This window comes from Stigmatopora argus, chromosome 12 (assembly GCF_051989625.1).
Source record: "Stigmatopora argus isolate UIUO_Sarg chromosome 12, RoL_Sarg_1.0, whole genome shotgun sequence".
In the NCBI taxonomy this organism is placed as follows: Eukaryota; Metazoa; Chordata; class Actinopteri; order Syngnathiformes; family Syngnathidae; genus Stigmatopora; species Stigmatopora argus.
Window position 1 is genome coordinate 15,841,533 of NC_135398.1, and position 72,089 is coordinate 15,913,621.

General features: G+C 40.3%; 3 protein-coding genes and 1 long non-coding RNA gene across 5 annotated transcripts; 3 read left to right on the top strand and 1 right to left on the bottom strand.

The window, feature by feature from the left end:
- Window positions 1-412: 412 nt before the first annotated feature.
- LOC144086114 (solute carrier family 22 member 13-like) lies at window positions 413-8,962 on the top strand. Its single transcript, XM_077615913.1, has 10 exons — window positions 413-784; window positions 856-959; window positions 3,794-3,948; window positions 4,068-4,236; window positions 4,331-4,454; window positions 4,536-4,630; window positions 4,711-4,925; window positions 5,018-5,126; window positions 8,182-8,388; window positions 8,684-8,962. Exons 1-10 carry the CDS (start codon window positions 413-415, stop codon window positions 8,754-8,756), a joined length of 1,623 nt encoding a protein of 540 aa, XP_077472039.1. The 3' UTR covers window positions 8,757-8,962.
- A 3,564-nt stretch (window positions 8,963-12,526) lies between these two features.
- LOC144086204 (solute carrier family 22 member 13-like) lies at window positions 12,527-23,108 on the top strand. The gene is made up of 10 exons (XM_077616052.1): window positions 12,527-12,991; window positions 13,061-13,164; window positions 15,676-15,830; window positions 15,930-16,098; window positions 16,176-16,299; window positions 16,392-16,486; window positions 16,959-17,173; window positions 17,258-17,366; window positions 21,455-21,661; window positions 22,649-23,108. Exons 1-10 carry the CDS (start codon window positions 12,620-12,622, stop codon window positions 22,716-22,718), a joined length of 1,620 nt encoding a protein of 539 aa, XP_077472178.1. The 5' UTR covers window positions 12,527-12,619; the 3' UTR covers window positions 22,719-23,108.
- Window positions 23,109-23,205: 97 nt separating this feature from the next.
- Window positions 23,206-47,647, top strand: LOC144086237 (uncharacterized). Its single transcript, XR_013304382.1, has 3 exons — window positions 23,206-23,301; window positions 46,422-46,485; window positions 47,357-47,647. It is a non-coding gene; the product is annotated as an uncharacterized LOC144086237 (long non-coding RNA).
- On the bottom strand, window positions 31,978-56,322 carry xirp1 (xin actin binding repeat containing 1). Of its 2 annotated transcripts, XM_077616107.1 has the most exons (8): window positions 56,198-56,322; window positions 55,392-55,446; window positions 53,120-53,395; window positions 49,445-49,523; window positions 41,698-41,855; window positions 41,382-41,423; window positions 34,400-38,788; window positions 33,810-33,957 (listed from the first exon to the last, which is right to left on the bottom strand). In XM_077616107.1, the coding sequence occupies exons 1-8, from the start codon at window positions 56,320-56,322 to the stop codon at window positions 33,955-33,957; spliced, it is 5,127 nt and encodes a 1,708-aa protein (XP_077472233.1). In that variant the 3' UTR covers window positions 33,810-33,954. The 2 variants fall into 2 exon arrangements, with proteins under 2 accessions (XP_077472232.1, XP_077472233.1); XM_077616106.1 differs by lacking the exons at window positions 49,445-49,523; window positions 53,120-53,395; window positions 55,392-55,446; window positions 56,198-56,322 and adding an exon at window positions 47,310-47,431 and having other exon boundaries at window positions 31,978-33,957; window positions 34,147-38,788.
- Window positions 56,323-72,089: the final 15,767 nt, after the last annotated feature.

The following is a 72,089-nucleotide window of genomic DNA, read 5'->3' on the forward strand; positions in this document are numbered from 1 at the left end:
TGTGATATTGGGGTAGGAATTGTCTTCACTTTAGGTTCTTTTCATGTATTTGTTTCTTGTTATGCCTCCCTTGCAATTCAGATCATTAAGGCCTGAAAAATGAGAATAGTTGAGTCCCCGTACCTTGTTCTTGCCCTGCCCCCTTCAACGACTATGCTCCTTTGGATGGAGTGGAAACTTGCCAGGAATGATCAGGTTCCCAAATAGTATCATGGGTCATGTTTACACAGCAACGGTCTGATGCAAAAGGATGGTGAACAGCAGGCTTCATGCGTGTTTAACAATATCAACGAACTAACAATTTCCTTATTTAAACAAAAATGTGTTGATCTAACATTAAGTCTTAGACTGACAAATAGTTATGCATTCATTTGACCTGAGAACAGCAGTCGTCTGTTTTCTCTCTTGGAAAATGGGTTTTGAAGACATTCTAAGGACAATTGGCGAATTTGGAAATTTCCAGAAACTCATTCTTTTTGGATTATCCATTCCAAATGTATTACTTTCTCTTTCAATGTGCAGTTTCATCTTTATTCAGTCAGATCCAGCTCGTCGTTGCAACACTGACTGGATTCTTAAGGTTGCTCCCAACCTTACCTTGGATGACCAGCTAAACCTGACCATTCCCCTGGACCAGAATGGTTCTTTTAGCAGGTGTCACATGTTTGCACCAGTTGAATGGGACATCGGAACCATCAGGGAGCATGGACTCAATAGTACCACAGCATGCCAGAATGGTTGGGTCTACTATGACACAATGTATGAAGCCACAATAGTCACTGATGTAAGTTACAATATATATATATTTTTAAACTCTTACAAAATCTTGCTGATTCTGTTAATTCTGCTTTGCAGTTTGACCTTGTTTGTGAGAAGGCCTATATCTGTGCTGTTGTGCAAACAGTATTTATGAGTGGTATTCTTGTTGGCTCTGTCATCTTTGGGCTTCTTGTTGAATCGTAAGTAATAGATTACTTCAAAAGTCATTTAGATTTTTTTAAATACAGTAATACATTGAGATACGAGCTTAAGGCGTTCCGGGACCAAGCTCGTATGTCCATTCACTTGTATCTCAAATCAATGTTTCCCCATATAAAATAACTAAATACAAATGAATCCGTTCCCACCCTCTGAAAAAAAACATTTCGAAAATAGGATATTACACTGGATAAGGAGGTGTAAGACAACACGTTCGGTTCCCTACACTTTTGTGAGACTACGTAACATAACAGAAACTTTAAATTTAACTTATGAACTTAGATTACTATACACACCTAAAAATACGTTTTAATCTTACATTGACGAGCCAGCTCAGTCACGCGTACACCACTCATGTTTTTCTATTATTTCATGCTTGATATCGATTGTCATCATATGCTTTTTCTTCTCACTACCCTTCATTGCACCGGCTTGCTTTGGACCCATTGTTTTTTCACTTAATTCTGCAGTAATTAGTAATTAAAAAAACACATAAAATATGCTAACTGTACGGCCGGTGCTCGTAGATATATTTACACGATGGAGTTCCGGCGAGAAAGACAGAGCGATGTTGTTCCCATAAGCAGCCTCTTGCATACTCGAACACATTGGGATCCATCTCGTATGCTCTTATCTCAAATTTGTCTCGTATCTCAGAGCAAAAATTTGCTCAGAATTTTCCTCTTATCTCGTATGTTGGGACACTCGTATGTCAAGGTATTACTGTACATGACAACTGAAACAAGATAAGAACAGACGTTTTGTATCTCTTGAGTTAAAGGCAGAAACTCTTTTGGTCTGGTCTTTGCCAATTTTAGTTTTAGGTGGGTTTATAACACATTGTTGTCACAAGCCTAAGCCTAATGGCAGCACTATTTTTGTTTGCTGTGATGCGCTGCCAAACCTCTCTATGAGCCCCTACAAAACCAACAACAACATGGTGTCAGAAACGAGATACAGACATGTTCGTAACTGCAAAAGGACGACTGTAAAAGTTTTTTTTATTATTTCTTCCCTTTTCAAGTTTTAGTGACGCTGTAAACGACTAAAAGGGCATGGAAACTATTCTGGTTACACAATGGCTTAAAATCCCTGACCAAAGTTGTTTCTGCAGCGAGTTAACATTTTACAAAGCATAGTTGGGTAAACTTCAAGCAAAAGCAACAGGAATTGCCTTTTAGTATATGCCACTCAATGGGACAGTATTTCCTGTCTCTCTCGCCACGACCCCATTTCGTATTCATCAGTTCATCTGCTCCCCAGTCAGTGGTGAGGTGACATCTCGACTACAATAGCCATAAAATGGCATTTGTTCCTTCATGAAAATATTTAGATACATCTATTCATTATGTGCTGATTTCATTCACGTAGGAACCCGCAGTTTAAACATGCAATGCGAGGTGTGCTGGCAGACTGTGTATTGGCACCCTGGACATGTAGTTGCACTTCTCTTGAATGGTTAGTGCCTCCGCCTCACAGTTCTGAGGTTGAAGGTTCAATCCCCGATGGGTTCCAATCTCCCTGTGGATAAGCGATGTGGAAAATGAGTGAATGAATGAATAAATGAATAATTTTCAAAAGGATAAAATACCGTACCGTTCTGCGGCAGACTGAGAGAAACACTCAGTCCCTCTCAACATGCAGTCTTTTCCTTCAGAATTGTATTCCGTTTCGGATAGTTCAAACATGCATGAATGTGTTGACAGTGGAACCATGCTAACTGGAATACAATCAAAACTAGAAAGTTCCAGTGGTGTATAACCTCCTAGGACCTGGCCTCCACATGTGTGGACATCACATTTTTGGTTGTCAAAGACTACAATGTTAAATTTTGGACTACAAGGGCCTGCGTCCACTTATGATGTGGACATCATTTTTCTCAGAAACTACATCATCTAAAAATATTTTTTTTTGTTTTTTACTCATCAGGTCCCAGTTTGCCAAAATATCACAGAGAAAATAAAAATGCATGCCTTGCAAGCGTGGCTTCCGCTTACAAGTTTCAGCGTGGATTTTCACATTTTTATGAACTTTAAAAAAAAAAAAAAATTCTTCAGTGCCGAGTCGTAGTAGCAAGAGGAAGACGGGAGTGGCTTCCGCTTGCAAGTTTCAGCATGGATTTTCACATTTTTATGAACTTAAAAAAAAAAATAATAAAAATAATTAATAGAAGAAAAAATCACAAAGAACTGAAGTTGCTATAATCGAGGCAAGACTATGTCTATCTCCAAAGTGAGGTTTTTCCAGCCAAATTGGGATACAAATTCTCTCCATCTTATCCTGGGTCAATCACATCCAGGAAGCATTCCAATCAGATGCCTAAGCCACCTTATATGACTCCTTTTGATGCAGACTAGCAGTAACTCTACACAAAGCCCTTCTCAGATGCCCAAGCTTTTTAGCCAGTCCTTAAAGGAGATCCGAGACAACCTGTGGAGGAAACTTATTTTGGCTGTTGGTATCCGGCATCTAGCTCTTTTGGTCAAGACCCATTGCTCATTGTCTTGGTGAGAGTAGGAAGGTAGATCGACCGGTTAAGCTCCTTTACTATGATTGACTGATACAAAAGCCACAAAACTGCCATCATAGCAACGACCCGCCTATCAATCGGCCACTCTTCCCTCGCCTGGAGAGGGCATTACACCTTTGTGGGCCTGAGGATCCATCCACGCCATATCACCCTGTGTGGTTCCCCAGCCCATTTGAGTCACACCCAACCAACCACGCTTCCATAGACACCCAAAATCTTCCAAAAAAAGTGTAATACTTCGAATAATTACTCAATAACTACTACTTACTTATCTGTCAATTTTAGATTTGGTCGTCAAAGAGCAACACAGATTCCAATTTTGGTCCTGCTAATTGGTAATCTTGTTTCTGGTGCATCTCCAAATGTCTATGTCTACATTGTGACACAGTTCCTGGTTGCAGTTGCCCGTGCAGGTTACAGAATAAACTCTACTATATTAGGTATGACTTCTAAAAGGTAGGTGCGTTTTTAGAACATTTGAATGAAATCCGAAACTAATAAAATGCATGACATATATATATCTTTATTTTGGGTGTTAATAACAACATTATCTCTCTAGCAACAGAGTGGATAGGGTCCCCCAAAAGATCATTTGCCTCGTGTTTAGGCCAAATGTTGGGTGCTTTGGGGCAATGTGCCATGGCTGGACTAGTCTACGCAATTCGTAATTGGAGAACAGCACAGTATGTTATCGCAGCAACATATTCTCTTGTTGCCCTCTACATGTGGTATGTAACACAAAGAAATGTTTATCTTAAATAATGGAAAATCCATCATTATGGTTTGGCAGTCAAGCTAATTTGATATCTGGCATTATGAAAGGTGGATCCCTGAATCGGCAAGGTGGTTGTTGAGTCAAGGAAGAATTGAGGAGGCAAAGAAGTTGATCAGAAAAGTTGCAACAGTAAATAAATGCAACATTTCAGAAAATATACTGAATTGTTTGGTGAGTTTTGATATGTTTATAAAATAAGGCCAATTAAAATGCTGTATTTATGTCTTCTCCTATTGAATCGCCCAGATAAAGGAACAAGAGACTAAGGATGTTGAAAGGGGAGCAATGAAAATAATCTTTTCATCCCCTAAACTACTTAAACTTTTTTTGATGATATCATTTGTCTGGTAAGAAAGTACATTCTATATTTCATGATTTTCTTTCCTTTCATTTATAGTTTTTGCATGATTTTATTTTCCCCAAATAGGTCGACAGTATCTGTAGCCTATTTTTGTCTTATTCTCAATGTGGGTCGGTTTGGTTTAAGCATCTTCCTGGTTCAATTCATGTTTGGAGCATCGGAAATTCCAGCACACCTCTTCTGCATCTATTTTTTGGAATTATTAGGTCGAAAAATTTCCCTGATTTTATCCGTTCTGGCAGGTGGATTTTTTTGCTTCGTAATTCTGGCTTTTTCTCAAGGTAACTTGATCACACGAAGTCAACATTTTATGAAGGACAATTTAGACAAACATAAATTTCTGGACAGGTAAACTCATGTATTCTCTTTCCAGACAACGCTGTTGCTTTGACTGCTCTTGTAACTACAGGAAAGTTTTTCTTAAACTGGGCTGTTTCAGTATGTATGGTCTACTCTCTGGAGCTGTTTCCCACTTCGGTCAGGTAAGCAGACTTTTTATACATACATAGTGTTTCTTCATTAAAAACAAACAAATAAATAAATGACAGATTGAAAGCTTATTCAAAGTGACTGCATATTTTGGAGAGAAATAAGAATTAATATTATTCCATAAAACATTGGCAGATTTTAAAATTAACAAGTAGTAAATGACCTATATATTTTTTTTATGAGAGAATCCTAAAATAACAGTTAAGGTTCAGTTTCTTATTGATCACAATAAATACATTTTCACATAACCCTAATTAAAAATAATTGTCTAGGTCTAGTTTAAAGTGAATCTTTGCAGTTGTTTTGCACTATCAAGCTGATTGGGATGTGATATTTTGAGTTCTAATGCGGGTGTACCTCCACTTATGAATGCTTCTTCATGGAAAATATTCATGAAACGAAAAGCTCTGATGGGAAACGTTTTGTTTCATCATACAAAAACATTCCAAGTTACGAAACATCAAACAAAAAAACGTAAATACATGTTAGCACCAAGAGGCATTCCCAAATGCACGCACAAATAAGAGGAAAAGACATTCTTCTGGAATTTTCACTTGCAAGGAGAATGACCGTTGAGGCAACGTCCCCACTCCGACCTTACACGTCTTTTCTGTTGTTTTATTAAATTTAAGAGCCCTGGTTACAATGTATATCTGAATTCTAAGGGGGAAGGGTGGAAATACAAGTGAGACGTCAATAGTCAAAACAAATGAAGGTCGGGAAGTCTTGTGGAGTGTCTGTGGTGGAGTTCAGGTGCAGTTCAAGGTGTTCTGAATCCTCTTTGTTTCATCTAGTCCAAGCAGTCAAAGGTATTTTGATTTATTGTATCCTATTCAAGTTTTGCCCATTCCATTAATTCTTAGTTAACCCGTCTACATAAAGAATTTTGCATTACTCAGAGTTTGATATTTCACAATTTGGAAGTACTAATGTTGACCACACACTAGCACTTGTTTTATGGCATGAAAGGCCTGCTAATTCGTGGGTGTCCACTCCAAAATAGAGAAAACAGAGAAAAGAAGAACCCAAGCTGTGCATGGAGGTGAGCCCGACGAAATAGAGCTAGAATTCCTCAATCTCACGCACTAGCTCAGGCTCTTTCCTAACCAGAGAGGTGACATTCCACGCATGTCCCAAGAGCCAGTTTCTGCAGTCGGGGATCGGACCGCCAAGGAACCCTCCTTTGGCTGCCGCCCAACTGTCGTCGCACCGGACCTATTTAGCACCTCTCAGCTGTTGAGCCCATGGAAAGCAAAACCCACGTAGTCTCTTCCAGCTGTGCCGGGCCGGCCAGGGCTTATGGTGTAGGCCAGGGGTGGGCCAACTATTCCACAAAGGGCTGCAGTGGTTGTGGCTTTTCATTCCAACCCATAAAGAGGACACCTTTTCACCAATCTGGTGTGCTACAAGTGCAATCAGTGGATTGCAGTCAGGTGCTCCTCGTTTTCTGCAGGAATCTCATTGGTCAAAGTGTCTGTGCTGGATCGGTTGGAACAAAAACCTGCACCCACAGCGGCCCTCGAGGCCCGGTTTGCCCACCCTTGGTGTAGGCTCACCATAATGCTCTCCTCCAGGCCTGGCTCCAGAGTGGGGCCCCGGTTATCCGTGTCTGCGTGACAGATTAAGGCCGTTCAATTGTTTTGCTCATCATAAAAGGTCTTCTGAGTCATGCTTTGTCTGGTCCTTCACCTTGGACCAGTTTGCCATGGGTGACGCTACCTGGGGCACAAGGCCCGAGACAAAATAGCTCCAAGGATCATTGGGACTGTCAGGAGCGGCCCGTTTGTCCCTCCTGGCGTGCCGTCAGGGCAGAGCGGCTGCGGTCAATCTGCTGATTACTTCCTGTTTTGGTATTTAAACATGAATGAGTCCTAGTAACATTGTCGGATCGTTCCTGCATGCGTCCTGCATGCTGCTGCATATTACTGCATGCTCCCGTTTTGGTTCCAAGCCTTTGTTGATTTGTAGATCCCTTTTGATTTATTAAAGATGTTGTTTCGAAGCTAATATCTCGTCAAATCCTACTTCCCCGCGCCTGGGTCCGAATCCATTCCCGATCGTGCCACGACGACGCAGCGCGATCGTAACAGGAACACACAAACCCCATAACCATGATAAGGTGATGACTCATTGGGGGGATTCCTGTATCTGTTTTTTTTATTCATGTGCAGAGTTGCTTCCAACACTTCATTGGCGTCTTATTGGCTAGAAGGAAGCTCCACCTCCATGATGCCAGAATCAAGCTTAGCACCTTTTAGGCGGACACTAATGCCAGCCCGGGCTTTCTCGAGTAATGGCCACCGGGCCCGATAGGGTAGCACGGCACCAGCCCGACCCGAAAACAGCACGCTCAATGCGGATGCCACTAAAATAGTGTAGTGTCTACCGGGACGATTTGAGAGCCCCTTTTCAGGGCACTTTTAAATTTTCTCCAGGATTATGGCTCATCACCTCTGGCCCGGGCCTTATTTTTTATTTATTTATTTTTTATTTATTAACATATTCCTGCATACATTTGCATACATATGACATGCCAAAATGTTATACTATATCATTTTTAAGGGTTTTTAGGGCGGATGATTAAAGATCATGAAACAACTTATGCTAACTCAATGCAAAATATTCCTCTACTTTCAAGTTAAGAAACCATTTCCAGAACCAATAATTTCGTAAGTATAGAGGCACCATTGTAATGGAATTTCCCCTAAAATTCAAATTGTTTTAGATACTGACTTTTGTGTTTTTTTTACCTGTAAATAATAATCCTCTGAATCACAATAAACAACCATTTTAAGTTTTATTTTGAATATTGATGTAATAAGTCAGTGCCTAAAATAACAAAAACTTATACTTTTTCTCAATAATGATTTGTTTTTGGCTACAGTTGTAAATAAAGTTGGGTTACAAATTGACAAACTTAAAGATTGTTGTGTGCTGATCGAGTTTTTTTTAAAATCACAGTATCCAAACATTTTTCACATGTATCAACTTTATTCTTTCCAGTGTGAATTCATTTTTACTTCATGCTCCATGATACACTCTTCCCAGGCAAACTGGTGTTGGCTTGGCATGCATAGTTTCACGAATAGCTGCACTCTTTTCACCACCAATCAACATGTTGGCTTCTTATGGTTGGTCAATACCAATCATCATCTTTAGCACACCAACATTGCTGAGTGGCGCTTTGGGGATTTTCCTTCCTGAAACAAGGAATAAAGAACTGCCGGATTCTATCACTGATGCTGAAGTCAATGGGTGAGCCATACAATGTAACAAAAGGGGAATTGGATGGTTTTGTTTGTCGACACACCTCAGCTTAGAATGGTTCTGACGTAAATATTTAACCCAGAATTAAACAGGATACATGACATTTTTAAAAAAAAAAGCTTTCGAAAACATAAATACAAATACCAAACTAAATCCACTAGTATTTCTAAATAGAATTATTAATGAATAAACATGCATGCTAGTCATTCATATTTGTGCAATTGTATAAAACATTATGAAAACTCACATTCTACTTGTGTGATTTTGTTTGTTGTCTTAACAGAATTCCAATCTCCACGAAAACGTATACTGAAACCCGACAGGCCAAAAACTGCAGAAAAACAGCCAACCAGTAGTGCACAAGTTACAAGATGTTGAATGTTGAGCATAATTAAACTATGCTGGATGGTTGTGTATTGTCCTTCACTCAGTCATAATACAGAAACAGGCAGTATGGATCATACATATGGCTGGATTCATTGATCAAACTCACCACCTCTTTACCCATTCCAATCTATTAAATATTAAAGATTTTGTTAACTATCTTACATGTATAATATTTTTTACAATTAATAAACTATTGACATGCAATTCACAAAACTTTTTTAAATTTCATGATCTGCGAGGTTGTAGAAAATGTATAGTACAATGATAAATCAATCAATGATAATGTGTTTTGTTATTGGTGTATATTGGTTAAAAAAGTACTATGAGGAGCCAAATCTTAATGTTTAGCTGGTTGTCTCGGGTTACTGTTTTGTTTGCTCTGCTGGCTTTTCTTTTTTTCTTCTTTGTTTCTTCTATTATGTGTAATTAACGTCAGACAGGAGTACCCGATAGAATAATACGAATTCTGGACAATAGTATCAGGGGTGGGATTGAATACATTTTGTAAATCATTTTGAAAAACACAATGTCCTCTATGTAAACTTGACTACTATTCTAAATACATTTCATCATTATATAATATGTAATGATTATATAGGGCAGGCGGATGAGTCGGCCCCACAGTTCTAGGGTCCTGGGTTCAAATCCAGGTCATTCCACCCGTGTGAAGTTTGCATGTTCTTCCTGGGCCTGCGCGCGTATCCCCCGGTTTCCTCCCACATTCCAAAAACATGCGTGTGTAATGTGACTAGTGTAACAAAGGGTCAGGTGTGACTGGGGAGCACCTGTATTAAATTCTGATTGCAGCCATCATATTTTAAATGACAATTTAAAATGTGTTTCTATCTACTTGACCGGTCACTGAAAGTTAAACATGGCACCTCATAGCAAACGACTCTCTAAGAATTGAATTGCTTTGAATGCCATTATACAAGTATAATGAGATTTAAAGCATTCACCACGTAGTGCACAAATAACAACAACAAACAGACAAATAAGTAATCAATAAATAATAAATAAATAAATGGTCCAACTGAGATCAGCGAAGCGGCCTGGTTCCATCCTAATGCCTCTATTCAGGTTGGCGCGAGCTGCGCTGTAGAGTGCCCTGTCACCGGATCTGAAGCCTGCATCTTGGGCCCGGAGGAGTGATCGGACCTGGCTGGTCATCCACAGTTTCCTGTTTGGGTACACCATACATCCCATGTGATAATTGTTTTGCACTGCACACATGTAGAAGCCAGTATGGAATCCACTTGACATTACACCTATTTTCTTTCCCTTGGATGCTATCCGCCTGACATGAAACTTAACTTAAGAAATCGCCACTCTTTGGTAAGGAATCTCCTGGGAGGAGCTTTTCTCTCACTCTCGCTCCAGAAACACTGATGCAGTACATCAGGATGCGCTCTGCAGCAGCTATGTAGAAAGACACCAGCCATTTCTTCGTGTTGTTACTCCTGACACCCTCAAGAGATTTGTTCACTGCTGGGTCTTTGCCACCACTGTTGTGTTAACAGTCCAAGAGAGGTTGCCTATGATGTGGACTCCAAGCAAAGTGAAGGTGTGGAGCCTTTTCACAAGTTCTCCACAATCTACAGTTGTGGTCAAAGGTTTACATACACTTGTGGAGAACATAATGTCATGGCTCTCTTGAGTTTCCAGTTATTTCTACAACTCGGATTTTTCTCTGATAGAGTGATTGCAACAGATACTTCTTCGTCACAAAAAAACATTCATGAAGTTTGGTTCTTTTATGACTTTATTATGGGTTAACAGAAAAAGTGATCAAATCTGCTGGGTCAAAAATATACATAAAGCAGCGCTAATATTTGGTAACAGTTCCCTTGGCCATTTTCACTTCAATTAGGGGCTTTTGGTAGCCATCCATAAGCTTCTGGTTGAATCTTTGACCACTCCTCTTGACAGAATTGGTGCAGTTCAGTAAAATTTGATGGCTTTCTGACATGGACTTGTTTCTTCAGCATTGTCCACAAATTCTCAATGGTGTTTAACTCAGGACTTCGGGAAGGCCATTCGAAAACCTTAATTCTAGCCTGATTTAGCAATTCCATTACCACTTTTGTTGTGTGTTTGGGTCATTGTCCTGTTGGAACACCCAACTGCGCCCAAGACCCAATCTTCGGGCTGATGACTTTAGGTTATCTTGAAGAATTTGAAGGTAATCCTCCTTCTTCATTATCCCATTTACTCTCTGTAAAGCACCAGTTCCATTGGCAGCAAAACAGCCCCACAGCATAATACTACCAGCACCGTGCTTGACGGTAGGCATGGTGTACTTGGGGTTAAAGGCCTCACCTTTTCTCCTCCAAACATATTACTGGGCATTGTGGCCAAACAGCTCAATTTTTGTTTCGTCTGACTACAGAACTTTCCTCCAGAAGGTCTTATCTTTGTCCATGTGATCAGCAGCAAACTTCAGTCAAGCCTTAAGGTGCCACTTTTGGAGCAAGAGCTTCCTTCTTGCACGGCAGCCTCTCATTCCATGGAGATGCAAAACACGCTTGACTGTGGACACTGACACCTGTGTTCCAGCAGCTTCTAATTCTTGGCAGATTTGCTTTTTGGTGATTCTCGGTTGAATCTTCACCCTCCTGACCAATTTTCTCTCAGCAGCAGGTGATAGCTTGCGTTTACTTCCTGATCGTGGCAGTGACAAAACAGTCCCAAGCACTTTATACTTACAAACAATTGTTTGCACTGTTGCTCTTGGGACCTGCAGCTGCTTTGAAATGGCTCCAAGTGACTTTCCTGAGTTGTTCAAGTCAAGGATTCACTTTTTCAGATCCATGCTGAGCTCCTTTGACTTTCCCATTGTAGCATTTGTGGGCGTTTGCATCCAATGAGCCCTATTTAAATGGTCTTAGAGAAGTCACCAGCTGTAGTCACTCATAATCACTCACAAGAAGTTAAGAGGCCATGCTATGAAGCTCATTTCACTGACAACTTTCTTAGTCACCAAAATTGCTAATTTGCGTTGCTGTATGTATATTTTTGACCCAGCAGATTTGATCACTTTTTCTGTTAACGCATAATAAAGTCATAAAAGAACCAAACTTCATGAATGGTTTTTGTAACAAAGAAGTATCTGTTCCAATCACTCCATCAGAGAAAAATCAGAGTTGTAGAAATAACTGGAAACTCAAGAGAGCCATGACATTATGTTCTTCACAAGTGTATGTAAACTTTTGTCCACAACTGTATGTTGTGTTTGCAGAAAGACATGAAAAGTTTGTTATTGTGGTGTTTACGATTTTTAGCTTTCCAAAATCGTCTTTGTGGGCAGTCATACCCACCTGAGATCAGCCCGAATATGGTGGTGTCATTAGCAAAGACAGCGACAAATCCTCTCCACTTTCGAAGCAACCTCTGCGCCAGTTTCTCATGGTGCCTCTGCTTTAAATAAACAAAGTAATTTTGGTCTAAAAGTGTCGCATGGACCGAAAAAAATAGCCCAAAGTTGCACTTTTTGACCATAGAAATGAGACTCCCAGTTAGAAAAGTCAATTCTTTGAAAAACTGCGGCCCAAATTCAAAGATCGGGCGCAATTACATCTTAGGGCCGTACATTTTCAATTTTTTGTTCAAAACCACATTCAAATCGGATGTAGGGTGTTGTCTCCATTTTGTCCAATGTTAACGGGGAAACACTAACGCACACACACATTCTCAGAAATAGTAATATATATAGAGATTTACGTGTTTTTAACCCCACAATATGCACAGTCCCTCCAATCAAACATTAACTCCTTCAATGTTAAATATTCATTTGCTTGTGAGTTAACACAGTGATCTTCAACTTCGTCTTAAAATGGTGTTTGGAGATATTCTGAGGACCATTGGAGATTTTGGAATTTTTCAAAAGATTATCCTTATTGCACTAACTTTACCTAATTTTTTACTACCTCTATGTTTTTCTAGTTTTCTTTTTATACAGTCGGATCCAGATCGACATTGTAACACAGACTGGATTCTCAAAGTTGCGCCTAACCTCACACAAGAAGAGCAACTGAACCTGACCATTCCTCTGGAGCAGAATGGGTCTTTCAGCAAGTGCAACATGTTTGTTCCAGTGGAATGGGACATTGAAACCATCAGGGAACATGGCCTTAACAAGACCACAAAATGCCAGAATGGTTGGGTGTACTTCAACAGAATGTATGAAGCCACAATTGTTACAGACGTAAGTGATTGTCCACATTTTTTCAATGTAGTTAAATGTTATGCAATATCAAAGAGTTTTTCTATGCAGTTTGATCTTGTCTGCGACAAGTCCAACATGCCTGCTGTTGTCCAGGCTATCTTCATGGCTGGTATACTTTCTGGTTCAATCATCTTTGGGCCTATTCTAGAAAAGTAAGTTATAATATTATCTAATGACAAAAGTACTAGAAATAAACATGGTTCACCTTTCGCAAAAGCTCTGCTCCACTTGCCCTCTGTTAAGCTTTGTGACACCAAAGGTACAAATCCATGTAACATACTCCACCGATATATGTTGGCGAGAGTGCAGTGGAGAGTTCCAGTCCTATTATAAAAAATTTCTAATGACAGGAAAACTACAAGCATCACAACAAAATAATCTAAATCTGCAAAACCACATGACCTCTTTTTTTTTTTAAGATGTGACGAGAGCAGCATTGTGGACCTGTTATGCTTTTACTTATATATTGTATTTGTCAAATTTCAGGCCAAATATGAGGATTTATGTTATGTCAGCTTAACCTAATTTTCCAAGACTAATAGGCTTTTTTTTAGCATATATACATTTAAATATTTGTATTTCATACAAGATTGGTATATTTTTGATAATTTTTAAAGGGTTCAGGCGTAGTATTAAAAATCGGGTAACGTATTATACTAATTCAATGTAAAAATATGCCTCTACTTATGAAAAACCTAAGTTACAATACCACTTCTGGATTCAAATAGTAATTTTGTAAGCAGAGACACCACTGTTTTAATTTTAATTACCAACACTGTCATGTTATAGTCTCTCTTGATAAAGTTAGAGTCCTAAATGAATAAAATAAGGCATGAATGTCATGGCGGTCCTTCAGCCATTTACACTGTGCTCTGAGGCCTAAAAAAGAAAATAATATATACATATGTATGACTTTTACCCGCACCTAAGAACACATTGTAATTCAATAACAGAGAAACAAAATATTTATTCTGTACATGTCATTAAGTCTGTACATTTTTAGGTGTTCTCAGTAATGTTCTTAATTTAAAGTTTCTGACAATCTTAATTTCTGTTGAAAATCACGCAGAGTCCAGATAGGTTTTTATGACTTTATGTCCAAGTGCCAGGCAACTCATCCTTACTGTTACATAATTAAAGCTAAGGCAAAATCATTCATTTAGCAGGTTAACAGTGATCATGCCTTAAAAGATTTGATGACAAGGAAATAGATGTCGGTTCTAATCATTAGAACCTAATAACAAGCGATATTTTTTTTTTTTAAAGAAAGGGGTCCTCACCAATGTTCCCTCTAATTTTTCGTTGGTCTGGGCAGAAAGACAACCTCTCTGAGCATACTGAGTACCAGTGTGAGCGACATCATCATTGCTCACTATGGCCACACCAGTATCAACCTGCCATAAGCAGGTGTATGTCAATGTTCCCTCTAATTTTTCATGTAAAACATGCTGTAAAACACGAAAAACAGAGTGGACAGAGCTACTGCCACTGGCTGCCGCGTAAACGGCGCCATCATGGGGAAAGGGGTATAAAAAAATAAAAAATAAATTAAAAAAAATAAAGTTTGGATTTTATTTACTGCGCGCCATATGATTTCTGCTGCGCAGAGAAAACCAGAGTAGTGCGCAATTGCGCACGTGCGCAGCTTAGAGGGAACATTGGTCCTCACACATTAAGTCCCTCTAGGGTTGCCGGAGCCTATCCCAGCTGACTTCGGACGAAAGGCAGACTACATTCTAGACCAGTGGTCCCCAATCACCCGTCTGTGGACTGGTACAGGTCCACGAGCCACCTGGTGCCAAACCGTCAGTGTAACAAATATTAACATTTTAAATCTTGACCTCCTACTTGAAATGAGAAAAGTTGCTATGATAATAATAAATAATTGCTATTATGCGTGGACGTCGTTCGTGCACCGACACCATCCCTGCACAATTTTGTCTTAAGTTGTTGCCCTCCAGAATAAGCCGGTCCGTGAGAAAATAGAAAGAGCTTTACTGGTCCGTGTTGACAAAAAGGTTGGGGACCGCTGCCTAGACTGGTCCCCAGTCAGCCGTAGGACACAGAGAGACAAATGACCATCCGCACTCACAATCATACCGCCATCAGCGGGAATCGAGCACATGCCTGCCCACACCGAAGTCAGGCAAGTGAACCTCTACAGCAGGGGTAGGGAACCTATGGCTCAGGAGCCAGAGTGAGGTAAAATATGTCTTAAAACCGCTGGTGACAGAGCCGAGTCCCGAATACACCAATAGGAGCATCACGTCGGCATTATGGCGCTGACATTACCTCTAAATTCAATCATCTTTTTTCATTAGACTTTTCGGCATGCATATTTTCATTGATTAGCAACTCCGTAAGAGTGCTCTCAAAAGAATTCATTTTGTACTTTAAAAGTGGTTAAAATGACTCCAAAAAACTCACATCTCATTTTCACATTTTTACTCTTAAATTCTGACTATGGCTCTCAAGGAATGAAATTTGAAAATAGGAATTGTTTATAGCTCTCTGTGTCAAAAAGGTTCCCAACCTCTGCTCTACAATCTACACCATCAGGCGGCTTTGTGCATTGAAATATTATATTAGTGTATAGTTTTTGTCTAAATGTGTAAATATTATGAGGTGGGAGTAAGCATTGCTTTTTTGTTTGTCAATTTTAGATTGGGTCGTTTGAAAACTACACAAATGCCAGCAGTGGTCCTGTTAATATGCAATATTGTGTCTGGTGCATCCCCAAATTTTTATGTCTACATTGTGGCACAGTTCCTGGTGGGAGTTGGTCTTGCTGGCTATAGGGTTAACTCTACTGTCTTAGGTATGGTGGTAGGGGCTTCCTTTTTCCTAATCTTATAATGCTCACAAATATGGTGGATTTTCCTTGTCATCTAACCACCGTGTTAACATATTTTTCTAGCTACAGAGTGGTTAGGGACGACCAAAAGATCCTACGCTTCCTGTCTGTGCCAAATGTTTGCTGCCCTGGGACAGTGTTTCCTGGCCGGTGTGGTCTATAGCGTTCGTAACTGGAGAGTTGTACAATATGGTTTGGCAGCAGTCTACTTCCTAGTTGTACTCTATATTTGGTTAGCACAAAATGCAAAATGGGAAACAATTCAACATTTTGGCTGCCAAATTACTCCCAGATATTGCATTCTTAAAGGTGGATTCCCGAATCTGTGCGATGGTTGTTGAGTCAAGGAAGGATCGAGGAAGCAAACAGGTTGATTAGGAAAGTTGCAGCAATGAATAAACGGGAAATACCTGAAAATATGCTAGAATGCATTGTAAGTTTTATTTACAATACCATTTCTGCAAAACTTTGGGTTTCACCACAGCGTTTAATTATTTGTTCTCATCCTTCATTAATAATTTACAGGTGCACGAAAAAGGAGAAAAGCAAAGTCAAGCAATGAAAACATTTTTTACCAATGCAATCTTAATGAAATATTTATTCATTGTGTGTTTCACTTGGTAAGTAAATTACAATTTTAAATGTGTGTATTTGCCATTTCCTCTTGCAACTGCTGTTATTATTGCTTTGTCAGCTATACCTGCATCTCTGTGATATGTAACTGCCCGTAATTTAAGTGAGTTGGAGATGGCAATGGCTTAACTAATTCATTTTCCATATTTTTTTCCATATATTAAATTGCAATCTGTTTCTCACACCAAGTGCCTTCATTTCTTCCCTCACTACATGGTAATAATAGAAGAATTGTTTTTTCTAGTTTCTTTAAAAAGTGGGAAACACTGCAGAGCCTAATTATATCTTTTTATTCGTGTCACTTAGCACTTGAAATTATATGAGATGAGATCAATTTCAACATAAAAGCAATATGTTTGTTTTATTACTTCATCAACACAATGAAGACCAGCTAGTGAAGGGGAGTACTTCTGCTTAGATTGGATTGACTTTATTTTTACTGTATATTTTCTCTTTTAGGTTTTCATTAAATCTAGGCTACTTTTGTCTTATTCTCAATGTTGGAAAATTTGGTCTAGACATCTTTCTGGTTCAGTTTATCTTCGGCATCTCGGAAATACCAGTTCATCTTATCTGCATTTTGGTTTTGGAACTGCTGGGGAGAAAAATTACCCTAATTTTCACTGTTGCCACTGGTGGGTTTGTTTGCTTCTTGACCTTGGCTTTCTCACAAGGTAACTTGCTGATCCCCTTAATTAATATTAATATTGTTTTCCACCCACAGTTGTTTAATTCTACTGCATGTACTCTCATTCCAGACAATGCTACTGTTATTACAGCACTTGTCACTTTAGGGAAGTTCTTTTTAAATGGGGCCAGTTCAGTATGTATGGTCTACACTCAAGAGCTGTTTCCCACTTCAGTCAGGTAACAAAAATATCAGTGATATAATAAACCTATCTCTCATGAATTGAATGATCTTGTATCAAACTATTGACCTCTTTATCCATAGATGTACTGCATGTTCATGTTTCCCCCTACTTGCGAATGCCTCTAGGTACGAAAGTTTCAGGGCACACATTTTTTTTTATATGCATATGGATGACTCGAGTTATGAAAAAGATCCACGTTACGAAATCCCCCCAAAAGTAAATGCATTTCTTTATCTGTTATTTTATTTTGAATTTCCCTTATTAAGCGATTAAAAACTACAAATGCAACGAGGCATATATTTTCACACACACACACACACACACACACACACACAGGGCACATGTAAAAGTCTAAAATGTACTACAAAGTGGAGGGCTTTTGGCCCTGGTAGAACGGCTCTTGCCTCCATCTGGCGGACAAACACCACAGGTATTACATCTATAACGGCTGCGGAGGGAGATATTTCAGTGGCGCAGGGCACATTTTGATATGCTTTATTTATTTTAAGACATTAATAAATCATTTCCTTATAATTTTCTCCCATGTTTGTGTTTCCTCACATGTTTCATACAAAATTGGGACACTATGACCAATTTTAAAGGGTTTAGTTGGAAGTTGTGTCAGGACCGTAGAACGAATGAGAGAATTTACATATAAAGTACACCTCTACTCACGAAATTTTCAAGTTACGAAAAAAGTCTTGGAACCAATTAATTTCTTAAGTAGAGGTACGACTGTACATATTTTAGTGTCCATTTTACAAAGTCACAAAAACAGCCGAAATGCACAAGTTTCAGTTCTCCTTTATTTAATACATGTTTTACATCCAGGGACATAAAACTATGTCTGTTAGCCTAAACAGTGACTTAAATTTGATACTTAAATAAATATTTCAAACAGTCTAATTATCCTTATTACTTAGCGCATGTGTGTCTACTCAGCTTCCACTCCATTTTATTCAATTTGAAGATTAAGTTTGTCTGTGTTAACAGCTCATCTCATTTTCTCAACCGCTTCATCCTCATTAGGGTCGTGGGGGTTGCTGGAGACATTCCCACCTGTCTCCGGGCCAGAGGCGGGGGACACCCTGATTCGGTGGCCAGCCGATCACAGGGCACAAGGAGACGGACAACCATGCACACTCACATTCATACCTAGGGGCAATTTAGAGTGTCCAATTAGCCTACCATGCATGTTTTTGGAATGTGGGAGGAAACCAGGGTACCCGGAGGAAACCCACAAAGAACATGCAAACTCCACACACATGGACATGACCTGGATTTGAACCCAGGACCACAGAGCTGTGAGGCCGACGTGCTAACTACTCGCTCCACCGAGCCGCCGTGTGTTAACATGTCAACATAATATGCCCAGTGCTAGGCCTTTGACACTTAAGTTACTGTATAACTTTCATAACTATTAACCACGGTTGCTTATTTTTGACTAATCATATTTGAGATTCACCATTCATTCGGCTCACATGCCGGCTCAGAGTGAAATCAGCATTTTTTGTTCCCTGATCACAGTTAACTGGTTTTAAGATGTCGAGGAGATTCGAACGTTCCATTTATATGTGAACTACAGTAATTCCTCTACTTACGAAATTAGTTGTTTCCAGAACTTTTTTTGTAAGTTGAAAATGTTGTAAATTGAGCAGTACTTTATATGTACTAAATTCTCTAGTTCGTTCCACAGTCCTCACACAACTATCAATTAAACCTTTTAGAATTGGTCAAAATGTCCCAATTTTGTAAGAAAGATGCGAGAAACACACACAAATGTGAGAAAATGATCATAAAATTATTTATTAATTTCTTAAAATGTATAAAAGGTATATATAAAATCTACCTGTGTTGAAATGCAGGGGAACAAGAGGAGCACATAGAGAGAGCACAAACACGAACACATGAACACATCTAATAAACATGGCATTAAGAATTAATACAACAACATAAACAATATTAATCAACAACAAACAATAACATTTTATGATTTCTTTGGAATGTAATTTTATTAGTCGCTACTGGTTTTTACCTGCTTGGATTTAACTCGTTCTGCAGTGCTGGTTGACGAACATTTTGAAAAAAAAAACTATCCAGAGACAATTGCCTTTAACGAATTTTAATAATGTTTCTATAGCGTAACAAATGTCGTTAAAAGGGCGATCGCACGACCCGTGAAGACGTTCTTAGACTTTTTAAAAAGAAATTCTTCTGCCGCCTCATTGTCTTGATGCCTCACCATGCCGCACAACTGAGTGGATTCCAGCCCTTTTCTTAAAATTTTCAAACCAGCCACACAATGCTTTAAAGTCAGGCTATGCTTGGTGTTCCGAAGAACCCTCACCCTGACCCGCCATCACCAATCTGCTAAATATGTCTGCTGCTTTTGCGGAAATGGCAGATTCCATCAATGTATCTCCTGCATGATGATAAAAAAAGAAGTGCTTTAGCCACAGTCGAAAACCTTGACAAAAAACACCGTCAGAACTGCGCGACGACGAACGGCAGTCAAAAGTACAGAAGAGAATCTTCAAACATGGATAGTGGTTGTTGTGAGACAGCCAATGAGAACCCAGTAGAGTGTAATGAGGTTATAAAATGAGAATCAATGCATCCGCCACAATTTCAAAATAAAATAACAGATAGAGGAAACGCATTTAATTTTGGGGGAATTTCATAAGTTGGATCTTTTAATAATAATAATAATCGGACATAGGCCCTGTCGTCATTATCAACAACCAAAAAGCCTACTTGTCATCACACCCAGAAACTGCGTGTGACGAAATTGGTGGTGCTTCTCCATAAGCTGCGTTTACTAATACCGAACTGGAGAGCATAAAGCCGCTGCGTCAGTGTGCGCCGCCATCTTGCATAACCAAATTTTTTTGTATCTCAAGGCACTCATTTGCTTTCGTAACCTTAAAATTTCGTACCTAGAGACATTCGTAAGTAGAGGCATAACTGTAGTTAAAAGTTCAGTGCACACTGCTATCATTTGCGGATTGCAAAGCGTGGTAGGACCCAAATGCAGGGAAGCAGGTGGAGACGGGCAGTGAAGGTTCACTGAAAAAACTTTAATAACTTCCAGAAAACTTGCATATCAACAAAGACTTCAAAACCGGGGAGATGCGGAGAAACAAGGAGCACAGGACATGGGGAGAGCACATGGAAACACATGTACATTGGTAGATCGCATCACAGTAAGATTTGATCCAAGGATTGGATTTGTAGTCAAATTTTATATGGGACTTGAGTTTGGAAACAGCAACATTGCGAGTCCAAACACGATTATTTCCTGCCTACACTATTTTGGATCCTGCTGGCATCAGCTATATCATCAGCATACATAACTGCTGAGCTTTGTCAGGGGCTCGGGAAAAAAAAGGTAGACTGCGCAAAGTTGGCTCCTTGAAAAGTAGATCTTTGAGCAAAAGTCTGAGCACCCCAGACAATGCAGGCCCCATAAGATGACCGACCGAGCAGGGGGTAGGCTGGGTTTACTGGTGCGCATCATCTTAAATTTGTTTCCAACCACACGCCTTTCCTCTTTAAGCGTACAAATCAGGCACTCTAGAAACCTGGCCTCAAGAGTGGCTGCATTCCCAACGACCCCCTAAGCTCTGCTCCTGGGCTGTAGCTAAATTTCTTGTGTTTCTTACATCCTTAACCAAAAAAAAAGATTCTGATGAGGTTTGGGTTTGCTAGCATTCCTCTCTGGTGAGATGTTCTGTCATGTGCCCTGAGCATTACCCAACTCAGCTATTCATTCATTCACTCATCTTCCATACAGCACATCCTTGAAAGAGATGCGGGGGTTGCTGGATCCTAACCCAGCTGACTTCGGGCGAAAGGCAGACTGGTCGACAATCAGTCGTAGGGCACACAGAGACAAACAACCATATGCAGTCGCAATCATCCCGCCACCAGCAGGAATTGAGCTCGCACCTGCCCCCTCCGAAGTCAGGAGAGTGAACCTCTACACCACAAGGCGGCACAACTCAGCTAATATTATTTGAATGGACCAAGTTTGAAAATAATGTGGAACAGACTGAGAGATGGTTCAACTTTTCTTCTCCTCAGGCAAACAGCTGTTGGATTTGGGGCCATAGCGATGAGAGTAGCTGGACTGCTGGCTCCAGTGGTCAATATGTTAGCCATATACCACAGTTCCATACCCATCATTCTTTTCAGCAGCCTTACAGTGTTCAGTGCCGTTCTAGATTTTCTTCTTCCCGAAACCAGGAGAAAAGAACTGCCTGATTCTACAACTGAGTTCCAGGGCAATAGGTAAGCCACTTAATGAAACTGTTGGTACGTTCATTTTTTTCAATTCATTCATCTTCTAAAACAAATAGTATCCTCACAAGAATGCTGGAGCCAATTACATATGACTATGGGTTGTTAACGGTCTACTCCCTGCTCTGATTAATTGGGTAGTATGTCCAACTCACATTCTAAGATGAAGAGTTCAGTCCTGGTGCCTTCCTTTGTGCCTACGTGGGTTTTCTTCCTTTGGGTTTCTTCAAACATCCCCAAAACATGCATGCTAGGTTGACTGAAAACTCCAAATTATTGATAAGTGGGCTTGTGAGTGTTAACGATTCTTTGATTCTGTACCCTGTGATTGATTGGCAATGGCCTCATCACTCCCGCAACCCTTGTTAGGGCTAATTCCCAAACATCTAAATAATCTTCAAGCAGAGAAAGCATCAAGAACGGAATAGTTTTAACTCCAACGGTCGATAGGAGTGGTAAAATGGCGGGTCGCTTCCAAGATGGCCGCTGCTCCCTTGCTTCTTTGTCTTTATCTCGCCCCCACCCCCTCCGAAGGGGGAGGGGGCGGACGGACAGAGCATATGTCTGACTTGTAGCTCTCCTCTGCCATAATACAAACGCCTACCTCCGTGTGGGAGGGTTTCATTGAAGGTAGGCGGAGACAAACTTTGGGCGGGAACAACAAAAGGGGAGGTGTTATATACAAAGTGATGACAGGTCTTGACCAGTAGGTGTCAGTAAAATTCTATTCTAGTTGCTAAAGCTAAAAGGATAAAAGAATACAAGAGAAATACATTCCATATTTCACAACCCTTGTGAGCATTTTTGGTAAAAATGATGGATGACAAGAATAACTGTTCGCTGCATTGGTTTTCAAAAGGTAACGATCAAGGTCTTTTTTGCTGGAAAAGAGAACCCGTTTCATATTAGTCCTACTCAAAAAGTAAAATTGTGTTTCAAAGTTACCCAACTGTAATGCTTTGTCTTTTGTCCTTACAGAAATGCTATGAAGGCAGGAACTGACTTGGGGAAGACCCAGCAAACGAGAAGAAAATCTACCAAATTTTAATTTAAATATCCCAAGTTGTGTCTGTGTCTGCAAGTTTACAGAACTCAGCATAACCAAGTGAATAATTACATATGGATAATCCTGTGCGCTCTCTGAGTAAATATGTGTAAATTTTCATTTCAAGTTCTTCTGTTATCTAAAAAATACTTTCTATTCTAGGTAAAGTTTAGATATAAAGTAAGGTACAGTGGTACCTCGTCATACGACCGCTCGTCATACAAAATTCTCGTCTTACGACGGAAATTTCGATCGAATAATTCGCCCGTGATGCGGTCAAAATTTCGTGATGTGACCAAGCCAGGTGGCCATGGCACTGTCTTTTTTTTGCATCTCTTTCGTGTATAAAATCTTTCTACGAGCACTGGGCGGACTTTGCATTTCCATACCCGTTTTTCCCCCCCACTTTGGTCTACATTTACATACCAGGTAAACAACAATGGATCGGCAGAGTTTTGCAAAGAAAAGATCTGGAATATATACTCGGTAATCAGACACGGGGAAGCGGCAAGTTCGAAACAACTCTTGATGCATTCGTTTTGAAGGCTCCGGCGGAACGTCGGGGTGGGGCCAACCCGTTACAAAGGTAAAAAAGATTTAAACTAAATTAGAATTCAGCTTTGTGTGAAGTTACATTAAACGTTGAGTGTCTGTATATATTAATCCAAGTTAATTTAAATTTGTTTGTTCGTTACGAGTGCCGTGGATAAAGTCCCCCCAAACAGCCCCCCCCCCTCCGCCTCCGTGTGTGTCATTGTCTCTCCCCTCCGCGAAATGCGTCTAATTTTACTTCTATTAAACACATTTTATTACTATTAAACCACTCGTTATTTATTACTTTGTCAATACATGGCGAATTAGAAGAAATAAAACATGTTTTACACGAGTGCGGCGTTGCCGTGGATAAAGTCCCCCCGAACAGCCCCCCCCCCTCCGTGTGTGTCATTGTCTCTCCCCTCCGCGAAATGCGTCTAATTTTACTTCTATTAAACACATTTTATTACTATTAAACCACTTGTTATTTATTACTTTGTCAATACATGGCGAATTAGAAGAAATAAAACATGTTTTACACGAGTGCGGCGTTGCCGTGGATAAAGTCCCCCCCGAACAGCCCCTGCCTCCGTGTATGCCGCCGTCTCTACCCTCCGCGAAATGTGTCTAATTTTACTCCTATTAAACACATTATTACTATCAAACCACTCGTTATTTATTACTTTGGTGTTTTTTCAGAGAGTTGGAACGAATTAATTTGTTTCCCATTCATTTCAATGGGAAACTTCCGCTCGAGTTACGAGAATCTCGTCACACGAGCTCAGTCCCGGAACGAATTAAGCTCGTATCTCGAGGTACCACTGTATAGGGCGATGACTCTGGCTTGCTTGGTAGCCACTGAAGGCTTCTAAGACATGACAGGGGAGGACGTCAACACACTGTTCGAGGGCCACTCAACCCCCTCCCAACTGATGAGGACCATGTCGAAATGATGCCAACGGGGAGTGAGGTAGAAGAGGCAGTGGACAATGACCAGGATGAGGATGAAGAACGTGGTCTGACTTTAAGAAATCTGCAGGAGATCTTCAATATGGCACATAGTTTGCAACAATGGCTCCAGGAGATTGATGACAACATGATCGGAGCCATTGAATTTGGCAATCGTCTTGACAGTCTCATGTCCTTGTACAAAAGCATATGTGTACAAAAAAAAGAAACAGCGGCCTCAACTCCCCATCACCATCTTCCTTGTGCACCGAAAACCTTTTGCAAAAGCTCCTGTATGGCGCCTCCTTAAGATTCCATCGATGATCCAATGCCTCTCAAATCTGGCGCGCTGTCCAAACGTGAAAGAAAAAAACAACAGGATGTCCCAAACCCAAGACCCGATAACGCCAAAAATAATATAAACTTAAAAGTAGTCATCCAAAATTTCACTCAAGTACAAGTACTCAGGAGTATGTATCGTTAGTATTACATATCTAAGTGATTGACTCAACAAGTAAAGAGATGCCAGTTGTGGTTTCATTGATGCTTTCTTTATTCGTTTTCTTATTGAGAAATAGACTATACTCGATAAAGACAAAAATAATATAAACTTAAAAGTAGTCACTCCAAAACTTCACTCAAGTACAAGTACTAAAAAAGTATGTATCATTATCACATATCTAAGTGATCATAGTAATCACTCAACAAGTAAGGAGATGACAGTTGTGATTTTATTACCGCTTTATTACATGTCATCCGTTTGTGAAGTGTTTTGCTATGGCTGCTGCTAAATTAATTTACATGAATTATGTTATAATCAGACAATCAAGTCACAAATGATTTGGATTATTCAGTATGCTTTTTCTTCAAGAAAAAACTTTATCCGCATGATGTCATGTTGTTTTCTTTCCCATTTTGTAATTTTAACCTCAAACAGCACATAACTCAATTACTATATTTGTTCAAAGAAAATAATAGCGAGGTTTATTTGATATTTTATAACATAATTTGAGATGTTAATCATAATATTTAGTTTTTCTTGTTACGCATCATGCACAAATGTGATCACGTGTTGTATCCTGGAACCTTCTAGGTATCATCCTAGCAAATCATCCAACAAGTTATTAGTTTCCAATTGCTCGGGATTGTTTTTTCCCATTTTACAGTCATTAGGTGGAATCAAATCACTTGAATCTTGTGATTTTGGTAGCAACTCCATCTCCGATGCAAATATGTCGAGTGATAAAATATCTTCCTCAGGTACCGGACAAACAAAAGGTGTTGTAGCTGAGTCAAGCAACCCAATCAGTGGATTAGCATTAGGGATATCTGCACTGAAGGGCATTTCAACCATTGCCAAAATATCATCAGATTTGCCAGATGGAAGACTGCTAACAGATTGTTTGGTGAACATATTGCAATTTGGGCTAAGAAAGTCAAATTGTGACTCTTGAATATGAGCTTGGCTATTTGGAGTTAAAGCAACCAACCCTTCCTCGGTGACAGATTGAGGGTCAGGCTCTTGCTCTCCTAAGCCAAGGAGGTCGATGCAGACCGAAACTGGTTGAGTCTCAAGTAGGCAAAATCTTTCGGGAGATTCATCATCAATGTCTGAGAGCACTGGATCGATGGGGTTATCCTGCAAACTCTCCAGGGAAGTAATTTTTCCATCATTGTCATCAATGTTCATCTCTTTTGGCTTTGTTAAATTATTAAAGTTGTCTTTTTCTTGAATTGTTTTTTTAACTGGAGGTTCATTAGAAACAGAACTGAAACTAATAACTCTGCTCTGTGAAAATAGCTGTTCATCAGTGAACTCTTGAGAGCCATTTGTGTCATGGAATGGAAGTGCATTGCAATGGTCTGTCTCAAGATGAATAATTGTTGGGATTTTCACCTCTAAGCTTGTGTCACCATTGGGTTTTGCTTGTTGCTTGTTTGTTTCAGTACGGACCAAATCACTCAGGTCATTAATTTCATTTTGTGGAATGACTGGCAATGTATTAACTGACTTGTCTTTGCTGCTATCCAGAATGATTGAGTCAGAATCAAATGGTACCTTTTCTAAGTCATCTTTTAAGACAGGGTCCCCTCTATTCTTATCATCCTCATGCATTTTGCATTCATGGTCACATGTTACTGATTTTGTGGCATCTTCATTTTTGTTTGTGGATGACGGAGAGAGTCTTCCATGAAGACCAACACCAGAATTCTCTTTCTTGACATGTTGTGGCTCAGTCTTGGTAGTTTTTTCACTGTCACTCACTGCAAAGAGTTTTGACAAAGGACTTCTTCCTTTAGACCAAGATCCAAGCATGCGCTTTGGTCTGTCAGTCTGTTTTACATAACATATTGGAGAATTTGTTTTTGCATTAACCTTTTTATTTGAACATTGTTTGCTTGCGAAGTTTGCCTGGTTATCTTTGCTTTTGGAAAAGATTTGGGTTGGTTTTGTATCAGATTTTCCTGCTTCTATCTCAGCAGGAATGTTCAGTTGCTTAGATAAATCTTCTTTCGAAGAAGTTGAATTGTCTTTGATGTCGTCAAGTGACTCACCAAGAATGTCATTGTGTTCGGCCTCACTTTGTAGGAAACCTTGACATTTATCTGGGCCAGCCTTTACTGTGGTTGTTTTTCCTTTGGGCTTACGTCCATGTTGTTTATTTATGTGCTGGTCTGAATTATTATTGTCACAATCGGAATCCTCCTCTGAGGGACCTGAGGTCAGCTGAAGAGTCTGATCATAATGAGAAATGTGCTGGTCTGAATTATTATTGTCACAATTGGAATCCTCCTCTGAGGGACCTGAGGTCAGCTGAAAAGTCTGATCATAATGAGAAATGTCAACATTTGGTGCAAACCATACACTTTTTCTTGATTTCTGAGACGTACAATCGGATTTGTTGGGTGCTTTGTTCAAAATTGTTTTTTGGGTTCGTACAGCTACTGTCTCCTGCTTATTGGTATCTGATAAACTGTTATCCTTTTCCAGCAAATGTGAAGACAATTGATGCACTGTTGAAGAATTGTCTTCAGAATGTTTAATTTTTGTGTTAGGACTCCTTGGTTTTGTTTCCTCAAAGACCAACTTCTCCTCTGAAGTATTGTTTGCAGTCTCAGATTTCCCCCTGATATGTTCTGACATGTGAGCATTTGTAAATGACAGGACTTTATCATTTTGTTTCACACTCTGAATATTTACATAAAGTGGCCTCTTCTGTGGTGGCCAGTCAACTTTCAGTTTGTTCCTGAGATCAGGTTGAAAGCGACTTCTCATTTCGGTCTCATGTGACTTCGTGAAAAATATTTGAGTAGATGAAACACTGGAGGTAGTAGAAGTTTTAGAGATGTTTTTTTTAATCTTTGGTGTGGTGTCGAGCTCATCAATTCCCATATTTTTCTGAAGCCAGTGATCTTTATGCTGCACATGTCCGAATCCCTCATCATAATTGCCCTTTCTTTTAAAAAGCTGTTGGTAGTGGGACAAGCAGTAGAACTCCCCATAAAGCGAGGAATAGTTGTTAATGCTGCAATTAGGATAAAAATTAGTTTACTTTAGATTACAATTGAAATACTGACTAAATTGATTATATGGAATCCTGACATTTTTCAAATATCTCACCTGAGCTTCTTCTGACAGTGTTTACAGCAGAAACAGTTGTAGTGAAGGATAAGTTTATTGACCACCAATTTTTCCATTGGATAGACTGGTGACAAACAGGCTGAACACATTTCCTTGACAGGAGAAAATAACTGTAATGATGGGAACAAACAAATATAAGTCAACAAGAAATTGAAAATATTAAGGGTAGCAACACAGGAATGTTACAAGCCAAATACTTTGACAAGGCACTGTATGTGTTTGACACCATATTCACACAATATAGTGTGTGGAAGTGTTGCCTCCATGAGTTTAAATGCTTTCTTGATTTAAAGACATTCATTTTTCCCCCCAACAAGCTGTACTCTGCTATTGAAAGTAACAGCAGGCACCCTGGTGTGAAAAAATATAAATTTGGAATTGGTTAGACTTTTCATAATGTCACAGCAGTATCAAGAGTTCAGTGGAATAGGAATTAATGCAATTATGAGGTCCATTTTTATTGGTAAGGATGCAATAGTCAGAAGTGTATAGTAGAGGGACAGCAAAATCTTGCATCTTATGATTATTTGAGGGATGGATCAATTCAAGGGGGGGCCTGAATGATTGATCCTATAGTAACTGTCAACAGTTTAGAAAACTCTCTTGTAAGATGGCTGAAAGGAGACACTGAAGAGCCTCATTCCAATGTGAAAGAAAAAGAGCCTTTTAAGCTAGATTTTAGAAGCCGAATGATTCGATCTACAAAGAGATGTTAATGTCTGTTTTTAAATTAGTGGAATGACGTGCTGGCAATAAAGCTATATGTATATGTCTATGTGTGTGTGTGTGTGTGTGTATATATATATATATATATATATATATATATATATATATATATATATATATTATATATATATATATATATATATATATATATATATATATATATATATATATATATATATATATATATATATATATAGTTAATTAAAATGGTCATCGGAATGGCCACACAAAAAATATCAAAACTTCACAATTTTTCCTCAACCCCTGTGTCCTGAATAAAATAGAATATATAGTTTTAAATAATTTAGTTTTTCTGCCGGCATTATAGCGATAACATTCAACACTTCAAATGGGGTGGCATGACTCAGTGGTAGAGGAGTCGTCTTACAACCCCAAGATTGTGAGTTTGTTCCCCTAGCCTGATGACCATGTCAAAGTATTCTTGAGCAAGATACTTTAACCCCTAATGCTATACCATCAGATGATGAATGAGGTGAAAGTGTCAAAGAACTGTGAGGGCCTTGCAAATGTAAATACTATACTTTGCTAGTAAAAACCCATTCACCATTTTTACAATTAAATTCAAATTCAATTCAAATGTTTTTTTTTCACACCAACTTAAACCAAACACTTTTTCCTCTTTTATATTTACAATTAGGACTACTCACCCAAACAAACCAAAAATTAAACATTTAAATTAATACTGAACCTCCTTTTGGTAAGTTTATAAAATATGCTAAATGTGTCTGAGACTTCCAGTAATAAAATACTGATTTCCATTGGTTGTAACAACCAGTTATTCACTGCTTACCTTGTACACTGCTACTCTTCGAAATATAAATTTCTCTTTGCCTTGTTCTCCTCTCACAAGAAATGAAATGACGATCAAATGACTTAGTTTGTAATTTCTCTCTGTCATGTCAATGGATTCCATAACTGCATATCAACCAGATAACTAGTCTCTCTTTCTTTTATGAAACTGAAGAACAAATGAGAACACTCTGCCAAGTGGTGCCACAAAGCATTTAATACTAACGGGATTACCAAGCCTGTCACATTTGCACGAGTGACTGTCATTCTTTTGTGTATGGTGAGCTTCACAATCATTATTATAATATGAGACAGTAATACATCAAGTCAACTGGGAATTTTCACTCGCAGTAACAAATGCAATAGCCAATACCAGCAATGTTTTGTGTGACTTGTCATGTTCATAGCAATGTAACACATTTACACTCGTCTGAACCTTAGGCTCACTTGCATTTCACAGAAATATTCACCCATGGACCTATGGTTAGAACGGTACTCGGACGATTCGCCGAAAGACGTTTGGCCGAGGGACATTTGGCCGACGGACGTTTGGCCGACGGACTTTTAGAACTATAGTGTTACAAGGGGAAAGTTTTGTCAACCAAGTCAGGACTCGAAACCACACTGCACAGCGTGGCCTGCACAGCCAGAACGGATGGACACTGCAAAAGCCCAGGCTAGCAGCCTTGCTTCAAACGCCCTCTCGAAGGCATCGGTAGGGGTAGTTAGCCAGTGAACAAAGGCAAATGTTCCTACTACATTGGACTTGGGTGTTGTAGACAAGATCTACTGTCAGACATATTATAGTGAAGCTGGGGTTAATATGGCTATGGCGCCCATTTATAATTTGTTTAGATTTTTCTAAGCTGCTGTTGGCTGTTGAATGCCTCAATATGTTTTTGCGTTTGCATTGTGTAATTTGTTTGTTTTCTGGTTATTGTTAACGTGGGTCCCTGACCTCGCACCCACAACGCCACGTTCGTTTTGTGTTCTGGAGGTTAAATGGATAAATGGAAACAAAACAAAAACTGCTAGCCTCGGTGTGCTTTCAAACACACAGCAAGGCTTTAATGAAGAATCACCCTTCATTTCACATCTGACTACAGTATATATATATCATTTCTAGCAGACAAAAAATTATAATTTGAATATTGGGGGGGCATGTTTCAAGTTAGGGGGAATATCCAAGTGAGGAGGTGCTTTTCGCTGCTAGCAGGTCCTGTCAATTAAAACTAACACTCAAATGCTTGAGAATTGTAATGCTGAGATCTTCATGGGCCCAGGTACTAAGGCCAGAGCCAGAAGGTCCCATGCCTCTCAGTCTCAAGCCTGATACATGAGGAAGAATTATGAGGCCTAAGATAGTGTTAAATTGCAAAACAATGGAGCACTATGTGTTGAGGAGTAACTAGAAGGATTTAGACATTAAAAGTTCATTCATTTTCTGAACCGCTTATTCTCACAAGGGTCACGGGGGTTGATAGGGGTATCCCAGCTAACTACGGGCACGAGGCGGGGGACACCTGAATCGGTGGCCAGTCAATTGCAGGGCACAAGGATATGGACGCTCACACTCATACTTAGGGGCAATGTAGAGTGTTCAATCAGCCTACCCTGTATGCTTTTGGAATTTGGGAGGAAACCAGAGTACCCGGAAAAACCCACGCAGAACGTACAAACTCCACAGTGAGAACCCACCTGGGATCAAACCCACGACCTCAGAATTGTGAGGCCGACACACTAATCACTCGTCTGTCGGGCCGCCAACATTAAACATATAAAAGTAAAATCTAAGTGTGAATACATACGTGATTTGAGTAATAATACAAACAAGATGAATGATCAATGTGAGTGAAGGCACACACATGGCCACAAACCAGCAAAGGTACGAATGTGAGTTCATAACATCATTGCAAGGTGCTCACAGCACACTGCCCGGACACGGTAAAATCCTGTCTGTGCATGAGAACCACTTAATGTGTATGTGACTGAACCTATGCTAAAGAGAAATGAAGTTTGCATCTGAGAGTGTTTTAGACAAAATCAGCCGGTGTGAGCAGTTTTTAACAAAAGTTGAACGTATTCGCAATTTCAGCATAAACATTAAAATAAGCCATCGTGAGCAATTTAAAGGAGGTTTTACATATTTGTGATTCCTTCATATTTGTAGTTATGTTCAGTCTTTCACCCCCACAATTACTGAGGTTTAACGGTATACCTCAAAACAATGTTTAAAATAGTTTTTTTACTCACTTTTCCACACATTTGCAACTAAATTTGTAAACATATACTTCTTAGGTCGAAAATATTTAAACAGTGCCCAAATAAAATCACGAGATTTGAGTCATTAATTCATTACATTTTAACTTTGATAACTAATGACAATTTTTATTACTAAGTGTACATTTTGCTTACTGATTTTGTGTAACTGTAACAGAATAGCTAGTTTCTTGTATTTGATTGCATCCATTACATTACTCCTTGAAATGTCTACATAGAATTACATTCTATTTTTTGTATAATGATTCCTGTCAAATCAGGTTATTGTAAAAGAACACTGAATGCCCATTCTTTTTCTGGAAAAGTATAGACACTGTAAAGTTTTTTTCTTAAACTGTAATTTATTGAACATCTTACACAAAATGTAACAGTATCCGCTATTTTTGCCAACTTTAAAATAATTAAACATTGTACATAATGGAGTATAAAATCTCTAAGACAAAAGAAACATTTTAAAAAGTCAACATTTTATTCCACACGAGCTGTTTTTTTAGATCGACAAAACCTAATTACACAGATGGAATTCATTTATCTCTTTAAAAAAGGGGGGATTTGTTTACTGATCTTCCTTTGCTTCACTAAATGTTTTTCCTTTCTCATTGGTGTTACTCAGCATATTAACCTCAGAAGGGCTTTGGCGTAATGGTGATGTCATGACCTCATACCTGCTTGGCCCCCCTGCCACCTCAAGTACAGCAGCTGATTCACTATCAGATTGTTTGGCGACGAATGTCGATGTCACAGAAGATACGAAAACATTGCCAAAGCCATCTGTCTCTTTGTATGTTTCACTGACAGTTTTTGTGTCAATTATTGCTGCAGGTTCTTCGGGAACTGTTTGAACCTGTAGCACAGTGACCTTGCAGTTTGCTGCCTTGTGACCACACTCATGAGTGGGATTGCCCTGACCATTCATTTCTGTCGATGGTTTGACTGTCACCATGGGGTGCTTTGATTGTTCAATTGGTTTTCTGGCAGCTGAATGAATGGATATAAAAGATGGTGAAGACTGAAAAGATGACTGTCTTGTAGCCTTGCTAACCTGCCTGTCTGCTTCTTGCTTGGGTGGACATGAATCGGTGGGTGTATTTTTTATGTCTTTTCCCTGACCTGATTTGGCCTTGCTTGACACAATGCTGATTTTCCTGATGTTTTTGGACTGTCGATTAGGTTGTTCTGATTTTAACGATTCGTCAAAAAGTCCTGACAACCCTGCAATGTCTGCATCAGATTTGAGGTTGGAGATGGAATACAAGGCTTTTTTAATGGTTTCCTCAATGTCTAGAAGCTTTGCTAAAGTTTGTTCCTTTAGATCTATTATTACCTTGCTTGCATTTTCCAAATCTTCAAATACCGTCTCAACTGAAGAAACACTTTCTAGATCATCGTCTTTTGAATTTTCACTTACTGAGACCATCCAACCAGGGACGTTGTTACAAAATATCTTTAATGAGCCAACAACTACATTGCTTCTTTCTCCTTCAATTTCTTGCACTTGAGACAAAATTCCCTTGAGCTCCTCTCTTTTCTTCATATTTTCAAATATTTCCGTAGCCGCCTCCACATTTCCCTTTACAATTTCATCCATGTGCTTGGAAAGCCTCTGTCGCCGTTCTGTCTCTGTTTCACAGACTTTCTTATTTCTTAAAACAACTTTACTGTCATTGCCTTTAGTGTTTTTTGTTGTATGGTGTGCATTTGTCATAATGCCTGTCTCCAACATATAATTCTCGCTGGGTTGTTTTTTAAGAGGTGAGATGTTTGAACTGCATTGTTGAGTGATGGTTGCATTTTTGATTGGATTCTTTAACTCACATTTGTCAATGGCGATATTGTTTAGCCCTGAGATATTTTTTCTCAGGCCTTTTCTTTCAAATTCATTTAAAATATCCTGTAAGCTCAAGTTCCTTTCATGCTTTGCATTGTCCTCAAAATCAGTCATAAGCTGCTCAATCTCCTCTGCTCCATTGATTTTCTGTTTAGCATTTCTCTCATCACTAGGTGAAATTGAGTGTAGTTTGTCTGCAATGAAGTTTTCATGGGGAAGTGGTGAGTAATGTTTAGCATTTTTTGGAGACAATTGATTGATTTTATCTACATGTGACACATTTGCACTGTCTGTGATCTTTGGTTTAGTCCATTCTGGCTTAGCTGGAAAAGCTGGCTTCAGTTTCTGTGGCGTCGTTGCTAGGCATGGTGGATCAGTTACAACCTCAGAACTGAATGCTTTGGAGCTTCCATTTTCTACTGGACAGTATGATGGGTTGTGTGCTGTGGTGGATGCTTGGTCTTCACACGTTACTGAAATTGAAGGAGACAATGTTGTATCAAATGAAAGCATAGACACTGCAACATTCTGCTTGTGAACAGCCTTGCTCTTCCCTGAAGAAGCTCTCCCTGAATTTCTGTACAACATTGCTGATTTAAAGTCTCCTTTGGAGACATTAACATTAGATTTCTCAAGTGATTGCAATGCTTGTTGGATGGTACCTCTTATTATGTCTTCTTTATCTGTAAACCTCTGCTCCATAGCTGGAATCTGCAGAGATCTAATTGCTGACTTAATATCTCCTTCAATAACATCTTCTGGCTCATCTTCTGTTGTTAAGTCATTACATTCATTACTTATAAAAGGAAGGTCTGGCGCACTACAACTGTTAAGATTTGCACTGTTGGATATGTCTCCCTGTTGGCAACTGTCTACTGAAACATGGTTTTCCAAACTTTTGACCACGCCACTGACCTTTGGACATGTCTTCATCTGTTGATTTCTGCAGGGTGAAGATGACTGCACAACTACTGACGAGTTTCCTTCTTGCGCAGAGACATCCAGGTTGTATAGTTTTCCAGGTGCAAGGACGCCTCGCTCTACATGCATTACTTGTTGGTTGGCCAGTTGTAGAGACTTTTTAGCTGCCTTCACATCTCCAAATACGATTGCCTCTTTTTGTACTTGACTTCCTTCTGGTTCGGGACACTTACACGACAAGTCCATATCATAAATATTTCCAGGTGTAATGCTTTCTCGTTCTATGCTCAAACTCTGTTTCTTTGCACGTTCCAAGGATTGCATTGATGCCTTTATATCTCCAGCCACAATGTCCTCTTTTTGTACCACTGCTGTTTGAATCGTTGCAAGCTGCTGCTTTGCTGTTGAAACATCTCCAGGAATGATATCATCCCGCGGAATGCTATTTTCAGCAATGATTGAGCACTCTGATGAAAATACCTTTTTGGTGTTCTTCACATCTCCCCGCAGAACATCCACAATGGTTCGCTCCACCATTTCCTTTTGCTGGCACAGACTTCTTTTTGCCTCCCTCACATTCCCCTGTACAATTTCATTTTGTTCCTTACCTAGAGTGTCGTGCTCGACATTATCTTCTGTTGCCTCAGTATGAAGGCTTTTCAGAAAAGTCAGATCTCCATTCTCAATGCAATTTGTGTACAAGTTTACGTTCCCCTTTTCATTTTCGTGGATTTTATATGAGGTCCCTGGTTTTGGACTGCTTGCAGTAGCTAACAGATTTCCAATGGCAGACTTCACGTCACATCTTTGAATAACAGGACTTTGAGTGCCAGCTTCGCAATGGGAAATTAGTGAATAGATAGATATATCTGCTTCTCCACTGGTAGTTTCTTGCATAAGGATTCCTTTCTTGAAATTCTTATCTTGGCAAAGTAGCTCATCAATCATATGAACAATGTTTTGTAGTATTTGGTCTCGATCAATGCTAGTAGTTGAAGATGACTGATAGACTGGTAGTTGGACTGCGGTGGTATTCACTTTTCCTTTTTCCACTTCTCTAAGAAGAGTAACTTTTGGGCCGCTTGGTTTGAACAAGAGCTGTAAAATTATGTTTCGCAGGTTGCCCTCAACAACCTCTTGTTTCTGAATTTGGACTTCATTAGGGCCCTCTACACTGAATTTTGCCATGGTAACATTTTGTCTTTCTTTTTCTTCAATTACAATGCCACTTGAGGTTAGTAAGTTTAATTTACTTAAGAGCAACATAGTGTCATTTATCTTGTCCAACGGAGTTGTCTCAAAGAGCCAGGTTGTGCACTTCATGTCAGCCTTTGGGATGGTTTCCTCTGAACCATGTAAAGATGTTTGTACTGGCTCCTTAATTTTGTCCAGTGGCTGTGATTCAAAGAGCCAAGTGCAACGTTTCACATCTCCTTTCTGGGTGTCCTCTCTGTGGACTGTTTTGACTGGACCTTGTTCTTGAGGTTCTCCTTTGAGACTGTCAATTGCCTGATTCTCAAAAAGCCAAGTGGAGGTCCTAACATCTCCACGCTGAATGTCAGTGACACTGACCATTCTTACAAGCTTGTTGTTTGATTCAGATTCAAATAGTTGTTTATTTAACTGCACGTTGCTGCTCCGAACGTCTTCAGTGAGCTTAACAGAAGGTTCCTCTCTGATGGTTAGGGAGTCCAGTGGTTGTGTCTCAAACTTCCATCTGGCTGATTTTACATCTCCCTTTTCAACATCCTCTTGTGTCACAGCCCGGATCACATAAACTTCATTTTCTGCCTTGATGGCCTCAAGAGGCTTAGTCTCAAACATCCACCTGGCTCCTCTCACATCACCACTTAAGACTTCATCCTTTTTCACAGTTGTCACCTCATGAAATTGTCCCTCTTTATCCCGTATGGCATACAAGGGCAAGGATTCAAACATCATTGTGCTAGTCTTCACATTAACATCACTCTTCAGCAATTCGACATCAACTGACCTCTGTTCAAGAGGTTGCTCCTGAATTTTGTCCAGTGATGAGGTTTCAAATATAAACTTTTTGTTTTTTACATCCCCATTCACAGCTTCATTAATTTCCTCAATGTTTTCAACATCGTCTTTGTTGAGTGTATTCATTGGGCAGTTTTCAAACAACCATGTGAATTTGTGGACAGACCCTCTCTGGATTTGATCATCGCTGTGTTCAGCACTTGTCACCATTTCTGATCCTATTTCATCAAGGGACTGGGTTTCAAAAAGTTCTTTGACCCTTGAGACGTCTCCTGACTGAAAGTTCACTTTGCTGATACATCTCAAATCTTGTTCGGTCTCATCATTCCTTGTACTATCCAGAACCTCTGTCTCAAAAAGATGTTTGACTGTTTGGTCTGCTATCTTGGATTTTGCAGCATCTTGCGGGGTAGTGGAGAGATTTAAATTGTATTCCTCCCCATTTTTTATGCTGTCTAATGGTTGTGATTCAAAAAGCCACGTAATTGACCTAACACTATTGTTGTCAATGGTCTCTTTTTCACTCGCTTTATCTGATTTTTCATACAAAACATCCATTGGTTGGGTCTCAAACAACCATTTGCATGTCTTGACATCACCTTTACATGTTTCAGCCTCAACAGAAGGGCTTGACTTCATCTGGTTGAACTTGCAATGGATGCCATTTGTTGTCTGGGTTTCAAAAAGCCATTTTGCCAACTTCACATCACCCATTGTGTCTTCCTCTCTAGTGATGCCTTTGATTATCTCAACATGTGCCTTTCCTTCTGTAAGTTCATGTAAAGGCTTGGTCTCAAACATCCATTTGTAGTTTTGGACCTTCCCCTTAATGAATTCCTCACGGCTGACGTTTGTCAACTTGTGGAAATTTCCCGAGCTGTCTTTTAAAGCATACAATGGTGTGTCCTCAGACCTCTGATTTCCTGATGTATTATTCTCATCATCACAATGAGCAATTTGACTGAGAGGAATTGTTTCAAACAGTTGCTTGAAAGCCATAACATTGCCCCTTTCAATCACTGGTTGTTTTCCCAAGGAGGGATTTTCAGGGCTAGAGCTCTCAAATATTTTCTTTAGGTCTTTTATTGCTCCTTGCTCATCAGCTGAAAGAGTAATTTTTTTTAAACACCCTACTTCATAGTTATCCTTAAGAGTCTCCATGCGTTGAGTTTCAAAGAGCCACAAAGATGTCTTGACATCCATTCCAATTATTTTGTCCTTTTCCAAAATCTTTTCATTATTTCCTCCCAGTGTTGTCAGTGGTTGCATCTCAAACAGCCTCTTCTTGCTGATGACATCAGCCTCTTTTGTGCAGTCAACCAGTGTATCCTTGAAATTGTCCACTTCTACAGCCTCTTGTATGGTGTCAAAAGACTGGGTTTCAAACATCCACCTCTTTCTGTCCACCCCACCTCTGATTTCCTCCTCTAATGATATGCCCTGAATAATTTTCACCTCGTCACTTCCCTTGTTAATTAGGTCCAAAGGCTGGGTTTCAAATAACCAACGGACACTGTTTGTGTTGCCACTGTTTATTTCCTCTCTGCAGATGGATTTAATTGTATGGATGTTACCACTTTTGTCTCGAAAAGCACAGCTACGTTCTGCCTGAAAGAGCTTTACAGTCTTTTGGACGTCCCCTTTTTGTTCCTGGAGCTCAGACATGAGTTTCAAGAAGGTACTGTCCTCGATGGAGTTACAACGTCCAACATCACTTTGTCGTTTGGTCTCAAACAGTAGGCGTGTCTTACTTACATCTCCTGGCTGGATAGGCTCTTTCAACATTGCTTCAACCAGTTCTTCCTTTTTGTTCAGGGCATCTAAGGGTTGGGTTTCAAACAGCCAGGCAGATGTTCTTACATCCCCTCTGACTGAGATCTGTCTTTTAGTTAAGGCCTGTGGAAATGGCTGTTTGCTATCAGAGTGCTCAAACATGGAGGAAGTGCTTCTAACATTTCCACCTGTTAGGTCCTCCTTATCCAACATCTTCTTGGTTGCATGTAGATCCCCGATGGTATCCAGATTCCAGTTTTCAAAGATCCACTTCATTGACTGTACTTCTCCCAGATAAGCTACATCTGCTGGCTCAGTGTCATCTGTCTGCACTGCATTGATTATGTCATCATCCACAGCATAACCAAGATGTCTAATGTCTGGGTGGATGTGCTTAAAGAGTCTTTTCAGTTCACTCTTCTGCCTTTGCTGGTAGTATGTGGAAAATGTTTCTTTAGGCGGCGGTACAGGGGGGTTGTTTAATGTTGAGGACTCTTCATAGTCTAGGGCCTTTGCCAGCATAGGAGGAGGGGGTGGAGGAGGAAGTTCTTCATCATGACACGTATCAGAAACTGTGACTTTACTGGATCTCTCAGACATCTTTAACTAAAAAACAAACAGAATATGTAACATGTCAGAATTAATTCATTAAGACCATAATTAAGCGACATGCATATGTTTAAGAGGCATGCAATTAGTAGGTAAGTCAAGTCATACATTACCTTGCTGTATGCTCACTTGATGTTTGTCACTGCAAACCATCCTCGTCACACCAAGGTTAAGAAAAACACTACCCACAGCTATTAGTGGAGGACATTTGTTCTTCAAATAATTTTCACAGGAGACTCTTTAACATAACACTCTTTGCAAAATGTTAGGAATAATTAGATTTTGAGTGAAATATACAGAAGGATTTAGAACAAAGTAAACCTTGTAGGTGAATTCATGACATTTATTTTTACCTCCTAACATTTTGAATCCACAAAAGCAACATTTCAATGATGCGGTACTTTTATTTTTTTTAACCTGTTCCACTCAAATGCAGAAATATAGATCTGAATGCTTTTTATTGTTGAGACAGTTTCCTGTAAGTGGTTTCCTCTGTGGTTGACATTGTGATGTTTTTGTAAAATGTGCCTCAACAGAAAAGAGAATAATGGAATAGACAGTACGAACACTGAGGAAGACATACGCCAGTTAATCAATCGAACAGAAAGAGGAAGGACAGGGAATAAACAGTATTAAACAGTGCAGGGTTAGCAATATACATGCACCGCTAATGATTTAAAAAGAAAATCATATTAAGACTAACGACCTGTAAAAAAAAACATCAGTCAACTTCTTGTACTACTACTGTTTTTGTTAGCACAAGCAGCTAAATATGATTAATTGTCAAATGGAGCTGTCTGTGAAAGTACCACTCTTAGTCATAAGATGTACTGAAATACTGCGTGTACCAGTGAGGGTAAGGTGACCATGATACCGACCGACTACACATGAAGGAAGCCAAGCGGAAGCACACACCCTAGTATAGTTGCCCCAGAGACTCATTAGCCCGGGGGTTGCATGGTGTCAAAATGTACTGTATGTTCAGCATGTTGAAAAAAACTGTTTTAATACAAATTATAATTGAACCCGGAAATACATTTCTTCATTCATTGGAGAAAATATCTGCTATGGATTTAGCTATTTACATCATTGTAAGGGAATAGTAAGGAGTGTAGAAAAAGTACGGAAACATCAAACATTTGGATATCCTATTCAAACATTTAGAAAAGGTTAAATTGGTTTGGCTGGCCACCAATTCAGAGTGTTTCCCGCCTGGTGCCCGAAGTCAACTGGGATAGGGTCCAGCACCTCCACCCACCCTTGTGAGGATAACCGGTACAGAAAATGAATGAATGAATGATGTTGAAGCGGCACTCCCTGAGGGGAACTTGGATGCTCTTACCATTCCGGTTTACTGTCACACATGGCCTAAAACATGCATGCTTGGTTGATTGAACACTCAATATTGTCCCAAGGTATGAGTGTATGTGCAAATGGCTGTTCGTCTCACTGTGCTTTGCGACTGGCTGGCAACCAATTCAAGGTGTGCCCTGCCTACTGCCAACAGTTGGCTAGGATAGGATCAACTCATCAGCAAGGTGTCCAGAAGCTTGATACCGATCCAGATTATTTGATTCAGGTGTGTTGGTGGAGGGATAAATGGAAAACAGACTGGATAGGGGCTCTCGGGGACCGGAGTTGGCCACCCCTGCCATAGAACATCTCTGATTCTCATGGTTGGGGAAATCCATGAGCCAATCAACTAGCCCTAATTGTCCCAACCAATGATTTGTCGCTTTGCGATCACGCGGATTATGCTTCCTGGCAAATTTGATATGTACTAGGGAATTACATGGGGGAGAGAAAAACAGAGTACCCGGAGGAAACCCACACAGGGGAGAACATGCAAACTCCACACAGGTGGACATGACCTGGATTTGAACCCAGGACGCCAGAGCTCTGAGATCGACGCGCTAACCACTCCCGCTAACCACTCGCACCACCAGGCCATCCGCCATTGAAACTGCATTGCAGAGAAAAAATAAATTAATTATCCAAAGTTTTGACCACGTGTTGATAAAGCAACACAGAGGTTTCGGCCAATAAAGTAAATTTTAAAAAAATCAAGAAAAGGACATTTTAAAAAATATATAGTGTGAACTGTATCAAAGCTATTAATAAAAAATACAGTCTAAAGTGTATCAAAGCTTTTCCCAAAATACTGTGTAAATTGTATCAAAGTTATTAACAAAATAATGTTTTGAAAATCTGCAACAAACAGTCTCAGCAAAATAGCAGTGCAATATGTTTCCATTTTCCCTGTATTCATTTATCAAACCCAATCATCAAGTACATAAAGAGACACATACAATTCACATTTAAAATAAATATATACTGAAATTATTTTGATAACACCTAACATAAATTAAATAACTAATATTATCACTCTCTATGTTGGAACTGAACCCACACTGCTTACTCAAAAGTCAGACAAATGCACCACTACACCACAAATGTCACTCTGGATTAAATATACAAAGTATTAATAGTAGTTAGGTGTTACCCAAGTTAAAAACATTTCTGCAGTCAAAAGCACAGTGTTAACTATACTAACCACATTCAAAAGCAAACAGAGTGAGACTTCAATTACCTTGCTGCTTTTAATCCTTTTCCCTGATGTACCAATCACTCCCTGTTAAGGAATACATATATTATGTTTAGATTTGATTAAATTCAGTTTGCATTCCATGCACAACATGTAATCAATTCTGTTTCATAATGTCATATTAAAACAAGTCTCACCTTCATTGCTATTATATAGGCATTTAATTTATAGATTTAGGTAGATAGATAATAGACATTGAAAATGTTGAACCGCACCATTTGAAAGATAATAGTGTTGACTTCCTATTGAATCCCATGGGCCCAGAGTGTGGTGAGGAATGAGAGGCATTTCGGGAACTTACTGGCTGTGTTGAAGCTTCAATGGACCCAATGGATGCTGCTCTTAGCAGATAGAGAGCTGACTTCTCTCTAACAGAGGAGCAAGTTAATGCCCTATTCCTGGCTTGTGTTGGAAGGATGTTCCTCTTGGTCAGGGATGCAGATACAGTATCTTTGTCTTCTGCAAAAATAACATATTACAAAATCAGTAATGAATACTTAGTAGTAATACAGATTACACAACACTATGCTCGTACCCAAAAATATCAATGTAGAATGATTTTATTGTTTGTTTACTGTATGTACCATATTTTCTGGACTATAAGTTGCACTTTTCATAGTTTGGCTGGACCAGCAACTACTAATACTAAAGTGCGGCTTATGTGTTTTTTTTTCTCTCTATCTGACCACTAACTGCCTATTATGTTGTTTTTAAGACTATAGTTATCTGAAAAACTTATGTTAAAAGATATTTATTTAACCCTTTGCCTTCCTTCAGTTTTTTTGTTAGTTTCTAATAAAATAAAACATGCCCTCCTGGAAATGTACTGTACTGTACTCCAGTGCGACTTGTATATATTTTTTCTCTTCATTATGTATTCTTTGGCTGGTCCAAGTGATGCTCAGGTGCAACTTATAGTCTGAAAAATATGGTATGAAGCGCGTGGTGAAAGATTAAAGCTTTTAACGTTTCCATCAACGACACAACAAAAAGACCACACATGTTGCCTGGAGTTAACAGCATCAAGTGAGTGACACCCAAGAAAGGGGAGGAAATAATAACAAAAAGAGCAACTGGTAGCTCAGTTGGAGTGACATAGATTGTATGCACATTGTTCATTTGAGCATGTTGCCATCAAATTATCAACAGCTAACCAACTGACCTCATGAAAAGCCTGCTACGGGTTCAACTCTGAACCAGAAGCAAAATGTTAATGCATTGAATTGCAATTCAGGTTAAGAGGTGTATTTATAGTTGTGAAGTGGACAATATCCTGAATACGAAGTCAACAGCTCTTGCTATGAATAATAACCTTTCCAGCTGTAAGTCATGCACCCATTTGGACACACCTCCTCTTTATAGACACTAAGCCAGAGCAGGACAAAAGGCCTGAGCAACGAGCTGGCGCCTCTGACCAGTCCGGATTTAAAACATTTTCATAGATGGGTGAGCAGAAAGAATGAGGCACCAAGTGTAGCTGAGAGGTCAACTTGGCCACAAATATGATTATAGCCACCTCTACAACAGACTAATCAAACATTCTGTCAGGCCCAGGGCTAGGCAGGTGGGTGAATGTGCCCACCACCCAATCACAGTTCCAGCACCAGACGGGTGGAGCAGTGACAGGCAATCATCATCACCGACCTACCTAAGCCAGCCAGTGCTCAACCATGTCGCTGGATCATCTCTATCAGTTTACTGTCAGTACCTTCTCGCGTTATTTCTTATTTTTGTTGCCTCATATCTGACTTTTTGGTTTTACCCTAGAACCACATCTATGTCCACGCCTCTTGTACGTTGGCCTCGGATTTTCCCACTGACCTCATGGCTATCGACTTCCACGTCACATTTACCAACCTGTCTGATCCATGTCTCTGCCACCTTCGCCCAGGCTCACCAAGTCTCAATAAAGATATATCGTCACCATCAGAGCTGTCACTCTTGCCTGCTTCGGGGCCCTCTGCCACCAACCGTAACACATTCGTTTGAAAAACTTAGTCATCAGCAATTCCTAACTCACCAAAAAGGGTTTTCAATTAAATTGTGGGTTAGGACTAAATATTGTAATTAGGAACCATTCCAAAAAGTTATGGTCTGAGCAATTTCTTTAGACAGTTATTTGCGGTGCCTTAATGGGATTGCGTTGTGAGATACTAACAGCTGTACAAATGATGGAGAAGCGTGTTTGGTATTCTCTGTTGCGAACCACCTTCTCAACCATCAGCTGTTGATGACAATTTAAACATTCCCAGACTGTAATGAAAACCGATTTGCCAAGATGCCAACAATCTAACACTGGCAGAGGAACAAAGTAAATACTGTTCTCCTATTTGTTTTTCTGGGGACACTTTTTTTCTCACAATTCCACAATAGATTTGTACATTTTAGTCATTATGTTGTCAAAAGAAAAATTCTGAGATAACAATGACATTGAGGAAAATAAACTAAGAATAATTGAAGCCATTTAAGGTAACTTTCTCTAAATTGCTTAATATTCTTTGTCCATCTCCTTTCAAAGAATTGGTATATTCCAGTCGCTACCAGAATTATGTTGGGAGGATGCATTATTGTGTGCCTGTCTATAAAGAACCGCTTATCCTCACAAGGGTTGTGGGGGGTGTTGGAGCCTATCCCAGCCAACTCTGAGTACCAGGCAGATTCGTTGGTAAGCCAGTCGCAGAGCACAGAGTCGGACAACCAATTGTGCACACACCCATACCTAGGGAAAATTTAGAGTTCGAGCCTACCCTGCATGTTTTTGGGATGTGGAAGAAAACCAGAGTACATAGAGAAAACCCACGCAAACCTGGGGTGGAAATTCAAACTCCAAACAGTAAAGACCCACCTGGGATCGAACGTTCAATCCCAAAATTGTAAGGCCGCTCAGCCACCGGGCAGCATTGTCTAGAAACAGGGAGTCTCATCTCATCTTCTTCGACTTATCTGAGCTCAAGTTGAAGGGGCAGCAGCTTCAGCAAGGAAAACCCAGACTTACTTCTCCCCAGCCACTTAATCCAGGTCTTCTAACAGAGTCCAAAGGCGTTCCCGGGCCAGCCGACAGACAGTCTTCCCAGCGTGTCCTAGTTCAGCCCCATGGCCTCTACACGATGGGACGTGCCCGGAACACCTCGCCAAGGAAGCGTCCAGGAGGAATTTTAATCAGATGCCCGAGCCAACTCATCCGACTCTTCTTGATTCGGAGCAGCGGTGGCTCTACTCCGAGCCCCACCCGGATGACAGAGCTTGTCACCTTATCTCTAAAGGAGGAAACTCATTTCAGCCACTTGTACCCGGGATCTTGTTTTTTTCGGTCATGACCCACAGCTCGTGACTATAGTTGATGGTGGGAACATAGATCGACTGGCTCAGCTCCTTCGTCACCACGACGAACCGATGCAGAGTCCGCATCACTGCAGACGCTATGCCCGATCCGCCTGTCGATCTCCCGGTCCATTCTTCCCTCACTCGTGAACAAGACCCCAAGATACTTAAACTTCTACACCAGGGGAAGGACCTCATCCCCGACCCGGAGAGGGCATGCCACCTTTTTCCAACTGAGGTCTCAGATTTGGAGGTGCTGATTCTCATTCCGACCACTTCACGCTCGGTTGCGTGTTACGGACACGCTTATGCTTAATCACGGTGTTCATTATTGATTATTTTCAATCCACGATGAGTGTAGAAGTCCAAAAATAGATCACCTCGGGTTCTGATAAGGGGGGCTACACAACTACGCTCCTACAGGTCTCACTGCCCACGGAAGCATTGCAGTCCACAGCAGAATGATGTAGTCCCCAGAAGGAGCACTCTCCAGCACCCCTTCAAGGACTCCAAATTGGGTGGGTACTCTGAGCTGCTGTTTCGCCCACACAACGGTCAGATCCCGCTCCCCACCTCTCGTCTACGGTGGTGAACCCCAATGTACAGGAACTGAGCCAGGGTGCAATAAGTATGCCCACACCTGCTCGGCGCCTCTCGTCATGCGACCAGAGTGGAAGAGTGCCCAACCCCTCTCGAAAGGAGTGGTACCAAAACCCAAGCTGTGCGGAGAGGTGAGCCCGACTACATCAAGCAGGAACCTCTCAAGCTCACACACTAGCTCAGGCTCTTTCCCAACCAGAGAGGTGGTACTCCATGGCCCAAGAGTCAGTTTCTGCAGCCGGGGATCAGACCGTCAAAGATCCTTCCTTCGGCTGCCGTCCAACTGTCGTCGCACCCGACCTCTTTGGCCCCACCCATAGGTGGTGAGCCCTTGGGAAGGGAAACCCACGTAGTCTCTTTGGGCTGTGCCGGGCCGGTCCCCATAGGTGTAGGCCCGGCCACCAGGCGCTTGCCATCATCTTCCTCCACCAGGCATCGCTTCAGAATGGGGCACCAGTGACTTGCACCCGGGTGAGGGAAAACGACATTCAAAAGTCTCATTTATCATAAGAGGTTGTCTGTCATGTTTTGTCTGGTCCCTCATCTCAGACCAGTTTGCCATGGATGACCCTACCAGGCTCAAGGCCCCAGCCAACATAAACAGGCATTATAAAATAAAAATTCAATAAATAGAGCACATAAAAAGGTGCTGAGTTGTTATTATTATCCAATTTTGCATTTGTTTACGTAACATAATTCACAACATTAGGATAGTTTTGGCTAGTTTTTCGAAAGGTGACATCTAAATTAGTTTTTTGCTCTGTGAATTCACTAAAACTGTCATTTTATACAATTGCCTGTGTTGGAGTAATGTTTGCATTATTATACATTTGCTCTATTTACGAATGACAAACCTAACAACCTCTAAAAATACTTCATTGTTACCTTTTTGATTTCATACCTGGCTTTTTCAAATGGAATAACAAGAAAAATTGTAAACCAGAATCTAAACATTTAGTCCCAAGAAGGACACTCTCTCCAATTAAAAATATAAACGAATTTGCTCCAAAAAGATTTTCAAAATGATTTTAATTGGGAAGGCTAGCAGTGAATGATCACCAGTAAACCATATTACAGACTCTTTGCCTTTTTGTTTTTACTCAGGTCATGGAGATAAAGCTACAGGTATTTTAGTTCATTGTGTGAAAACCTGAAGTAAACTTAAAAAGTAAGTAAACAACAAATTTCGTCTACTGCTTTTGTTCTGGGCTGATAATGTCTTTTTGAATTGACGATAACTGCACTCAAGTTTGAACAAATAAAACTGATGACCAATATAGGATGTAGTCCGCCCGTTGTTGAAAAGGAATTTATAAATGATGTCATGCTGTGAAAAAAGGATCCTTTGAGGATCGTCATGATCCAAAAAAAAAATAACAAATGCGTCATATGAATATAAAAATGTTCCCAAAAATGATTCTGAAATTTTACATTGATTTGTTCTGTGGAACCATTAAAGGGTGCAGGTTGGAAGAATTTTATTTCCTGGCAATTATTTAGTAGTTTGGAGAGCAGAAAAGAAAGAAAAATGCGCACTTAACAACAACACTACATTCTGAAGTTCAACTAGTCTAATTTAGCAATTATTCATATTTTTCACTGTACTGTATCAAATTAAAAGAACGGTTAATAATTTGTTTCTTTTGCCTGTTGGTAGCCAAATATGGTGATATTCCCCATTAAAAAGACACAAATCTCAAAATTATCTTTATGGTTTCAGTCAAAACTGAACATTATTATTATTCAAAATATAAATCTGTTGTTTTAATGAATAAAATTTGACGCAATAAAGGGCCTAGTAATGTATTTTTTTTTAAATTTTATTGTTTTATTGTTATTTGAATATGTAATAATTTATTTCCCTGGTTTTGAACAAATTAAAAAATTTCTGGTAAATATATATTTAGCGATTTCCAAGATTTTATATTTTTGTAATTGTTATGTGACTATATAATCCAAAAATAATAGTAAAATGAAAGCTTCTATACTCACAAAACTTTCATCCAATTGTCGTTCTCCTTTTGTATTTCTTCTGTTAGTGGGACTCTCCTGATGCTTCAATGATGTGCTATAAAAGCCTGACTCCTCGCTGTGCTTCACCCACACTGACTGTCTGCATTCATCTGCTCTCAGCTCATGACAGCTGATTTTTATCAGAGCTAAACCCCCCGGCCAACCCAACACACACACGCACAAACACACCTAAAGCGTCTATTTTGGGTGGGTGGCTGGGGGTTGTTACTCACTAAACGTCAGGACACAACACCATCTCCCATTCCCACATATACTTTGTCATTCGCTATATAAAAATTTAAGGACTCATTCATTAATTTTCTGAACTGCTAATCCTCACAAAGGTCGTGGGGGGTGCAGGAGCCTATTGCAGGCAGCCCCGGGAATGATGCCGGGGACACCCTGAATTGGTGGCCAACCAATCGCAGAACACAAGGAGATGGACAACCATTCACAACCACACTCATACCTAGGGGCAATTTCGAGTTTTTCAATCATTCTATCCTGCATGTTTTTTGGATGTAGGAAGAAACCGGAGTAGAGTACGCAGAGAAAACCCACGAAATGCAAAGCATGCAAACCCCACACAGGATGGTCTGGACCTGGGATCGAACACTCGACCCCAGTACCGTGAGGCTGATGCGCAATCCACTCATCCCCAGGCATTCTTATAGGAAAATGACTGAAAAATGACTGACAAATGCATGTTGGGGCATTTGTTGTAATCCTCAGTGGACATCTTTATTTTACAGACACTCAAGGTCAGAGTTGACATGACACAGAGTAGGCGTGTCTATGCAAACTATCAATCATACTACCAGCACTTGCTAGCCTTGATGCTAGCAGGTTTCCTCTGTCAACACAATCGTGCCTGTTTGAACCATTCAAGCCGTAATACACGAAGAGAAGGCGTGTTTCTTAGTCTCATTCACAAATTTCTTTAGTATAGCATATAAACGGTGAATGAAATCAACACATTTACGTACCTAAATATTTTTATCAAGGAACAAATGTCAACTCACACATTTTGTAGCCGATACGTCACTGCTGACTAGGGAGATGATGAGGTGCACAAGTGCGTCGTGGTGAGAGAAACAGGCAATACAGTATTATTAACCGACATAAAACAACACGCGAAGCCATGATGCTTCAGCTTGAAGTTTACAAAACTATCCTTTCCAAACTAATTATTCTTACTCACTCGCTTTAGTCAGCGATTTTTGCCACTTTATTAAAGGAACACGCCCCGTTACTTGACAGTAGCGTCCCTAAAGCTTGAAAAGGGGAGAATTTAAAACATTTTCACGCTCGTCCTTATGCAGTTATGAACATCATTTTATTTATGACTTCTGACACCATGTTTTTGTTTATTGCATCGTTTTCGCAAAGAACAACTGTTTCAATAAGTGAGGGGAATCTCAATTTCTGTGGGTCTTAATGAAATCTTTTTCATCTAATTTTTGGTAGTTTTTATATAACGTTGTTGTTTAGTCCAGGAAATTTGCATATTAAAGACATTGTGGGATTGCTCCTTGTTAAAATAGAAAACAAAATGACTTATATAGTGGTGTGAGCGGGCCAGAAAGTAGTAAGGACACTGGGCTTGAGCTTAAGACGACAACAATGCACGTTTTAAACACGCCTTAAACAAAAACTGGCAAAAATCAGCCCAAAATTTTCTGCCTACAACTTACAGATTCAACACTCATTTCTTCTCAGCTTTCAGCACTTATTTTTAAACAGCTGTCCTGTATTTAAAAGAAAATCCCAATGACTTTACAGAACCTTAAAATACCACCAGTGAACCAACATGTTCGAGTAAGAAGGCCAGTGTGCGTCATAATCCGTCAGCACTAGTGTCACGACACTACTCCTATTTTAGGAGGGTGTGCCATGTGCATAGTTATGCATCTACACCACTACATCCTCATCTTTTTTTAGTTGATTCATTCCAAACGCAACAGAACACTGCCGAGCAAACGGTGACATGCACTTTTTAGAGACCTTCAGGGGGATTTCTCAGCTACTACGGAGTGCTTTAATATAGTAAATTCAGCAATGTCTACGTAAATACTGGTGAGTGACCTTAAATGAGATTAAGCACCACACCTCACCGTATAAGCATCCGGAAACTTTTTTGTAAGATTTTGTGGGGCCATTTGTGGTTCTTCTTACGTCTGAATGGGTCAGCCTCTAAAAATAGGAAAATTGATAACATGAGAAACACATGGTCATTCACTTTCTTGTCTATTATCTGGCCAATTAAACTTTGATAAAACCTCTTTAAAGCCTAACCTAATGTAACAGCATGTATAAAATGAGGACTATCTAATCTAGCTACCGTATATTTTGGGACAAAAAGTCACAAGTCGCAAATGCCCAAAAATATAAAATACACAATGAATAACCATCATATAAGTCTATGTAAAGGTTGCAATTTTCTGGGGAAATTTACTGGATGACTAGTGACACTTGCAATAGCTAGCAAGCTAAGCTAAAAAAAAAGATATTTTATTTATTTTGTATTATTTGGGCTGCACTCTCTCGTTAGGGCCCACAAGGCAGTTAGTAAGGTACAGAATAACAGACCGATACAGGGTTTTTCCATTGGTCACCTCCACTTAATTGCATGCAACAAACAGTTTAGGAAATGTTATCCATTTACGAAACACATGTATTTCAGCCTAAGACTGTGTACCTATGTACCTATGGCTAGCAGCGCATTTAGCCGACACTCCCATATCATTGTTTTCACTAATTGGGAGCCTCATTTATTTATTTAAAACCTATTCAAATTCGGTGGTCTTTTTAAAACATTATTTTCTCTGGTATGTTAAAAAAATCAAGGGCAAACTGTCTGTCTTTGAAAATGAAATGAACTGTTTTTAACCCTGCAGAACCAGACATGGCCACTGGAGGCTAGCTTGAAAAGAGTACAGTAAGACCTTGACATACGAATGTCCCAACATACGAGAAACAAGGAAAATTCTGTGGAAATTTTTGCCTTGACATACGAGACAAATTTGAGATACGAGCATACGAGACAGTTCTAGATCCGGCTGTCCAGTTGGCCGAGTATGTGAGAGGCTGCTTATGAGAACAGCATTGCTTTGTCTTTCTCGCTGTAAGATGTCTACAAGAACAGACCAAGTCGATAATCTGCGAGAAAACCAACGGAATCTACATGGACTTGAAAGCAAAGCAAGCATCTGAAAAAAACCTTCAAAGCGAGCCGTGACTGGTTCGATAATTTAAAAAAACGAACTGGGATACACTCGGTTTTGAGGCATGGAGAAGCAGCAAGTTCCAACTGGAAAACCGCGGTGGAATACATTAACATCTTTGCCTCGGTTATCGCACAAGGTTTAAATTTAGTGTAACCTAAGATTAAAATTTATTTTTAAGTGTGTGTAAAGTAATCTAAGTTAATTTAAGTTAAATTTAAAGTTTATATTATTTTACACGCACGTTGCCATCCATCACCTCTCTCCTGTCCTTTCTCTCGTCCCCACACTCTGAGTGATGTCACATTTTAGTATAAAAGATCATAACCACTAGATAGGTATTTGTTACTTTGTAAGTAGGTGATGAATTAGAACAAATAAAAATATGATTTTCCATTGTAATATCCTGTTTTGGTGTTTTTTCAGCGGGTGGGAACGATTTAATTTTAGTTATTTTCTATGGGAAAAATTGATTTGAGGTACGGGTAAATTGACATACAAGCTCGGTCCCAGAATGCAATAAACTCGTATCTCAAGGGATTACTGTATACATAATTCCCCACTCACCAATTTCACCATAAAAATAAACATGTTTAAAACGTGGTATAAACTTTAAATTTGGACAGTGACACCATTGGTTTATGACAATGATATGGGATGGTGAAATATATATGTTTATTTTTTTCATTTAAAAAGAGATTAGATTTTATAACATTTTAAGGAGTTCCGGAGTTGCGAGTATCTAGCCGCACATAAAGCTCTCATACTACTAGCTTCGCCCACATGGACAGGCAAGAGGGCTTTGTCATGAACAAGAAGTAGGGAGCAAATAGAGCTAAAGTCGGTTATGTCACTAAAAGTTTGTTCAGTTGTTGTTTTTTTCCTCTTACAGTTGGTGGAGGTCTATACGACATTCTATTTCATTTCACAGGATCATTCAGATTAACAAATTTATTTAAGGATCCATATGCTGAGATGCCATTGGTTGGGGTGAAAAAATATTAATAATGCATGTAATCTAAGGTTGTGAAAAAAGATAAAATATATAAAATAATTCTACGTGCGTGAGTTTTGAGTTAGAAATAGCATCTGGTGGTTTTTTTTCTCACTCAGACTTCCAGGGGGCATGTGATTGTTGCCCAGCGCTGGGGGGCAAATTTCTTACACAACTTTCACATTTGCATTAAATTGTTACACAAATTATTATTATTTATTTATTTATTCTTTGTTTTTTGGACTACTGTCACCATCAAGAGTGTCCGCACATACGCTATTCTTAAATCTTAAGTTAAATTCACAGCAATTTGAGCATTTCAAGCCAACAGAAAGTAATCTTGAACTCCACCTTTATCTCACAATAACATACCTGTCAACCTCTGCCGATAACTGCCCTTATAAATGATTATGATTCCCCTTACAAACCCCAAAATAACCTTACAAACACCGTACAACTCGTACGGTGTTTGTAAGGTTATTTTGGGGTTTGTAAGGGGAATCATAATCATTTATAAGGGCAGTTATCGGCAGAGGTTGACAGGTATGCAATAATTTACCTGGTAACAAGTTGGCACGCTACATCTCCTCAAACATGTAACAGCTGTGTGCTTAAAGTCCATACATCAAAACATCAGAAAAATTCCTATTTATCATGCAAGAAGTGACTAGTATTGAGATGGTGCGTATTTAAGGGAGTACTTTGAGGTTGTGTCATCACTGTCATCGCATCATTTCTACATCATCACTGAGTAATGTTTTGCATAAAAGTTGCATATGTTTGCAAAGTTAATAGCACATCAATCCAGATTGTCAGGCCCAGGGCCAGCCAGGTGGGTGGTTGCTCCTATAACCCAATCACAGGTCCAGCGGCTGATGGGTTAAGCAATGGCAGGTGCGGCCCATCAGACATCAAATCTTATTTAAGACAACCAGACCTTGACCGTCTTGATCGTCTTGATCAGTTCACTGTTAAGTACCTTCTCGCGTTACCTCCTTGCTTCGTCTTGCCTGATCTGGCTATCCTTAATAAATTCAAATTCAAATCTTCGACCTCAAGTTTTTGCTCTAGGACCACGACCACCATTATGACTACAATTGCCACCACGGCCTCGACCATGCACCTTGTATCTTCACTTTGGATCCCTCTACAGACCTCTCGGCTATCGACCTCCTCACTACGCAAGACGACTCCTCTACGCTACCTTTGCCTGGCCCTACACAACGGACACTCACAATACACAGAGCTTCTGGGACTGGACAAAAGTATAGAATGCAATTGCTTTCATTCTTTATCTATGAGTTGATTTACCTATTTTGATAGCATGTTAACATTGTTTTCAAAACCATGAGGTCACATTTGTAGTGCGTTGAATAAACGAGAACTAATTTTTCTGCAGACTTCTTTTATGGATTGTTATAATTTTATAATGTAATGTGATAAAAAGTAAAAATTATATATTTTAATTGCTTTTGTACTTCACTACATGTTAAGAAGTTATTTTGTTAACTTTTTGTAAAATAGTGCCCTCACTACTGTGTGCTACAATACTCTGCACAAAACTTGCACACCTGAGCGTTCATGTCGTGACTTTTCTGATTCAGCGGGTAGTTGTCTCCATCTCTCTTGACACTGCTTGCTGACACCGATAATCTGCAGCTGGAGTTCAAATGCTTGGCCTTGGACTCGAACAATGCACAGAGAGTTCCGATAGATGTAGTCTCCCTCTGAGGAAGAATGTCCATGGAGCGACTCCTTGATAATTTCACGCTCCTTAAAGATGCCCCAAAGCCCATGTTGTCCACATTATGTGGTCCTTTCCTTTCTTCTAAAAATGTATCTGAGATCTGAAATATAATAATTTTAGGAGTTTCATGAGTTTTTTCTTGAATTATAATATGTAATAATGTGTGTATGTGTATATATATATATATATATATATATATATATATATATATATATATATATATATATATGAATATATATATATATATATATATATATATATATGAATATACAGTTGTGGTCAAAAGTTTACATACACTTGTGAAGAGCAGAATGTCATGGCTCTCTTGAGTTTCCAGTTATTTCTATAACTCTGATTTTTCTCTGATAGAGTGATTGGAACAGATACTTCTTTGTCACAAAAAACATTCATGAAGTTTGGTTCTTTTATGACTATTATGGGTGAACAGAAAAGTGATCAAATCTGCTGGGTCAAAAATATACATACAGCAACATGAATGAGCAATTTTGGTGACTTAGAAAGTTGTGTCAGTGAAATGAGCTTCATAGCATGGCCTCTTAACTTCTTGAGTGATTATGAGTGACTACAGCTGGTGACTTCTCTGAGGCCATTTAAATAGGGCTATTGGATGCAAACGCTACAATGGGAAAGTCAAAGGAGCTCAGCATGGATCTGAAAAAGCGAATCCTTGACTTGAACAAGTCAGGAAAGTCACTTGGAGCCATTTCAAAGCAGCTGCAGGTCCCAACAGAAACAGTGCAAACAAATGTTTGTAAGTATAAAGTGCATGGCACTGTTTTGTCACTGCCACGATCAGGAAGAAGACGCTAGCTATCACCTGCTGCTGAGAGAAATTTGGTCAGGAGGGTGAAGATTCCACCGAGAATCACCAAAAAGCAGATCTGTCAAGAATCTGCTGGAATGCAGGTAAGACCTTCTGGAGGAAAGTTTTGTGGTCAGACGGAACAAAAATCGAGCTGTTTGGCCACAATGCCCAGCAATATGTTTGGAGGAGAAGAGGTGAGGCCTTTAACCCCAAGTGCACCATGCCTACCGTCAAGCACTGGTGGTAGTATTATGCTGTGGGGCTGTTTGGCTACCAATGGAACTGGTGCTTTACAGAGAGTAAATGGGATAATGAAGAAGGAGGATTACCTTCAAATTCTTCAAGATTTGAGGTTCAGCCCGAAGATTGGGTCTTGGGCGCAGTTGGGTGTTCCAACAGGACAATGAGCCCAAACACACATCAAAAGCAGTAATGGAATGGCTGAATCAGGCTAGAATTAAGGTTTTCGAATGGCCTTCACAAAGTCCTGACTAAACCCCATTGAGAACTTGTGGACAATGTTGAAGAAACAAGTCCATGTCAGAAAGCCAACAAATTTAACTGAACCTCACCAATTCTGTCAAGAGGAGTGGTCAAAGATTCAACCAGAAGCTTGTGGATGGCTACCAAAAGCGCCTAATTGAAGTGAAAATGGCCAAGGGACATGTTACCAAATATTAGCGCTGCTCTATGTATATTTTTGACCCGGCAGATTTGATCACTTTTTTCTGTTCACCCATAATAAAGTCATAAAAGAACCAAACTTCATGAATGTTTTTGTGCGACAAAGAAGTATCTGTTCCAATCACTCTATCAGAGAAAAATCAGAGTTGTAGAAATAACTGGAAACTCAAGAGAGCCATGACATTATGTTCTTCACAACTGTATGTAAACTTTTCACCACAACTGTATATATACGAATATATATATATATATATATATATATATATATATATATATATATATATATATATATATATATATATATATATATTTTTTTTTTTTTCTGAGCCGCGTTAACCTCATTAGGATCACGGGGGATGCTGGAGCCAATATATATATATATATATATATATATATATATATATATATATATATATATATATATATATGCAGAAAAACAGCAACAGTTGAGTTTTTCAGCAAATAATCGTGGACCTGTTCCCCACAAACTTTATGTCGGCTATTAACACAAATGATCATAACTATGTTGAGTACACTGTAAAAAGTTTCATAAAATACTTTTGTTGTATTCAGTCATGTGTCCTACCTGTAATTTATGAGTTCCATTTTCCAGACTCCTTAGGTCACCACAGCTTTGGTAACTGGTGGGGAAAATAAGGATTGTCAATTTGATTTGGGTGTTGTAGCCTTTCCCAGCCAACCACCGGCGGGGGATCCCCTTAATTGGTTACCAGCGAATTGCAGGCTACAAGGAGACAGACAACCATTCATATACTTACAATTATCCCTAGGGGAACTTTAGAGTGTCCAATCAGCCTACCATGCATCTTTTTGGGATGTTGTAGGAAACCGAAGTAAACCTGGAGAAAACCCACGCAGGTCTGGGGTCGCATGCAAACTCCACGCAGGACGGTTGGACCCAACTGGCAATTGAACGCTCATTCTCAGAACTGTGAGGTGAACATGCTAACCATTTAGTTATTCTCTTACATATATCTCCTGATTTTTATGATTCCATAGAAAGCCAAAATTACATTTAAACTTAGATCATATGTATTGCTACAAAGGAAAATAATGTTAGAGAAAAGATTTGTACATCAATAGAATATTAATATATATTAATATATTAGATATTTTTTTATGAATAGCAGTCATTTAAATTCTAAAAAAATGTCTCATGTCAAAAATGCATTGTTGCATAATAATGGCATTCTAAGAAATGAATACAATCCAGAATAGGTAAAACCATCGTTCACAAGACAGAAACAACTTCTATTGGCCACAAGCAGACAGACAACCATTCATGCTCACAATCATACACATATAATAATCCCCAAAGGAGGTCAAACAGTCAGCGTTTAAGTTTAAAATGTGCTACTTTGCTGGACTTACTGATGCACTAGCTGCCACACGGACTTTCTGTTCCACTTTGTTGGAGCTGGTATGTCCCATGACTTCTCCTGAACCCAGGAGAGGCTTTTCAGGGACTGTGTTCTCCTCAGGCCAAAAGTCTCCATTGCATCTGACCAACAATAAGTGTTATTGCAAACCATCCATTATCGTTAGTGCTCATCCTGATCAGAGAAGCATCGGTGTTAAAGCAAAGAATTTTGCTTAGTTATTCTATAAACATGTCATCACGCACACCATCATGTTCCATTGAAAGCCCTAATTACATTTCAAATTAAATCATGTCATATTACTACAAAGGAAAATAATAGTGAAAACGCTGCTACATAAATAGAATATTAATATATCAAAGGTACTTTTTCAATTTTAAGATTCTCAAAACATGTCTCAACTCAAAACTGCATTGTAGCATAATGTCATTATAAGAAATAAATACAAAACTGAACCACTAACCTGCAGAATAGGGAAAATCACCTGTGCATTCGTGCCTCTGCAGTAGACTTCATGATCATCTTTCACGAGACAGGCACACCTATTGTCCAAGGTCCACAAAAACCTTGTGATGCCAGTCAAATATGGGCATGACATCAGACATCATTACACTCACATAATAAATGTCTATGACAGTGCTATATAATCTCTCATCTAATTTTCTGAACCACTGTATCCTCATTAGGGTCGCGGGGGGTGCTGGAGCCAATCCCAGCTGTCTCCGGGCCAGAGGCGGGGGACAACCTGAATCGGTGGCCAGCCAATCGCAGGACACAAGGAGACGGACAACCATTCACAATCACATTCATATATGGGGGCAATTTAGAGTGTACAATCAGCCTACCATGGATGTTTTTGGAATGTGGGAGAAAACCAGAGTACCCGGAGGAAACCCACGCAGGAGAAAATGCAAACTCCCCACACAGGTGGACGTGACCTGGATTCGAACCCAGGAGCCCAGAGCTGTGAGGCTGACGCGCTAACCACTCACGACACCGGGCCGCCCTGCTATATAATAAATGACAAGAAAATTTACATTTATTTCAAATGTAAAAATAAGTATTTTTTTCTATAAGAAGTTCCAGGATGGTGTTCTTTGGCCGGTGTTCTTTGTCAGCAAAAATTTGTGAAACGAGAGAGCAGGACAGCTGCTGAAGTTGGACATCGGTGGTCAAATTCCTGGCATTGCCACACTGCTGCTACAAATCATGACAAAGCTCCAAACATTTTTTATCGGCACTGCACATACTTACCATTGTTACTTTATGGGTGTAACAAAGGTTTCAGGGCGGCCCGGTGGCGCGAGTGGTTCGTGCGTTGGCCTCACAGCTTTGGGGTCCTGGGTTCAAATCCAGGTCATGTCCATGTGTGTGGAGTTTGGATGTTCTCCCCGGGCCTGCGTGCGTTTCCTCCGGGTACTCCGGTTTCCTCCCATATTCCAAAGAAATGCATGGAAGGCTGATTGGACTGTCTAAATTGCCCCTAGGTATGAGTGTGAGGTTGAATGATTGTCTGTCTCCTCGTGCCCTGCAATTGGCTGGCCACTGATTCAGGGTGTCCCCCGCCTCTGGCCCGGAGCCAGCTGGGATAGGCTCCAGCACCCCCCGCAACCCTAATGAGGATAAAGCAGTTCAGAATATCAGATGAGATGAGACAAAGATTTCAATTATCCACTTGATGCAAGAGGAAAGAAGAAAATATTAAATTACCTACAATATATGCATAGGGTGGCCCAGCGGGCAAGTCATTAGTGCTTGGGACTACCAGTTTTAGGGTTCTGGTTTCGATCCCAGGTTGGTGCGTGGGTTTTCTCTGGGTACTCCGTTTTCTTCCCACATTCCAAAGACATGACATGTAAGCTGGTTGAACACTCTAAATTTCCTCCTAGGTGTGAGCTTGAATGATTATCTGTCCCCTCGTGCCCTGCGATTGGCTCGTCACCAAATAAGGGGGTCCTCTGTCTTGTGCCCAAAGTCAGTTGGGATAGGCTCTAGCACCCCCTGTGACCATTGTGAGGATAAGCAGTTCCACAAATGAATGAATGAGTATACATGCATAAATATGTGATGTGTTATTTCTTCTTGGGCTGCTGTATGAAAACAAATCCTTCCTTCCTTAGTTGCTGTTGTTGTTTTTTCAGTTTTAAAGACAGACTGTTTAAGATTTTATGGTGTGATTGGGCTAGTAGCTTATCTGTCAGGACTTTGAAACTAGAGGCTCATGTTTCAAGTCCCGTGTTTTTTTTTTTAAAAAGTTTTTTTCTGGACAATAAAAAAACCGAAAAAAAAACATTTAAAAAAACGAAAATAAATAAATAAATAAAACGTGTGAAGTATAATATCAGGGTGTTCAGCTAACCAACCACTTGCTCTCGGAAAAAGGTTGTTATAATTGTCTCGGTGGCGGAACAGAGTTGTGCCCATGTGCAGAAAATCAGGCAGACTAAAGAGAGCAGTATCAATGGCAGTATACATGAAGAAGAGTAATGGAAAAAAAAAAAGTATGATGAAAAAGCGGAAGAGGTATAGTGTCATACCTGTCAACCTCTGCCGATAACTGCCCTTATAAATGATTATGATTCCCCTTACAAACCCCCCAAAAACCTTACAAACACCGTACGACTCGTACGGTGTTTGTAAGGTTTTTGGGGGGTTTTGTAAGGGGAATCATAATCATTTATAAGGGCAGTTATCGGCAGAGGTTGACAGGTATGTAGTATCAACGTGTGCGGTCGATTGGTCGCCGGTCTTTCGGTCGCCGGTCGCCGGTCTTTTGGTCGCGGTCTTTAGGTCGCCCGGAAGTTTGGTCGTCGGTCTTTGGGTCGCCGGTCTTTTTTGTCGCTGGTCTTTTGGTCGCCTGATCGGCTGCTGCCACCTACTGTCAATTTAATAAAAAGCAAATTCACTGATGGTGTTTTTATTGAAGCAGTCCAATGAACCTTCATTCTCTCTGGGAGAACTTGCAATGTTGAAATACTTTAGATTAGATGGTCATTTTTATCAAACAAATAAAAGTATTAGTATACTTTTAGCTGTTGAAACGATCTAATAACTAATACTTTTATTTGTTTGATAAAAATGACCATCTATTCTAAAGTATTTCAACATTGCAAGTTCTCCCAGAGAGAATGAAGGTTCATTAGACTGCTTCAATAAAAACACCATCTGTGAATTTGCTTTTATTAAATTGACAGTAGGTGGCAGCAGCCGATCAGGCGACCAAAAGACCGGCGACAAAAAAGACCAGCGACCCAAAGACCGACGACCAAACTTCCGGGCGACCTAAAGACTGCGACCTAAAGACCGCGACCAAAAGACCGGCGACCAATCGACCGTGTACCAGTGTCAACGCTACAGTGCTGATGTGACGCTCCTATTGTTGCGTTTGGGACTCAGCCCTTTCACCAGCGGTTTCCATATTTTACCACACAGGTTAGCGGAGAACCATATGCACCCATCAAAAGAGCCACATGTGGCTCCCGAGGCGTGGGTTCCATAAAATTCCAAAAAAGTTCCAGAAAATCAGGCGGACAAAAGAGAGTGCGGTGCACTAACGTAAGGTTTTAATAGAAACAGACACAAAATAAAAACCTTAAAAACAAAAACTGGGGAAAACTAATAACACAAAAAATAAACTAAATGGGTAAAAACACGGAGGGAAGATACACACCAACATAACCTTACACAGAAGAAAACAAAGACACGGGGGGTTTATAACAAGACAATTACAGACATCTGGGTCACACAAGGGAAGGCAAGCAGAAAAGAACAGCAGGTGAAACTAATGGGTCATCACATGGACAGAACAGAGAAGGCAAAACAGCCAAAACACAAAGTGTGTCAAAGGTAAGGTATGCTATATTTAATCCATTTATCTGACATGCATGTGGATTTAAACAGGCATTTCTTACTTTGCTTACCTCCTTTAGCCCTAATAATATTCAAGGATTGTGAGTGGTCAAATTAGATATCTATACTTGTACAAAAGGGGCCACATTTGCCTCCACCTACTGAGGAGACTACAGTCCTTTGGAGTGTGGAGGACATTGTTGAGGACCTTTTATGACACTGTGGTGGCATCTGCAGTGTTTTATGCAGCGGTCTGGTGGAACAGCAACAGGCTGAATAAAATGGTCAGGAGGGCCAGCTCCAATCTAAATTCTCTTGACAACAGTGTTACGCAGCCATAATTAGCAGCACAAGCGGTCGTGATGCTCATCAAAAGAGCCACATGTCGCTCCCGAGCCATAGGTTCCCTACCACTGCTGTAGAGGAAGTGGAAGAGAAGAGGATGCTGGCCAAGATAATGTCCAGCATGGACAACACCTCCCACCCCCTGCATGAGTCTGTGGAGTCCTTCCGCAGCTCCTTCAGCAATAGACTACTGCACCCTCAATGCAAGAAGGAGTGCTTCCGCAGATCCTTCCTCCTATCAGCTGTCAGGCGCCAACAAAAAAAAGGCTGAATGTTAACACCACCTGTGTCCATTTTCACCTCTTATCTCAGTTTTGCTGTGTATATATATTTCGTGTAACAGGTATTTATTTACTTATTCTTTATTTATTTTACTAAAGTCTACAATGTATTTCAGTGTCTTTGTTTTCACCACTGCAACAAAGTGAATTTCCCAAGTATGGGATGAATAAAGTTTAATCTCATCTAAATCTCATCTGAACCTCATGTAAACCTCATCTCAACATTATCTAAACCTCATCTAAACCTCATCTAAACCTCATCTAAACCTCATCTAAACCTCATCTAAACCTCATCTAAACCTCATCTAAACCTCATCTAAACCTCATCTAAATCTAAATCTGAATCTAAATCTACAGCTAAATCTACAGCTAGTTCTACAGCTACTTCTACAGCCAATTCTACAGCTAATTCTACAGCTAATTTTTCAGCTAATTCTACAGATAGTAATTCTACAGCTAATTCTACAGATAGTAATTCTACAGATAGTAATTCTACAGATAGGAATTCTACAGCTAATTCTTCAGCTAATTCTTCAGCTAATTCTACAGCTAATTATTCTACAGCTAATTCTACACCTACCATCTCATCCCATCCCCCATCCTGCCATGAAAAGTGTGTGAACCCCAGGTGAAAATCTCAAAATTTTGTTGGTAGCATTTTGTTGCTTTGACTTATTTTGAAGATACAATATATTACTGTGCGGCATCATGGTGTAGGCGTTCACTCGCCTGATTTTGGTGTAGGCAGACGCTGGTGGTGGTGTGATTGTGAGTGCGAATGGTCGTGTGCCCTACAGCTGACTGGCACCCCCTGCAACCCTAATGAGGATAAAGCAGTTCAGAAAATGAGATTACTAGTTCAATTACCAAAATTGACTTCCATTGTTTAAACTGCAACTGCAGCTAAAGAATAAAATGTCTAATCTAAGTCAGTTGAGTCGAAAGAAATAAGTTCTGTCGAGCGATTAAATTCTTTTATTGCATTTAATCGCATAAAATCCATGGTTAAACTCGCAACTACCTCCATAAAAAAAGAAATGCAAGAATAATAATACATTTTATCTTTTAAATACACCTATTGTTTTTCGTGATTTGCTTTGTACTTTGTGCTTTTGCTTTGTTGTTCTGCGGCCTTTGCGACTGTACTGTCTAACTTATAACTATGCCTTTTCCTGTATCTGCATTCTCACTCTCTTGCTACTGACACAATGAAATTTCCTGAATACGGGATGAATAAAGTTATCCAATCCAATCCAATCCAATTAAGGCAGAAATTGGCCAAAGTGAATATTTTTACTGTCAGTATAATGGCATTTAAGGCTTTCACCACTAAGTGCACAAATAACAACTGTGATAACTCTGCACTTTATATAACGGTTAATATATCCATAACAGCAATAGACGGCGGAGCCAAGTTTCACACGTCTGTAGCTCTCTTTATTGCAACACTCAGACCGACTCCAAAACATGTCAACATCCAGGTCAAGCTGTATTATACAATGACCACTAGGTGGCGGTGGTTAAACAAACTTGTATAACCTGAGGCAACTAACCAGTTATAGCAGGCATCCCCAAACTTTTTCTTGTGAGGGCCACATAACTTTTCCCTTCTCTGATGGGGGGCCGGTGTCAGTTTGTAACAGAAAAAGTGTGACGATCGTAGGGGAGCTTAATTTTTTTTATTGTTTTCCAGAAAGCCACACACAACCAAATAACCCTTTCCAGGTTCTTTACAGAAAAAAAGTCAGGAAACATATAATAACACTATTAATTAAATAAATAATAACTAAATAACCCTCTCTGAGTTCTTCACAGAAAAAACAGGAAATAAATAACACTATTTATGAAATAAATAATAACTAAATAACTCTCTCTGGGTTCTTCATAGAAAAAAAAGCCATGGAACATTAACTTTCTGTTGTGCCATGCACAATCTTCTCCCTTTGCTCTGAAGTTTATGCACGACACCACAACCGTCATTACAGAATCCCACGTCAACATTTTGCAGCACAGTGCTTGGTGGTGAATTTGGCAGTGGACTCGTAGCGGGGCGGTGAGACCCCTTTTTTCCAACTCCCGGTTCATGCGTCCCATTATTAGACCGCGAGTTTCGGCCACCATGCTAGGAGCCCCGTCAGTCGTGATGCTAGCTAGCTTTGACCAGTCCAGGTCCAACTTCTCCATGGTTTGGCACACTTTGTCAAAAATATCCTCTCTCGTTGTAGTCCCTTTGAGACTTTGGAGGGCTGCCAGATCCTCGCAAATCTCAAAGATTTGCGCTAACTCCACGAATAAAAATGAGCAGTTGCACTGTGTCTTGCACGTCCGTGCTTTCATCCAGTGCTAATGAAAAAAAGTCAAATTATTTCGTCTTCTGCTGCAGCTGGGCATATACATTACTCCCGATTTCTTCAACACGTCTGGTCATTGTACTCACTGCATTAAATGCATCTTTCTTCTCGGGACACACCTCCTCCGCGACAGTATCCATACATTTCTTAACAAACTCTCCGTCAGTGAAAGGCTTACCGCTGCCTGCTATCAATTTAGGAACCCAAAAGCTGGCCCGAACGGATGCCTGGTTCTGCTGAGATAGTAGTCCACTTTTTCGCTTTGAGAGTTTGTCTGCTCGTATTTGGCCTTGCAATCTATCGTACTTGTCTTTGTGACGGGATTCATAGTGTCGGCAAAGATTGTATTCTTTGAATACCGCCACCGTCTCTTGACAAATGAGACAAACAGCCTTTTCTTTGCATTGAACAAAAAAATAATCGTTTGTCCACTCCAGGTTAAATACCCTGCATTCTGAATCAATTTTTCTCTCACCTAACTTTTTCGCCATTATTCCGTTCTCAAACAGGTTGCAGTTTTAATATGCTTGAATAGTCCGCGATGGTCCCAGGGCTCCGCCCTCACCTGCGATCGTCCAGATGTCTCGGTAACACTGCTCGTGCATGCAACAGTGGACGTGCCCGCATGCATCAAAGGGAAACACTCTCCCCGCGCGTGTCACCAAAGAAGCAATGCGAAGCCCCGCTTCACTGGGATGATTTGTGGGCTCAGCAGGGGTGCAATGAACCAAACACAAGATTAAAACGTCCCAGTCTTCAAGGCCAAATAGGAAAAAAAATCAGATAGCGTCTCTGGTATTGTTCAGAGGGCCGGTCCAAATGTGCCGGCGGGCCGCATCCCAAAAAAAAAAATCCGATAGCGTCTCTGGTATTGTTCAGAGGCCCGGTCCAAATGTGCCGGCGGGCCGTATCCGGCCCGCGGGCCGTAGTTTGGTGACCCCTGAGTTATAGTATCAATATACTGCACTCCTCCCCCTTTAACTATGAAGTTCCTATTAAGAATTAACACTCAACTTCAAAATTATCTTTGCCTCATTACATTTTTTTTTTATAACTTTACTTCTCAATTTGTAACTTAGTTATTACTGCTAACCCAACCATTAGACCCAATATTTCAGTCTTTGACATTCCAATCTCAGGAACTCTTTTTCACATTTTTGTATGAACAGGAACTCTTTTATTTTAGGAACAACGTTCCTCACAACTGACCGATCACAAATTCAGTCGCTTCGGAGGTGCTCTGTCTCTCACTGGGTACCTCCGCCCAAACAACTCTGGGGAACTGACTGATCGGTTGTCAGGTGTAACTGTCTTGTCACAGGCCACTGAGCCTGGTGAAGGTGTTACATGTGTCTCTTCAGGTGAGTACGGGCTACCACCTACTGCTCCAGGTGTGCCTTTCCCCCCCACATCTGCGTGAACCACGCCCGGGTAGTTGTTTGTGACGTCCAGCTGCTCATCCGGAGACTCCAATGTCTCTGGTCTGGACAGTTGGTTGTACAGCAGATGATCAATGTGGATCGAGCGTCGGCTCACTCCATTCCATACCAGGTAGGTGACTGGTCCGAGTCTCTTTTCCACCTTTCCTTTCCTCCACAGAAATTCCGGATCAGGACTGAGTCACCCTCAGACAGATGTCTCAGCTTGGAGGCGGTTTTATCATGATGGTGATTCTGCTTCCATTGTTTTGCTTCCACCACTCGAGCAAGATCTGGTTTCAGTAAGTTGAACCTGGTCCTGATTTGATGTTTGAGAAACAGTTTCGCTGGTGCACATCCTGTAACAGTGTGCGGTGTACTCCTGTATGCCATCAGGAAGTTAGCTAGCCTGTGCTGCATTGTTATTGTGACATTTTGTTTCTTCTCCTCGAGCACTTGTTTCAGCAGTGATGTTTTCACTGTCTGAAATGCTCGCTCTGCAGCTCCATTCGAAGCGGGATGGTAAGCTGGTACCAAAGTCAGTTTTATTCCGTTGTTCAGCAGGAATGTCTTGTACTCCTGCAAAGTGAATTGGGGACCGTTGTCAGAAACAATCTCCTCAGGAAGACCCTAGGAAGAAAAGATGTTCCGCAACACCTCAATCATTTTGGCTGCTGTGGTTGTTGCCATGGCGATGACCTCAAGCCATTTTGAATGTCTGTCCACTAATACTAAAAAGTGGTGTTGGTCTTTCTCTGCAAAGTCAATATGTATTTGCTGCCAAACTCTAGTCGGCCACGGCCAGCAGTGTAGAGGTGCTTCTGCTGGTAGTTTCCTCACACTCTGACAGGCTTCACATTGTTGTACTGTATGTTTTATTTCACTGTCCAGCTGCGGCCACCACAAGTAGCTCCCGGCCAAGGCCTTCATCCTGTATCCTCCAGGGTGTCCTTGCTGAAGATCATGCAGTAGTCGCTCTCGGTGTCCTGGTGGAATGATAACTCGAATTCCCCACAATATGCAACCTTGTTCCACAGACAGTTCATTTTTCCAGGAAAAGTATGGTTTCAGTCTCTCGTCCTTGTTATGACTTGGCCATCCAGACCGAGTCAGCTCTAGTACTTTGCATAAGACTGGGTCCTTGAGAGTGCTCTGTGCGATCTCTGTAGCCTGCACGGGAAGCTCATCCACTACTGAGAAATAGAAGATGCTGTTTTCCTCCGCTGTATTATCCTTTTCCTTCCCCGGCAGTCAAGATAACGCATCTGCGTTGGCATTTTCTGCTGACGTTCTGTACTCTATACTGTAGTCATAAGCCATCAGTCTCAGCACCCAGCGCCCAGCACTGCATTCGCAGAGCAGCTAAAGTGGGAATTTCAGACTTGGGTCCCAAAATGGCAAGAAGAGGCTTGTGGTCAGTTATTAAACTGAACTTGCGGCCATATAAATATTTATGAAATTTGGTCACGCCAAAAATGATGGCCAAAGCCTCTTTCTCTATCTGACTGTATTTGCTTTCTGCCTCTTTCAATGTATGCGACGCAAATGCGATCGGTTTCTCATCTCCATTTTCCATTATGTGAGACATGACCGCCCCGATTCCATAAGGGGATGCATCTGAAGCTAATCTCAGGGGTTTCTTGGTGTCATAGTGAACTACTACTGAGTTTTTTACTAACTGTTCTTCCGCATCTTTGAATGCTGCTGCAAATTTAGGAGTCCATTTCCAATCAACTTCCTTCTTCAGCAGTTGATGTAGCGGCTGCAGCACCGTCGACAGGTCTTTCATGAACCGACCATAATAGTTTAATAGTCCTAGGAACGATCAAAGCTCTGTGACGTTTGTAGGCTGGGGTGCATTAACGATGGCTGCAACTTTTGTCTCAGTGGGGTGCTGTCCCTCCTTATCTATCAGATGCCCCAGGTATTCTACTTTCTCCTGCATGAAGTCACATTTTGCTCTTTTCACTCTCACCCCGTAGCTCTCCAGGCGGCTCAGTACCTCCTCCAGATTCCTCAGGTGCTCAGCTCTTGTTTTTCCTGTGACCAATATGTCGTCCAAAAAACAGGTTACGTGCTCCAAGCCTTGGAGGATCTGGTCCATCACATTCTGAAACATAGGAGCACTGGACACTCCGTATGAAAGTCTATGGTACACATACAGTCCTTTGTGAGTATTTATTTTCAAATACTTTTCTGAATCTTTTTCTAACTCCAGCTGTTGGTAAGCATGTGACAAGTCTAACTTGCTGAAAAGAGTGCCTCCAGCTAGGGTGGCAAAGAGGTCTTCAACGTTTGGTAGTTGATAGGTCTCCTCTTCCACACTTTGATTTACTGTGACCTTATAGTCTCTGCAGATACGAATTGACTTGTCTGCTTTGGGTACCACTACTATTGGTGCGGCCCACTGACTATGTTCTTTCTTTGAGATAATGCCAGCTTTTTCTAGGCGATTCAACTTGTTCTCAACTGCATTCTTTAATGCAAGGCACTGGTCTGGCCTTCCTGAAGACCGGTTTGGTATTTGGCTATACTGTAATGTTGGCCTTAAAATCACGAATAGTGCCTAACTCCTCGGCAAACACTGCTTTGTGTCTCTGCAACACTGCCTCCACATCTGCGTTGTTACAGCCCCTTGCTGGTATAACAGAAGATGCTTGCCCAGTCCAGTTTGAAGTTTTTGAGCCAGTTACGGCTAAAGGAATATAACAATTTGAGCTTAAAGTAGTTCATTAGATGTTCCTACATCCTGTGGAATGTTGAGTGTGTGCGAGGTCACAGGACAGGATTTAGGGGGGTTGACAGTGGAATGTTTGCAGATCCTGTGGGGGTTCGCACCAGTGGGATGTTTTACAGATGCTGAGGAGGGAAGACTACAACTGGGCGGAACCGGCGGGAGATTCTGCAGCAGAATAAAGACCAATGATTAAGCTAAAGTTAACTGCAGTATACACATAGCCAATAGAATAATGCCAGGATGCCTTTGTTGTTGTGTCATTTGCATATTGTGTAGTATAATTCATTTGCTGGGCAACTCAGATGAAGAACTACGTCGGCTGGTGGCAACAGAGGCGTATAGAGCTGTGCTGAGAGGGACCTGAGACCCAGTCGTATGTATTAGATTTGTGTGTTAGGAATAAATCCACCCGTGTGTGAAAATGTCGGCTTCCTGATACCTTTCTATTGCAGAACGAGCGCGCAAATTGTTGGATGAGTGGCAGTTGGGTAAGGTCACAAATTGGAGTCAGATTACTAACTTAACTTTAATATAATTTAGAAAGAAAATTCCCAACACGGCCAAGTAGGGCTGGTCTGTCACCTTTTACGATCACTAGTGGTAGATCACCACTCTGGTTTCCATATTTTACCTTGACAGTCACTTGTCCCATCAAAGGAATGTTCTCCCCGGAAAAGGTTGACAGCTGCACTTTACTTACTTTCAAAGGCAGATGAGAGAGATGATTCTTATACACTATTTCCGAAACAAGTGTTACAGCAGCTCCTGTGTCGAGTTGCATCTCTAGAGGAGTTCCTTCTAATTTGACCTGTGCTGTCATTTCCTTCTTCCAATTTCTGACAGTATGTGTGGGATACACGGCATTCAAGCGATATGACCGCAACAGTTCATCATCAACATTTCCTGTTGTCTCATTTTTATTTTCCTTTACATAATGTGTGTCCTTGCCTATTTTTAGTTTTACACATCCTTGCTATGTGTCCTACTTTTGAACAGTTATCGCAGCGCATATCTCTATTTTATACCGGCATACTGGAGCTTCGTGGTTGTTACCGCCACACCGATAACAGGGTTGGTGATTTTCTGCTCTCTGTGGTCTGGAATTTTCACTTTTCCTTTTCCATTCGCTGGTGGCTGGTTGGCATTTCCACGCACTTTTGCTTGTTTTCTTCTGGTCAATCCTATATACTGTGGCAAGTCCTTTCATTTTGCTGGCGAACTCCAATGTATTCTTTGATGCCATTCCCATGAATAACGACAGTTCGCATGTTTTTTTTAATGTCAGATCTTGCGCCGTGAGTAATCTTCTCTGAATAGCCTCCACTCTCAATCCACAAACGAATCTGTCTCTCATTGCTTCATCTAAATGGAGACCAATTTCACAGTGGGTTGATAACTGCTTTAAAGCCACAACATAATCTGACACAGACTTGTTTTCTTTCTGATTCCTTTTTCGAAATTTGAATCGCTCCGCGATCACCAGCGGTTTCGGTTTGTAATGTGATGATAATCTTCCGCTTAGCACATCATACGAGAGGCTACTTGGCTTATCTGGTATGCAGAGGTTTTTTATAACAGTCTGTAGGCTTCAGCACCTATTACAGACAGGAAAACGTTGGCTCGTTTACCTTCCTCCACTTCGTTTACGATCATCCATTGCTCAAACCTCTCCAAGTAGGACTCGAAGTCTTCTTGACCTTCCTTGTATTCGCCGACATTTCCAATGATGCACCGCCGACGTTAGCTTAGCAACTCTTGCTAATGCTAGTTTGCAAAGTCCTGTTACCTCCTCGTAACGCCTTAATTTCCGTGTACTGAAACTTGGAATCCCTACCGGCTTGAAAGGGATCCCATCCTCGTCGCCACTGTGATAACTTTGCACTTTATAGAACTGTTAATATATCCATAACAGCAATAGATGGCGGAGCCAACTTTCACACGTGTGTAGCTCTTTATTGCAACACTCAGACCAACCTCAAAACATGTCAACATCCGGGTCACGCTGTATTACACAATGGTCACTAGGTGGCGGTGGTTAAACACACTTGTATAACCTGATGCGACTAACAGTTATAGTGTCAATATACTACAGGCTCCCTTTTTTTTTTAATCCACGATGTAGTGAAGCTGTGTAAATTGAAGCCGCAACGTGAGGAAGGATCACTGCATTTGTATTGCCACGTTTTTTAATAAAGATTTCACAGACTTAAATGCTTTGATTTGCAATTCAATACAAAAATAGTGTATTTCCTTTCCTTATCCTTTATTGTATGAACACCTTGGGGCATCGGCATTAGTTTTACAAAGTAGAAACTAAATATTTTAATCTAATGTAAATTGGCTGTATTTTAGGTACACAGTCTTCTTTTAATGTACACTATATGAATTCAGTGGTGGGCTGTCATGGCCTTCAAGGCCTTCTCTGCTGGCCTAAGAAACATCTGAATCATATTATATTTTGTCCATCAATACTTATTATTCCAAATGGTCTGTTAGCTTCCTTTCATTGCTTTTCCCCCTGGTTGCACTGCTTCCAGATGTGTGTTTTCATATTGAAGCATTTAACCAATCACATTTCAGCCATTATTTGTTGCCAGATCAGATCTGCCTCAAAGCCTTCACAATCAGTTCTGCGAGGTCTGCTGCATTAAACAAGACTGTTGCTTTTAACCAATCAAATTTCGAGTTGGTAACCCCACAATGATTTTTCATAGGCGTTAGCATTTTGCTGGCTGGGATACGTCATTGCTTTCACCAACTATGATTGGCTAGTAGGCGGGCCAAAGCCATAGTGAGATCAGCCAGAGATCGCAAACTCCACCCACAATGCCGGAAATATGACAGGACAGGCTCGACTTTCATCATTAGCTTCGATGGCGATAGAAAAGAAGGAATAAAGAAAGGAGGATGGATATTGTGTACAGTTAAAAAGAAATTTTGGTGAGTATAATATAGCTATATTCCTAAATAATATTTCAATTGTGGGCCCGGTTCTGATATCTGAAAAGCTCCAGTGTTTGTATTTAAGCTCCAGTGTTTGTATTTAATCACTAAATGCTGCTATGGATGTGGATTTTAGCCCAGTTTAATTTTTGCCGTTTCGCCATTGACGTCCATCGCTGTCTTTTCCCGAGGAAATCCCCCCCTGGCCTGGTTGTAATGTCTCAAAAGCTCCAGTATTTGTATTCAATCAATAAATGCTGCTAGGAAGTGGATTTTACCTAATTTTAGTGCATTTTTTGTCATTTCACGTATGGACGTATCGACGTTCATCCAGTGGCGGGCGGTGCATTTTCTGGTAGCGCCTTCAACTTATCAATCCAACCCTCAAAAACTATTTTATGGCTATAAAACCTCTACTGCAGCTACAGCTGCAACACATAAAAAATAATCAATAAATTAATGCACAAAAATGATGGGGTAAAATCCACTTCCTAGCAGCATTTCATGATTAAATACAAATACTGGAGCTTTTCAGACATTGAAACCAGGCCTGGGGGTGATTTACCCGGGAAAAGACAGCGATGAATGTCAATGGTGTACGGGCAAACATTGCCCGAAAATGGGGTAAAATCCAGCCGAAAACAGCATTTATTGATTAAATACAAATACTGGAGCTTTTTAGACATCAGAACTGGGCCCGGAGTATCATTTCCCCGGTAAAAAGACAGCGATGAACGTCGATACGTCCATACGTGAAATGACAAAAAATGCACTAAAATACTAAAATTAGGTAAAATCCATTTCCTAGCATCATTTATTGATTGAATACAAATACTTTAGCTTTTGAGACATTACAACCAGGCCAGGGGGGTGATTTTTCCCGGGAAAAGACAGCGATGGACGTCAATGGTGAAACGCCAAAAATTAAACTGGGGTAAAATCCACTTCCTAGCAGCATTTTGTGATTAAATACAAACACTGGAGCTTAAATACAACCACTGGAGCTTAAATACAAACACTGGAGCTTTTCAGATATCAGAACTAGGCCCACAATTGAAATATTATTTAAGAATATGGCCATATTTTACTCACCAAAAATCCTTTTTACACAATATCCATCCTCCTTTCTTTCTTCCTTCTTTCCTATCGCCATCGAAGCTAATGATGAAAGTCGAGCCTATCCTGTCATATTTCTGGCATAGTCCGTTTTGAAAATGGCTTTAAATCAAAACAACAATATACTATTTGCTTGTGGAGCTAAGTTAGCACACTGAAAGTGCCGCACACACCATATTCCCGGCTGTAACAGGCTTGCTAGCTTCGGAGTTGACCGCCCTTTCTTAATGATGTCCATTTTTTTCTGGAAAAGTCCGTCTGGAAAATAGCTTTGTGAGAAATCTGCAACAGAATTCATTTGTTTTTGCCACTGTCGGCCATGTGGGTGGAGTTTGCGATCTCTGGCTGCTTTGGCCCGCCTACTAGCCAATCATAGTTTGTGAAAGCAATGACATGTCCCAGCCAGCAAAATGCTAACGCCTATGAAAAATTATTGTGGGGTTGCCAACTCGAAATCTGATTGGTTAAAAGCAACAGTCTAGTTTAATGCAGCAGAGCCCGCAAGAACTGATTGTGAAGGCTTTGAGGCAGATCTGATCTGGCAACAAATAATGGCTGAAATGTGATTGGTGAAATGTTTCAATATGAAAACACACATCTGGAAGCAGTGCAACCAGGGGGAAAAGCAATGAAAGGAAGCTAACAGACCATTTGGAATAATAAGTATTGATGGACAAAATATAATATCATTCAGATATTTCTTAGGCCAGCAGAGAAGGCCTTGAAGGCCCTGACGGCCCACCACTGCGTTCATCGCTGTCTTTTTACCGGCGAAATGATACTCCGGGCCCAGTTCTGATGTCTAAAAAGCTCCAGTATTTGTATTTAATCAATAAATGCTGTT

Excerpts from the sequence above, each read along its gene's own strand:
- LOC144086204 (XM_077616052.1), top strand. The coding sequence starts at position 12,620 with ATGGTGTTTGGAGATATTCTGAGGACCATTGGAGATTTTGGAATTTTT. Across the intron at positions 12,992-13,060 it reads AAGCCACAATTGTTACAGAC|TTTGATCTTGTCTGCGACAA; the intron begins GTAAGTGATTGT and ends TTTTCTATGCAG. Across the intron at positions 21,662-22,648 it reads ACTGAGTTCCAGGGCAATAG|AAATGCTATGAAGGCAGGAA; the intron begins GTAAGCCACTTA and ends TTGTCCTTACAG.
- LOC144086114 (XM_077615913.1), top strand. The coding sequence starts at position 413 with ATGGGTTTTGAAGACATTCTAAGGACAATTGGCGAATTTGGAAATTTC. Across the intron at positions 785-855 it reads AAGCCACAATAGTCACTGAT|TTTGACCTTGTTTGTGAGAA; the intron begins GTAAGTTACAAT and ends TCTGCTTTGCAG. Across the intron at positions 4,631-4,710 it reads TTGATGATATCATTTGTCTG|GTCGACAGTATCTGTAGCCT; the intron begins GTAAGAAAGTAC and ends TTCCCCAAATAG.
- xirp1 (XM_077616106.1), bottom strand. The coding sequence starts at position 38,782 with ATGTCTGAGAGATCCAGTAAAGTCACAGTTTCTGATACGTGTCATGAT. Across the intron at positions 33,958-34,146 it reads TAAAGAAGACATAATAAGAG|TAACGTGTGAAGACCAAGCA; the intron begins GTACCATCCAAC and ends CTTCAATTTCAG.